The sequence below is a fragment of the Budorcas taxicolor genome, chromosome 2, assembly GCF_023091745.1.
Source record: "Budorcas taxicolor isolate Tak-1 chromosome 2, Takin1.1, whole genome shotgun sequence".
Classification (NCBI taxonomy): Eukaryota; Metazoa; Chordata; class Mammalia; order Artiodactyla; family Bovidae; genus Budorcas; species Budorcas taxicolor.
The window spans coordinates 6,760,813-6,824,059 of NC_068911.1; the positions used below are offsets into that span (position 1 = coordinate 6,760,813).

General features: G+C 44.1%; 2 protein-coding genes and 1 non-coding gene across 3 annotated transcripts; 2 read left to right on the forward strand and 1 right to left on the reverse strand.

Annotated features, from left to right (window-relative positions):
• The first annotated feature begins 29,693 nt into the window (after positions 1–29,693).
• Positions 29,694–44,222, forward strand: PILRA (paired immunoglobin like type 2 receptor alpha). Its single transcript, XM_052636043.1, has 7 exons — positions 29,694–29,811; positions 30,123–30,512; positions 39,611–39,814; positions 42,545–42,575; positions 43,598–43,647; positions 43,873–43,904; positions 44,079–44,222. The coding sequence occupies exons 1-7, from the start codon at positions 29,745–29,747 to the stop codon at positions 44,220–44,222; spliced, it is 918 nt and encodes a 305-aa protein (XP_052492003.1). The 5' UTR covers positions 29,694–29,744.
• Positions 44,223–45,155: 933 nt separating this feature from the next.
• On the reverse strand, positions 45,156–60,174 carry ZCWPW1 (zinc finger CW-type and PWWP domain containing 1). The gene is made up of 16 exons (XM_052663765.1): positions 60,147–60,174; positions 59,149–59,399; positions 58,591–58,669; positions 57,653–57,746; positions 57,203–57,360; positions 56,886–57,008; positions 52,225–52,341; positions 51,377–51,497; positions 50,474–50,549; positions 49,959–50,063; positions 48,691–48,774; positions 48,019–48,085; positions 47,508–47,608; positions 46,620–46,680; positions 46,021–46,173; positions 45,156–45,460 (listed from the first exon to the last, which is right to left on the reverse strand). Exons 1-16 carry the CDS (start codon positions 60,172–60,174, stop codon positions 45,156–45,158), a joined length of 1,923 nt encoding a protein of 640 aa, XP_052519725.1.
• On the forward strand, positions 52,740–52,846 carry LOC128044126 (U6 spliceosomal RNA). The gene has a single exon (XR_008199093.1). It is a non-coding gene; the product is annotated as a U6 spliceosomal RNA (small nuclear RNA).
• Positions 60,175–63,247: the final 3,073 nt, after the last annotated feature.

Consider the following 63,247-nt stretch of genomic DNA (forward strand, 5'->3'; position numbering starts at 1 on the left):
CTAACTGTGGATCAAAGGTATTTGGAAAAAAATTTTCACAAATTTCCACAAAGCAACAGTTGAATTAGCCACATGTTTGCAGCTCTTTACATAACATTTATATTGTATGAGGTATTATAAGTAATCCAGAGATGATTTAAAGTGTACAGGAGGGAGGTGGCCAAGATGGTTGAGAAGAAAGTGTAGAACAGCAGAGTCTACAAATAATAAATGCTGCAAAGGATGTGGAGAAAAAGAACCCTCCGACACTGTTGGTGGGAGTGTAAATTGGAGAATACCATGAAGCTTCCTTAAAAAACTAAAAATCGAGCTACCACATGATCCTTCAGTCCTGCTCCTGGGCATCTATCTGGAGGAACCCATACTTTTAAAAGATACATCCACCCCTATGTTCATTGCAGCACTACTCACAATATCCAAGACATGGAAGCAACCTAAATGTCCATCAACAATGAATGGATAAAGATGCAGGACATATACACAATGGAATATTACTCAGCCATAACAAGAATGCAATAATGCCATTTGCAGCAACCGTGACAGACCTAGAGATTACCATACTATGTGAAGTAAGTCAAACAGAAAGACAAATATCATATGATAGTGCTTGTATGTGGAATCAAAAAAAATGATATAAATGAACTCATTTATAAAACAGACTCAGAAAATAAGCTTATGGTTACCAAAGAGGAAGGGTAGAGAGAGAGAAATTAGGAGTTTGGGGTCAACAGATACACTTTATATATATAAAACAAATAATCAACAAGGACCTGCTGTATAACAGGGAACTATATGAAATATCTTAGAATAACCTATAATGGAAGAGAATGTAAAAGAAGAATATATGTATTTATTTCCACATATAATTGAATCACCCACTTTGCTATACATCTGAAACTATCACAATAAAATTTTTAAAAAATAAACTATACAGGAGAGAGGTGACTGAGATGGTGGAGAAGGAAGACCCTGAACTCACCTCCGCCCATGAATACACCAGAATCAAGACTACTTATAGAGCCACTATCTACGAGAATGCGCAGAAAAGATTCCCCGCAACTGAAGACAAATAAGGAACCACACTGAGCTGGATAGGAGGGGCAGAAACGCAGTACAGTCAGGACCCACACCCCGGCTGACAACCCACCTATGGAAGGAATATCACAATCCTGGAGGTCCTCCCCAAGGAGTAAGAGGTCCAAGGCCCACATCAGGCTCCCCAATCCCAGAGGTCCTACACGGGGAAGACGAGTCCCCCAGAACAGCTGGCTTTGAAAACCAGTGGGACTTCTGTTCAGGAAAGCATGAAGGCCATAGGAAACAGACTCCATTCTTACAGGGCAAGTGCAAAACCTCACACTGAGTCCCAGTAGGGAGGCAGATACACAAAAATCTACAACAGACCCACAAAAACTAGAAAGGAATACAACCACACCACTAAAGAAAACCAGCCAAAGGGGAAGAAACTAAAAGAACAGAAGTACAAAAACAACCAGAAAACAAGGAACGACCAGAAAACAACTGACCCAGCTCGAAAGGAGCCTGGGTCAGTCCCACGCACTGATCTTGGTGAGTCGCCTAGAGAGGCCAAAGGCAACCGGGTCTCCCCCTAGGGACAGAGATGCTGGCAGCCGCCTTTTCCGGAGTTCACTCCACCAGGGTAACACGTGCGCTGGCGGGCACCATTTCGGAATCCTCCCTCTAGCCTACGAGCACCAGGGCCAAGGCCCTGTCTGCCAACAGGCCAGCAGCAGCCTTAGGCCCTACCCCAGGCCAAGAGGCCAACCGCAGGATACGTCTCTCCCACCCGCCAGTGGGCCTGGTAGCCGCTGGGCAGGGATGCTGTGCCGACCAGCACACTGCAGTATTCTTGCTGCAGTGGAAGGGCCCAGGCGTGTACGTAGGGGCCACCCCAGAACACACAGGTCTGGTGACCAGAGGGGAGCATGCTGCTGGGCCCCACTGAACATCTCCTACATATGGGAATTTTTAAAATGTAGATCTTTTAGGATTCATGTGAACTTAAATGACTACCAGTTTAAAACAAGTGAGTCTAGTTATAGCTCAACATATATGAACTCGGTGGGAACCACAAGTCAAAAATCTACAACACATACACAAAAACTAGAGAGAAAGGAATACAACCACACCACTAAAGAAAACCAGCCAAAGGGGAAGAAACCGAAAGAACAGAAGTACAAAAACAACCAGAAAACAAGGAACAAATGGCAGTAAGTAATACAGAGCAATAACCACTTTATAGAGAAGGAAATGGCAACCCACTCCAGCATTCTCACCTGGAAAAGTCCATGGCCAGAGGAGCCTGGCGGGCTGCAGTCCACGGGGTTACATGACTGACCATGCATGAGGGTGGAGCGAGATGGGTTGGTAGCAATAAACTGGTAGAACTAAAAAAAAAAAAAAATCACTTTAAATGTCAGTGAACTAAATGCTCCAATCAAAGAGTGGCTGATTGGATTTAAAAAGACTCATCTATATGCTCTTTATAACAGATTTGCTTCAGAGCTGAAAACATTCAAATTGAGTGAAGGAACAGAAAAAGATATTTCAAGCAAATGGAAATGACAAAAAAGTAGCAATACTCACATCAGACAAAATAAATTTTAAAACAAAGTCTATAACAAAAGACAAAGAGGGCATTATATAATGATAAGGGGATTAATACGAGAAACTATAACATTCATTAACATATATTCATCTAATATAAGAGCATCATTTATACACAGCAAATATTAAACTTAAGAGTAGAAACTGACAATATAATAAGGAAACAGTAGGAAACTTTTAACACGTCACATCAATGGACATTCTGTTGGAACAGAAAAATAATAAGGAAATAATGGTCTTCAATAACCTCAGATATGCAGATGACACCACCCTTATGGCAGAAAGTGAAGAGGAACTAAAAAGCTTCTTGATGAAAGTGAAAGAGGAGAGTGAAAAAGTTGGCTTAAAGCTCAACATTCAGAAAACGAAGATCATGGCATCTGGTCCCATCACTTCATGGCAAATAGATGGGGAAACAGTGGAAACAGTGTCAGACTTTATTTTTCTGGGCTCCAAAATCACTGCAGATGGTGACTGCAGCCATGAAATTAAAAGATGTTTACTCCTTGGAAGGAAAGTTATGACCAACCTAGATAGCATATTCAAAAGTAGAGACATTCCTTTGCCAACAAAGGTCTGTCTAGTCAAGGCTATGGTTTTTCCAGTGGTCATGTATGGATGTGAGAGATGGACTGTGAAGAAATCTGAGCGCCAAAGAACTGATGCTTTTGAACTGTGGTGTTGGAGAAGACTCTTGAGAGTCCCTTGGACTACAAGGAGATCCAACCAGTCCATTCTGAAAGAGATGGGTCCTGGGTGTTCTTTGGAAGGAATGATGCTAAAGCTGAAGCTCCAGTACTTTGGCCACCTCATGCGAAGAGTTGACTCATTGGAAAAAGACTCTGATGCTGGGAAGGATTGGGGGCAGGAGGAAAAGGGGACAACAGAGGATGAGATGGCTTGATGGCATCACCGACTCAATGGATGTGAGTCTGAGTGAATTCCAGGAGTTGGTGATGGACAGGGAAGCCTGGCGTGCTGCGATTCATGGGGTCGCAAAGAGTCGGACACGACTGAGTGACTGAACTGAACTGAATGGTCTTAAATGACACCTTACACCAGTTAGACTTCATAGACATTACATCTATGGACATTACATCCAGAAAGAATAGACTACCCAACACTTCAGTGCACATGAAACATTCTCCAAGACTGATCATTCATACACTAGGCCACAAAAGAAGTGTCAACAAATTTAAGAGTAAAGACATTATATCAAGCATTTTTTCTAACCACGATGGTATGAAACCAGAAAACAATAACAGGAAGAAAAATGGGAATATCACAAACACACAGCTCCTCTGTCCATGGGGTTTCCCAGGCAAGAATACTGAAGTGGGTTGTCAATTCCTTCTCCAGAGGAATCTTCCAACCCAGGGATCAAACCTGCATCTCCCACATTAGCAGGCAGATTCTTTACCACGGAGCCACCGGGAAGCCCCTATGCACGTACACGTCACAGTGTATTTATTACTCAGCAATAAAAAGAAGGGAATTCTGCCATTTGCAACAACATGGACAGAAATAGAGGGCATTCTCTTCAATGAAATAAGCCAGACAGAGAAAGACAAATACTGTGTGTTAACATTTGTATGAGGAATCTAAAAAAATAAAATAAATGAATATAACAAAACAGACTGACAGATGTTATTAGTGGTTACCAGTAGGAAGTGGCGGGGGGAGTGCAAGACAGGGGTAAGAGATTAAAAGATACAAAGTACTGTGCATGAAATAAATGAGCAAAAAGGATATAATATACAAGATAAAAGATCATAATAGAGATTACTATGAACAACTTACGTCAATAAAATGGGCTATCTAGAGGAAACGGACCAATTCCTAGAAAGTATGATCTCCCAAGACTGAATCAGGAAGAAACAGAAAACATGAACAGATTACCAGTAATGAAATTGAGTTAAGTAATAAAAGCAAAGAGACCCTCCCAACAAACACAAGTTCAGAGTCAGATGGCTTCATAGGTGGAGTCTACCAAACATTTAGGAACCTATCTTCCTCAAACTATCCCAAAATATTGAAGAAATGCTTCTGAAGTCATTCTAGAAGCCCAGAATCACACTGATACACAAACCAGATAAATGAACCACAAAAAAGAAAATTCCAGGGCAATATCCCTGATGAACATAGGTGCAAAGTCTTCAAAATATTAGCAAACCAAACAACACATTAAAAGCATCAAACCCCAAAATCAAATGGGATTGATTCCAGGGATGTAAGGATGATTTAATGTCATTAAATCAATGTGTTACATTACATTAACAAATTGAGTGATAAAAATCACATGATAACCTCAATAGATGCAGGAAAATCTTTTGACAAAATTCAACATTCATTTACAATAAAAAGTCTCCACAGAGTTGGTACAGAGGGAACTTACTTCAGTATAATAAAGGCCATATATGACAAACCCACAGCCAACTTTATACTCAATGGTGAAAGACTAAAAGCCCTTCCTCTAAGATCAGAAACAAGACAAGCATGCCCACTCGTACCACTTTTTTTCAACATAGTATATTATAAATCCTAGCTGCAGAAGTCAGTAAAGAACACAAAAATCCAGATTGGAAAGGAAATAGTAACTCTGTCACTGTTTTCACATGATATGATACTATATACAGAAAATCCTAAAGATGATAGCAAAAAACCAACTTTACTAGGATAAGTGACTTCAGTGAAGGGCAATATACAAAACAGAACAAAATGTGCAGCATTTCTATAGACTAAAAATGAACTATGAGAAAAATACATGAAAACAATCCCATTTACAACTTCATTAAAAAGAATAAAGCACTCAGGAATAAATCTCACCAGACTTGTACTCTGAAAACTGTAAGACACTGATAAAAGACACTTAAGCTGACACAAATGTAAAGATACACTATGCTCATGGAATGAAAGAATTAACATTGTTAAAATGACCAGACTAAATCCACAGATTCAGTGCAATCTCTATCAAAATACCCATGACTTTTTTCACAGAACTAGAACAAATAATTCTAAAATCTGCAGTGAAACACAAAAGACCCCAATAGCCAAAGCAATCCTGAGTAAGAACAAAGTTGAAGGTTATCACATGCCCTGATTTCAAACCATACTACGAAGCTGCAGTAACCGAAACGGTATGGCACGGCATAAAAACAGATACCTAGATCAGTGGGACAGAATAGAGACCGGAAAATGAGGTCACATTTATATGGGCAATAAAGATATCAAAAAGGAGGCAACACTATACAACGGGGAAAAAGTCAGAATCTTCAATAAATGGCATTGGGGAAACTCAGCAGCAAGGTAACACGCTAAGGAAACACACTGGATTAGTTTCTCACACCACATATGAAAATAAACACAAAGCGGATTAGAGACTTAAATGCAAGACCTGAAACCATGAGACTTCTAGTAGAAAATATAGTCAGTGGACTCTCTGACATCAGTCTTGGCAAATTTTTTTTTTTTTTTTGGATCTGTCTCCTCAGGCAAAGGAAACAAAAGCAAAAGTTAACAAATGGGGCTTCCCTGAATTGAAAAGCTATTTTACAGAGAAGGAAACTATCAACAAAACATAAAGATCTCCTACTGAATCAGGAAATGGTACATCTGATAAGGGGTTAATATCCAAATATACAAAGAACTCACACAACTCAATATCAAAAATCAAACAATCCAATTGAAAAAATTTTAGTGGGCAGGAGATCTGAATAGACATTTTTCCAAAGAAGACCTACAGACGGCCTCCAGACACATGGGAAAAAGCTCAATATGACTAATAAGAGAAATGCAAATCAAAACCACAACGAAATGACAAAAAACCTGCACATCTGCCACAATGGCCATCATCAAGAATATAAAAATGAAGTGTTGGTGAAAATGTGGAGAAAAGGAAATTTTTGTGAACTGCTGCTGAGAATGTAAGAGTGTAACCACTATAAATAGGGTGGAGGTTCCTCAAAATACTAAAAAACAGAACTGGATATGATACAGCAATTTCACTTCTGGGTATTTATCTGAATGGAAACACTGATTGGAAACAGCATTTGCATGCCCATGTTCACTGCAGGGCTACAGTAGCTGAGATATGGAAGCAGCCGAAGCGTCCATCAATAGATGAATCGAGATGTGGTATATTTAAAGAATGGAGTATTACCCAGCTGTAACAAAACGACAGCTTGCCATTCGCAGCAACATGGATGCATGGAGAGGGCATGACGCCAAGTGAAATAAATCCGAGAAAGACTGATAGTACATGACCTCACTTATATATGGAATCTAAAAAAAAAGACAAAATGAAAGACAAATTGAATCAAACAACACACTGATGGTTACCAGAGAAGAGAAGGTTGAGGGTGGGGACAAAATGGGGGAAGGAGATTAAGAGGTACATACTTTCAGCTATAAATCATGGGCATGCTTCTCTGATGACTCAGACAGTAAAGAATCTGCCTCCAATGTAGGAGGCCTAGGTTCCATGCCTGGGTCAGGAAGATCCCCTGGAGAAGGGAACGGCTACCCACACTCCAGTATTCTTGCCTGGAGAATTCCATGGAAAGGGGAGTCTGGCAGGCTACAGTCCATAGCGTTGCAAAGAACTGGATGTGACTAAATGGCTAACTTCACTTTCAATAATATTGTAAAACTTTTGTATGGAGACAGATGGTTACTAGACTTAAGGTTATTATTTCATAATGTATGCAAATGTCAAATAATTATGTACACCTGAAACAAACTGTATGTCAGTTGTATTTAAGTATAAAATAATTAAGATTAAGATGTATGAGAAGACTGTGTAGGTTATACGCAAATACTATGTCATTTTATATAAGGGACTTGAACATCCTGAGATTTTTGTATTCACAGGGTGGGTTCCAGAACCAATCACCTCCACAGATATGCAAAGAGTCGTGTCTGACTCCTTGCAACCCCATGGTCTATGCAGTCCATGGAATTCTCCAGGCCAGAATACTGGAGTGGGTTAGCCTTTCCCTTCTCCAGGGGATCTTCCAACCCAGGGATTGAACCCAGGTCTCCTGCATTGCAGGCAGATTCATTACCAGCTGAGCCACAAGGGAAGCCCAAGAATACTGGAGTGGGTAGCCTATCCCTTCTCCAGCAGATCTTCCCGACCCAGGAATCCAACCAGGGTCTCCTGCGTTACAGGCAGATTCTTTACCAACTGAACTATCAGAAAAGCCCACAGATACCAAAGGACTGTATATTCAATTGATTTTCAGCAAAAGTGCCAAGGTAATTAAATAAGTTAAGAATAGTGTTTTTAACAAGTGGTGCTGAAACAACTGGATGTCCAGGTGCAAAGAAATAAAACTGAACCTTGACCCATGCTTTCCATTTTATATTTAAAAAAATTTAAGATAGATTACAGACAATGTAAGAACAGACTACAGACAATGTAAAAACTTGAGACTTTTAGAGGGAAAAATAGAAAATCTTTGTGACCTTGAATTAGGCAAAGATCTCTTAGATTCAATACCAAAACCACCATCCATAAAAGAAAAACATTGATAAACTGAACTTTTTCAAAATTAATAACTTCCACTTTTCAAAAGATGCTATTAAGAAAATAAAAAAACCACCTACAAACTGGAGAAAATACTTATAAAACACACATCTGATAAAGAACTTGTAACACAACATGTAGACTTCAATACTCAATCACAAAAATCCCAAGTTTTAAAAACTGGAAAAATACTTGAACAGCTGTTCTATCAAAGAAGAGATACAGATGACAATCACATAAAAGGAAGTTCGAAATTATAAGTCATTAGGAAAATGCAGAATAAAACCACAAAGAGACAAGACTATAGTACCAAGAATTGGTGTGAATGCAAAGCAACTAGAATTCTCATACTTTACTGATAGGGATGAAAAATGGCACAACCAGTTTGAAAAACATTTTGACAGTTTCTTATAAATGTAAATACACGTTATCATATGACCCAACAACCACACTGCCAGGTATTTACCCCAGGAAATGAAAACACGTTCTCGTGCAAATCTGTTCACCAATGTTCATTCCAACTTTACTCATAATTATTCACAATGAAGGGAAGATTGTCCCTCAGCTGAGCAACTGGTGAGTGGGTCAGTAAGTCACGGCACATCCAAACAGTGAATACAAGTCAGCAGTAAAAAGACATCAACTACCACTACGCAAAGATGTGGGCAAATCTCAGAAGTATTTTGCTAAGCGAAAAAAAGCCAAACTCAAGAGGCTACATACTGCATGATTCCATTTATGTGACATTCTGGAAAAGGCAAAAGTACAGACACAGAATTCAGGGCAGTGACTGCCAACAGCTAGAAATGGGAGGAGATTACTGACTACACGGGGGCATGAAGGACCTCGGGGCAGTGGGGCTCTCCATGTCTTGACTGTGATGGTGGCTACAGAACCTTATACCTTTTAAAAGTTCAATGAATTGTAACACCTAAAAAAGATACAGTTTACTCTATGTAAAGTACAGGACAGACCTGAATAAAGATACAATTATCTTAAGAAAATGCTAATAGGAATAAAATGAATAAGTCAAAAGATATGTAAGACCTTTTTGAAAAATGTATGAAACTATTGAAATTTAATTTTACACCATGGTCATGGATAGAGACAATATCATAAATACGTCAATTCTTCTCAAATTAGTCCATGAATGCACACTGTTCCAATAAAAATCCCAACAGGTCTTGTCATGGAAATCAACAAGCAGATTCTGAAGTGCAAATAGAAGAATAAAACACCTAGACTAAATGAGATTTTGAAGAACCAGAATTAGATGAGGGTCTCAAATACCAGGTCTCACATACTGATATTACTTAAAGTTATTGAAATTAAGACAATGCGGCTTTGGCACAAATAGAGCAATGAGAAGAGAGCCCAGAAATGGAAACTTCATGTATTAGAGAGATGGCATTACAATTCAACGGGGAAAATAGCCAGGACAATTGGCTATCCATCTGGAAAAAGTTAAATTCCAACTTCACACCATACACAAGAACCAAGTTAACTGGATGAAAAACTTAAATGTGAAAAGCAAACCTTTCATCTTTAACACAAAATACAGGAGGTTGTGTTTATGACCTTAAGAGCAGTCAAAATTTCTTACAAAGACACACACAAAGAGAGACGGATGAATCTAAGATCTGATTTAAATTTCTATAGTTCAAAAGTAAAGTGAAGGGCTTTACTCGTGGTCCAGTGGTTAAGAGTCTGTCCTCCAATGCAGGAGACACGGGTTCAATCCCTGGTCTGGGAAGATCCCATATGCCTCGGGGCAACGAGGCCCATGGGCCCCAATCGCTGCCCTAGAGCCTGTGCTCTGCAACGAAGAAGCCACCACAACGAGAATCTAGCCCACCCCAACTCAAGAGTAGCCTCGGCTCCCCACAACTAGAGAAAACCCATGCACAGCAATGACGCAGCCCAGCCAAATAAAAACGTCAAGTGAAATAACAAGCCACCGACCGAAGAGGACATTTGTAACATATAAGATTAACAAATAATTAAAATTCCAAATATCTAGTGAACGGCAAACCCAGTTTATAAATAGGGAAATACGTTACTGAACCTGGTTTGTTTGCTGGACAGGTAACTGGCAGAAGAATGAGACTCCGAGGTTTGTGTATTCATGAGGCAGCCACGCCAGCAGAGGGGAGAACATCCCAAATCTGCCTCCGGAAAGGGAAGCGGAGCGGCTCAGGAGTCTGATGCTGATGCGACCAAGCTGAGGCTGGGGGAGCACGCGGAAGCTGACTGGAGAGAAATGGGTAAAGCAATCGTCCTTCTGCGCAGGTGCAGTCAAGCCAAAGCGGCTTCCCTCGAGGCAACTGCAGAGAATGATGGCGTTAGCATGCGGGGGCAGGGGGCGTGGTTGGGTCCTCTCGTGGCTGAAGGTCCCTGAGTGAACACTCGCTGGACATCCCCAGCTGGAAGGTCAGTGGTCTTAATAACCTGCTCAAGCTTGAAATGGACACAGCTGACTCCAGGTTACTAAAAGACCAACTTAGGCAAACACCTTTATTCTTTAGGCTACAGGGAAGCTTGGAGGACATGCAAACCTTCTGCAGCGACAGTTAAAGGAGCTTGAGCAGTGAGGGCAGGTTACAGGTGTAGTGAATCTAACTAACGATCACCCTCAGTTTCCAGTATAAACAAGATAAATACAAAGAGTATCTATAAAAGAGTATAAATACAGAAAACTAAAAGGGGGGAAACGTGAGACATGTTCTCTCTAGCCATCAAGGACATACCAGTAAAAACAAAGTAAGAGACAGATGAATACTGTATGATATCATTAATATGTGGCATCTCAAAAAATGATAAAAATGAAAATTTACAAAGCAGAAACAGGCTTGCAGACAGAGAGAACAGACTTGTGGTTGCCAAGGGGGTTGAAGGGGTGGGGGAGGGAAGGATTGGGAATTTGGGATGGCGCATGCATCCTAAGCCTCTTCAGTCCTGTCCAACTCTTTGCAACCCTTTGGGCCATAGCCTGCCAGGCTTCTTTATCCATGGGATTCTCCAGGCAAGAAGACTGGAGTGGGTTGCCATGCTCTCCTCCAGAGGCTCTTCCGAGCCCAGGGATTTAACCCACATCGCTTATGTCTCCTGCACTGGCAGGCGGATTCTTTACCACTAGGGCCGCCTGGGAAGCCCTCTTGGATTAACACATGCAAACTGTTATATGAAGACTGGATAAACAACAGGGCCTGTTGTATAGCAGAAGCTTATATTCAATATCCTGTGATAAACCACAATAGAAAAGAATATGAAAAAGAATATACATACTGAATATTCATTGGAAGGACTGAAGCTGACAATGCTTTGGCCACCTGATGGGAAAAACTGACTCACTGAAAAGACCCTGATTTTGGGAAAGATTGAGGGCAGGAGGAGAAGGGGGCGACAGAGGATGAGATGGTTGGATGGCATTACCAACTCAATGGACATAAATTTAAACAAACTCCAGGAGATGGTGAAGGACAGGGAAGCCTGGGGTGCTGCAGTCCACGGGGTGGCAAGAGTCAGACATGACTTAGTGACTGAACAACAGCTGAATCACTGTGCTGTACAGAAGAAATTAACACAACATTGTAAATCTATTATATTTCAATCAGTTTTTAAAATAATTTTTAAAAAAGACAAGATGTGGCTTTGCATAGAGACAGACACAGAGCAATGGGAAATGAGAACCTGGAAACAGATCCCTGTGCTTTTGGAAACTTTGAGATGGCATTACAATTCTATGGGCAGGGATGACCAGGACAACTGGTTATTCATCTGGGGAAAAAAATAAAAAAGTTACAACTTCATACCTTACACAAAAACCAGTTCTAACTGGATGAAAAACTTAAATATGAAAAGCAAACTTTCAGTCTTTAATGCAAAATACAGGAGACTGTCTTTATGATCTTAAGAGTTGGACAGGATTTCTTACAAAGACACATAAAGGGAGATGGATGAACCTGAGATCAGGTTTAAATTTCTATAGCTCAAAAGTCAGATAAGTGAAACGGACAGAAAGAGGACATTTGTAACACATATGACTGACAATTAAAATTCCAAATATCTAATGATTGGCAAACCAATTTTAAAATAGAAAAACAGGCTTCCTTCGTGGCTCAGTGGTAAATCCCCCTGCCAATGCAAGAGAAATGGGTTCAATCCCTGATCCACAAAGATCCCACAGGCCATGGGAGCAACTGAGCCTGTGCGCCACAGCTGCTGAGCCTGTGCGTCGCAACTGCTGAAGGCCCTCGTGCCTAGAGTCTGTGCTCTGCAACAAGAGAAGCCCCCGCCGTGAGAAGCCCCGAGCAACGAGCAACGCCGCGAAGAACAGACCCTGCTTGCTACAGCTAGCGAAAAGCCCGACCAACAACGAAGAGCCAGCACAGCCAAAAATAAATTAACTAACTTTAAAAAAATTAGAAAGACACAGTACCGAACCTGGTTTGTTCACCCAACAGGCAGCAAACCAAACACTGAGACTCCGAGGTTTAGAGCTGAGAAAAAGCATCTTCACGAGGCAGCCACGCCAGCAGAGCGGCGAACGCCCCAAATCTGCCTCCGGGAACGGGAGGGGCTCAGGAGACTGATGGGATAAAGCTGGGCACTGGGGAACATGGGGAACGTGATTGGAGAGAAAGGGGTGAGGCAGTCGTCCTTCTGCGCAGGCATAGCTAAGCCAAGGCTGCTTCGCGGGGCACACGTGCAGAAAATGATTGTGCTACCATGCTGGGGTAGGGGGAGGCGGTGCAGTTTGGGCCCTCTGTCATCTAAAGTTCCCTGAGTGGTCATTCGCTGAACATGCCCAGTTAGAGGGTCAGTGGTCTTAACAGTCACAACCGGTTCAAGCTCAAACTGGACACAGCTGACTCCAAGCTACTAAAAAACCAACTTGGGCAAATATCTTTATTCTATAGGCTACGTGAAGCTTGGAGGACATGCAAACCTTCTGTAGCAACAAAATGAGCTTGCTCAGTGAGGGCAGGTGTGACGGATCTAACTAATGATCACCCTGGGTTTCCAACATACAGAATACAAAGAGGCAGTTCACAGAAGAGAAGGCTAAAATGGTGAAAACATGAGGGATGCTCTTCTTTCTAGCAATCAAAGACATGTCAATGGCCATTTTCACACACATCAGAAACATTAAACATTTAAATGTAACTAATGGACTGTTGGAGGCAATGTGAACAGTGGTGAAAGACTGTCTTGCTACTATGTGGAGAGAAATTAAATATAATCTCAAAAAGTTCAAGTGCACAAACTCTGCAAACCAGAAATTCCAGTTTTAGGTATATACACTGGAGAAACGCTTGCACATACCGAAAGAAACACGTAAACAATGTTTACTGCAGTGTTATTTACCAAAGCCAAAGCCTGAAAATAACCCAAGTGTCCATCAACGGGAGAATGAAGAATTAATAAGCAGATCACCATAACTATTCACACTGAAATATGCGTGTTTTTTATGGCTGCGCTGGCTTCAGCCCGCGTGCAGGCGTCCTCTAATTGGGGCGAGCAGCGGCTCCTCTGCCTGGCAGTGTGTGGGCTCCTTGCAGTGGCTTCTGTTGGGGAGCATGGTCTCTAGGTTTGTGTTCTTCCATAGTTGCGACTCACTGGCTTAGTTGCTCTGAAGCATGTGGGATCTTCCCAGTTCAGGGATTGAACCCGAGTCCCATATGTTGGCAGGCGGAGTGTTTACCGCTGAGCCAACAGGGAGGTCCTCATTACATACGTATGATTGAGTAAGTTATTGGTTATTGGTGATTAATTCAGACATCAGCCTCTATGCCCACCACAGAAATCAAGGGATGTGGTCATGGTTGTTTCCCTTGGCAACCAGCCCTCATCCTCACATGCTTTCTAAAAGGCACCTCGTCAACACAAACCCAGTTATGGTGAAAAGGGGCTTGTTGTGAATAACAAGATGCCCATTTCACCTTTATGGCTCTGAAACAATCAGAACTGAGGATAAGAGACCAAATTTTATAACAAAAAAATCCTCCTATTGCTCTTATGGCTCAGGAAATTCCAAGGGTTTGGGGAGCTCTGTAAACAAAGGGTTTACTATTGCTACTGCTAAGTGTGGTGTTGGAGAAGACTCTTGAGAGTCCCTTGGACTGCAAGGAGATCCAACCAGGGATTTCTTTGGAAGGAATGATGCTAAAGCTGAAGCTCCAGTACTTTGGCCACCTCATGCGAAGAGCTGACTCATTGGAAAAGACTCTGATGCTGGGAGGGATTGAGGGCAGGAGGAGAAGGGGACGACCGAGGATGAGATGGCTGGACGGCATCACCGACTCAATGGACGTGAGTCTGAGTGAACTCCGGGAGATGGTGATGGACAGGGAGGCCTGGCATGCTGTGATTCATGGAGTCACAAAGAGTCGGACACAACTGAGTGACTGAACTGAACTGAACTGAATTGCTAAGTCACTTCAATCGTGTCTGACTCTGCGTGACCCCATAGATGGTAGCCCACCAGGTTCCCCCATCCCTGGGGTTTTCCAGGCAAGAACACTGGAGTGGGTTGCCATTTCCTTCTCCAATACATGAAAGTGAAAAGTGAAAGGGAAGTTGCTCAGTCGTGTCCAACTCTTCGCAGCCCCATGGACTGCAGCCTACCAGGCTCCTCCGTCCATGGGATTTGCCAGGCAAGAGTACTGGAGTGGGCTGCCATCGCCTTCTCCAAACAAAGGGTTTGGGGAACTGTAAATGAAAACCAAATAAATATGAGAAATATGTTCTGGTCATCTGAATGACTAAATATATATTTATCAATCACAATATTGCAAGAGCAAAAGGCAAGTTGCAAATGAATATATTCTGGAAGATACCATCAATCATCCAATCCCCAGGGGCCTAAAGATCTTTAAAGCCTGGGCTTTAACCAATTTCCCAATCCTTGTTGACAAGAGACAGAGCCCGGGCCAGAGCAGGGTGGGAATCAGACGAGAACTCTGCATAAAGCTGGGACCCCTAAATCACTGACCCTCAGACAGTGAGGCAGCAGAAAAAGAACTACCTGAAAGGGGAGGAAGTGGAGATGGATTCTACAGCAACAGCTTTCAAGAAAAGAATGAAAAAATCTTCCAGAGTATCCCTAATCCTCACCCACACTCCAGAAGGTTTAGGCCAGAATCCACAATACCTATGAGACTTGAAAAGTACAAAGCCAAATTTTTCACTTACAGTGACTCTGGAGGACTTCCCTGGTGGTCCAGTGGTTAAGAATCTACCTGCCAATAGAGGGGATGCGTGTTTGATCCCGGGTCTGGGGAGATTCCATATGCTGTGGAGCAACTAAGCCCATGCGCCTGCATGCCCCAGAGCCTGTGCTCCATCGCAAGTGAAGCCACTGCAACGAGAAGCTCTCGCACTGCAGCTAAAGAAAGCCCACATGCAGCAACGGAGACCCAGCACAACCAAAGATAATAAACACATTAAATAAATTAATAAAAATAAATAAAGTGACCCTAAATGGGTGTACACCTATACCCAACAGATGTAAACACAAATCGCCTCTGGACGAAGGCACTTACCTCAAGGCCTCAAAGAATTCCCATGAACTAAGTTCCAAGTAAGATGTAATATCAAGGTAAAAACCATCAAAAACAACAAAACAAGGGATCATGAGCAGGAGAAAAAAAAACACTGCAGAAACAGCTGTAAAGTTAGGTCTTCAAAGACTGCTGATATTAGTGTTATCTGACACTATTCATAAATCAAATAGCTGTAAAGAAATAAAAAAGTATTAGAAATATGATGAAAGAAGAGAATGTAAAACTGACCAGGCAGATTTGGGGGGGGATGGGGGCAAACACAAATAGAAACTCTACAAATGTGAAATATGAAAATTGAAATAAAAGAGTAAATGGATAAGCTAAACAGCAAATTAAATACAGCTGGAGATAAAAATCAGTGGGTTGGTTTAAGAGAAGTCCAAAGACATTGTCAGAATGCAGCCTGGATGCACAGAGAGGGAGAAGACGGAGAAAAAAAAGTCAAACATAAAAGAGTAAACAGGTCTGACGTGTCTGCCTACTGTACAGGGCAGGGAACTCTGCGCAGTAGTCTGCAATGGCCTACATATGGGGAAAGAATCTAAAAAAGAGTGGATATATGTTTATGTATACCTGATTCACTTTGCTGTATGTGAGAAACAAACACAATATTGTAAATCAACTATACTCCAATAAAAAAATTTTAAAATCTGATGTGTCTAATACTATGCCTTCAGAAACAGAGTATAGAGAAAGTAGGAAATAAATAGTATTTGATGAGACAATGAATTTTCAGGAAGGCCAATAACTTCCAAGCATAATAAATAAATAAAAGGAATTCCACAACCAGAAACATTCTAGTCTACCTGTAAAATACTAAAGACAAAGCAGATGTTAATAGCAGGCAAGATGAAAAATCAGTATGTACAGAATGAACCAGCTGCCTATGAAACCCAAAAGACAGTGCAATGTCATCTCTGAGGTGTTCGGAAAAAAACAACGTCCATCTAGAATCATGTACCCGGATAAGTTGTTTTCAAGAACACTAGCAAAATAAAGCCATTTCCAGACAAAATAAAAATAGCAGGAAGAAGTAAGGTCTGAGGGAATGTGGAATTCTGGAAGCAGAGGAGAAAGGGATCGATGCAGAAGAAAACACTTGAACAAACAAGGGCTGCAAACTTCTCAAATGCCTGAAAGAGATCCATTTAAAGATGTAAGAAGCTCGGTGAACTCCAGAGAGGACAAACTCAAAGAAAACCATGTCCAGACACATCATAATCAAACTAGAGAAAACTAAAGACAGAGAGGGAAATCATGCCAGAGAATCACAAAGCACTACACACAGGGGACAGATTCAAATGACCACAGATTTCTCATCAGAAGCCGTGGAGGACAGAAGACAGCAGAACTGCATGTTCAAAGTTCTGAATGAAAAGCGCTGTCAACCCAGATTCCATCTCCAGCAAAAACATCCTTCAGTAATGAAGATGAAATAGGTGCTCTCAAATAGAGAAAAACTGAATGGACTCCTGGCCAGCAAACCTGCCCTAAAAGAGATGCTAAAGGAAGTTCTTTACAGGGAAGGGAAACGAAATTCCAGGGAAACTTGGTGCTTCAGGGTTGCAGGTCAGGCGACAGAAATGGTAATTATCCAGGTGAATAGAAGAGGTGGTTTTCTCTTAAGTACACATATTATCACACACAAAAATTAAGTACACATATTATCATCCTAGAACAACCACTAAAAATACTACACAGGTTTTCTTAAATAAATGGTGCTGGGAAAACTGGATATCTACATGCAAAAGAAGGAAGTTTCTGTCGAGGGTAATGGAAAACTTGTAAGGAGGAAATGGGGATGGTTGGACAATATTGTGAGTGTAAGAATGCCACTGAGCTGTACACTAAAAAAGGGTTAAAATGTAAAATCTTTACATTGTGTATATTTTACCACAAGAATTAAAACTTAATAATGTAGTATACCAACACCACAGAACCATACCCTGTACATGAGGCTGATTTTTTTTTTAATGGGACCAAAAACTCTTCACTACATTTACTGGAAATGAAGAGTTGTTGTTTAGTCACCAAGTCATGTCTGACTCCATGGACTGTAGCCCGCCAGGCTCCTCTGTCCATGGGATTTTCCAGGCAAGAATACTGGAGTGGGTTGCCATGCCCTCCTCCAGGAGATCTTCCCGACTCAGGGATCAAACCCGCTTCTCTTGAATCTCCCGCCTTGGCAGGTGGATTTTCTACTGCTGAGCCACCAGGGAAGCTGGGAAATGAAGTGATGCACTCTTAAATAACTCTTCGATTAAAAAGAAAAAAGAGAAATAACAAACCTCTTAGGAAGCAATAAGAAGGACAACATGTCACCAAAACCTTGCCCACAATAAGTGTGTATGCAGAGGAAAGTGGCCTGAGTTAAAGGCATTTGTGATCAAACAAGAAAGATGAGGAACTTCCCTGACAGTCCAGTGGTTAAGACTTTGTGCTTCCAATGCATAGGGTTTGATACCTGGAAGGGAACTAAGATCCCACATGCTGCTTGTCATGGCTAAAAAATAAAAAAGGAGAAAGATGAAATGGGTAAAGGATGAGAACACAGCATGGGGTTTGGTGGAGACTCTCATGTGTTCCTTAAGGTCTAGCTCCCTTTCCTACCAGACACACAGGAGTGTGGGCCTTGAGGTACACGTTTTCATGTGCTTTAAAAAAATATTGTCTTGGACACACCCCATGGCAGGTGGGATCTTGGTTCCCCAACCAGGGATCACACTTGATGCCGCGGCAGTGCAAGCGGGGAGTCTTAACCACAGAGCAGGCAGGGAAATCCATCTATATTTAATGGATAACTTTTAACAGAATACCGAAGAGTTGGAAAAATATTGAAAAGGTCTATTAAAACTCACAACACTATTTTAAGTTTAAAAATTCTATTTATACCAAAACCAGAATTTATTATAATTCGACCTCCTGGCTTTAATGGAAGCAAGCATCAGTAAGACACCCAAAGTCTACTGAGTTCTTTGACATCCCCTGAAACCCTCAGTCTGGGGTGAGTGCTCCGCCTGCCTCACCCTAATCCCGTTCCCACATCTAAACACATTTCCCAGCCTCTCTACACACAGAGTGGGGTCAGGCAACTGATCCCTGGCTGATGCAGTGTGGAAGGAAGGGAAGTATGTAACCTCCACAGGAAGTGGTGCAGGCTCCCCCGAGCAGCCCTCCAAGCTCTGTCCCCCATTTGCCAGGTGAACAGAGAGGACGCGAAGGAACCAGAGAAGGCGAGACGGAAGGAGCCTGGCTCCCTGAGTCACCGATGGGAGCAGAGACCCCTGCAAGCCTGTGACCAGGAGCTTCCACACTGGAGCGTTGCAGGACCCAGGGCAGAGCACCCGCCGGCATCCTGGGCTGTCCGTCACACGGTCGGACGCGTTTGCCGTACGGTGCGCTCCAGGTCCGAGACTGAAGAAACACAGCCGCCATTTCTTCAGGAGGCTCCAGAGCCCTTTCCTTCCTGCCTACACTCCCAGTCTACATTGTGCCCTCGTGCAGCGGGGGTTTTCAGCAACAAATAAGACAAAAATCGGAGCACCTCTCTCTCTACCTACCACACACTGGCCAACGGTGAATTCAGACTCTGTCATGAAATTGGGGGCCGTCCTGGTTGGAAGCAGGTGGCTCTCTCAGATGAAGGCAGTTGAAGAGAGCTGAAGAAAGGGGTGCTTAGAGAAGAAGGGGTGGGCAGGGTGCTGTTGTTTAGTTGTGAAGTTGTGTCTGACTCTTCTGAGATCCCATGGACGGTAGTCTGCCAGGCTCCTCTGTCCGTGGGATTTCCCAGGCAAGAATACTGGAGTGCGCTGCTCTTTCTTTTTCCGGGGGATCTTCCTGACTCAGGGATCGAACTTGCGTCTCCTGCATGGGCAGGCGGCTTCCTTACCACTGAGCCACCAGCGGACGCTGAGAGACAGGGCGGTGGGCCACGCCAGTCCAGCAAGTCTGCTCGGGACCTGCATCCTGAGGGGGAGGAGCGAGAGCTGTGTGGGGGGCGCTACTTCATGGGTCTCTCCCAACGTTCAGACACCATCCCTGGGCTTTGGAGAAGCCTTTCTCCCCTTGGTCCTTGGTGTTGCTGCCCTCACTCACTCGTCTCTGCAGAAGCAAACTCCCTCCCTGCTCCCCCGGGTCTCCTCAGCTTTCACACGCCTGTGTTGTCTGCAGTTCAGTGTTAACTATTTTCCTCACGATTTCGATTTGCCCCTCAGAGGATCACGCTAGAGCCATTGATCCAGTTTTGTGAACCAGGAATGCAACGAAGCCCAGTCGTAACACTCGAGTAGACCTGGGGACTTCCCTGGGGTCCATTGGTTAAGAATCCTCCTGCCAGTTAAGGGGACACAGGCTCTGTCCCTGGTCCGGGAGGAGCCCACCAGGCGTGAGGGAACTAAGCCTGAGTGCCCCGAATATTTAGCCCGCGCTCCAGAGCCCAAGGGCAGCAACTCCTGAAACCCGAGCAGAGCACCTTCGAGTCCAGAGAAGCCAGTGCCGTGAGAAGCCTGTGCACCGCAGTTAGAGGGCAGCCCCTGCTCGCTGCCTAGAGAAAGCCCCCGCGCAGCAAGGGAGCGCCTGTGCACCCCACCAAAGACACAGAGCAGCCAAATAATAATACTACTACTTCCGAAAAGAGCCGTGGGAGACAGAGATTGAAGCGACGCATCTACAAGCAGAGGAATGCTGAGGACACTGGAAGAACCAGCAGCTGAAAGAGGCTGGGAAGCATCTTCTTCCGATATGTTGTTGGGAGGCATATGGCACTGCTAGCCTTGTGATTGTGGATTCTGGCCTCCAGAATTGTGACAGAACAAATTTCTGTTGTCTTAAACCAAAACCAGATAAATATGAGGGGCCAGTGACATGCAATCAGTTCAGTTCAGGTCAGTTCAGTTCAGTCGCTCAGTCGCGTCGGACTCTTTGCGACCCCATGAATCGCAGCACACCAGGCCTCCCTGTCCATCACCAACTCCCAGAGTTCACTCAGACTCACGTCCATCGAGTCAGTGATGCCATCCAGCCATCTCAACCTCTGTCATCCCCTTCTCCTCCTGCCCCCAATCCCTCCCAGCATCAGAATCTTTCCCAATGAGTCAGCTCTTCGCATCAGGTGGCCAAAGTACTGGAGTTTCAGCTTTAGCATCAGTCCTTCCAAAGAACACCTAGGACCGATCTCCTTTAGAATGGACTGATTGGATCTCCTTGTAGTCCAAGGACTCTCAAGAGACTTCTCCAACACCACAGTTCAAAAGCATCAATTCTCTGGCGCTCAGCTTTCTTCACAGTCCATCTCTCACATCCATACATGACCACTGGAAAACCCATAGCCTTGACTAGATGGACCTTAGTCGGCAAAGTAATGTCTCTGTTTTTGAATATGCTATCTAGGTTGGTCATAACTTTCCTTCCAAGGAGTAAGTGTCTTTTAATTTCATGGCTGCAGTCACCATCTGCAGTGATTTTGGAGCCCAGAAAAATAAAGTCTGACACTGTTTCCACTGTTTCCCCATCTATTTGCCATGAAGTGATGGGACCAGATGCCATGATCTTTGTTTTCTGAATGTTGAACTTTAAGCCAACTTTTTCACTCTCCTCTTTCACTTTCATCAAGAAGCTTTTTAGTTCCTCTTCACTTTCTGCCATAAGGGTGGTGTCATCTGCATATCTGAGGTTATTGATATTTCTCCCGGCAACCTTGATTCCAGCTTGTGCTTCTTCCTGCCCAGCGTTTCTCATGATGTACTCTGAATATAATTTAAATTAGCAGGGTGACAATATAAAGCCTTGACGTACTCCTTATAACATGACATTTTGTGGGCTGAGATGAACTGTATCTGGGGTTCAGGACCTTGACTGAGATCCATTTGCCAATTCAGTCCTTATAAGCAACTCTCACTCAGCTGTTCAGAATGAGTGTTTACTAAAAAGATATTACAAGGAAAGAAGGAGAGGGTGGGAGAGATGGAGGAAGAAAGGGGGAAGAGAAAGAAAAAGGAGGATTTTTATGTCAATCATAATTCATCATAAATTTGAATTCTTTGAAATGCACATAAATAAGGTCATTTCATGGCTTTTTATGCTAAATTTGCCGACCATCCTGAAGATTGGTTGGGGAGACCACGTGGACAGGGATGTGCTGGAGCTGATTGTTAAATTTGGGGGAATGTTGCAAGCCAGTTGTTAAATACAGCCTTATTAAAAATTTAATAGTACCTGTACAACAGTAGCTTAATGCCACTTGGTGAAAACGGTACATTTTATGTTAGGTATATTTTGCATATTAAAAATCTTAATTAAGAAAAAAATGTGAACTTAAATGTGTGCACATGCTAAGTCACTTCAGTCATGTCTTACTCTGTGTGACCCCATGGATTGTAGCTCACTCGGCTCTCTGTCCATGAGATTCTCCAGGCAAGAATACTGGAGTGGGTTGCCATGCCCTCCTCCAGGAGATCTTCCCGACCCAGGGATCAAACCCGCGTCTCTTAAGTCTCCTGCATTGGCAGGCGGGTTCTTTACCACTAGTGCCACCTGGGAAGCCCTACAATTAAACAAATCGTATTAAAAATGAGGGACGCTCATCCCTGCCTATTTACTTCATCATATTCCTCTACTTTCTGTGCTTTCGAGGTTGCTGCGCTACTCACTGTACCTGCGTGGTGGGAGGCTGCACGTGGCACGTACTGCACGTTGCTTCCCGACTCACGTTCAGTGACTTCCCGTTGGTGGCTGTATTACCTGCTTAGGCTGCCAGGGCAAAATGCCACAGACAGCGTGGCTAAGAACGAGACATTGATTTCCACAGTTCTGGAGGGTGGGAAGCCCAAGACTCTGGTGCTCACAAGGCAGGTCTCACTCTGAGGCCTCTTCCCCTTGGTGTGTAGGCGGCCGCCTTCTTGCCATGTGTTCACATGGCCTGAGTGTAGGGGCTGCTCTGGGCTCTCTTTTGAAGAGGACACTGATCCTATTGGGCCGGGGCCCCCTCCTCATGACCTTATTCAACCTCCAGTATTTCTTTAGGGCCCTCCTTTCCAAATACACACGGAGGGGTTAGGGGTTCAACATATGAATTTGGGGTGGGGGGGACACAGTCAGTCCACACAATAGTTAACTTGACTCTGTGGGAGTATTTACACATGGAAACTGTAAAAACCTACAAATCAGGACACCTTTTCTGAAAACTGGCGAACACTCACCAGCACACTGCTCTGAGGGGAAGTGCAGACAACAATCCCCTGGTCCCACTCTTGTGATTGTCCTTCACTTCTCCCAGCCCGGAAGCTCAGCAAGGTCAGGGGTCAGCCTTTACTCTCCAGTTCTTCGCCCTCTGTTCTCATCTCCTGGAAGCCCAAGCAGCATTTGTCAGGTGGATCAGGAGCTGAAATGCATCCTAGTGACGTGAGGAAACCTAGTCACACAAAGATGAACCTTGTGAATGTGGTAGAGGCAGGAACTGCAGATGCAGGCTCTGGAGCCAACTGTGGGGCAGAGGACTTCCCTGCTCTGAGCTTCTGTTTTCTCATCTGCAAAGTGGGGGTAGTAACAGGACCTCCCTTGGTGGGGCCCAGTGAGGACAGGATAACACAGAGGGCTCTGCACACGGCCTGGATAGCTACATGGATCATCACACCGATACCCGTCCTTTAAAGATCTCTCCTTCTTTCCATAAACTTTAGGTCAGCACCAACTACCCCACACCCTGTGCTGGGTGGCAAGGACCCAAAGCCCCCTAAGCCACTGTCCCATTAGATCCTCAAGCATCTCCATGTGTAGCAGGAAGACAATACAGAAAAGGGAAGCATTGGTTGTTAATGTGGCCAGAGGGCTGCTGATCTTTGTCACTGCATGGGGAAGTGGTCGGGAGCATGGGCTCTGGGTTCAGACCCAACGCCACCACCAGCATTCACATACAGTGTGACTTCGGTTGAATCTCATAGTCTCACCTGGGGCCCAAGTTTCTTCCCGCACAAAATGAGAATCAAAATAGCCTACCTCCTGGGGTTGGTGGAGAGAGTTAAGAGAAGTTGTTTATTTTGATGAACTCCAAGTTTTAATTATTTTCTTTTATGGATCATACTTTTGGCACTGAATATAAGAAATCTTTGCCTAACCCAAGGTCACAAAGGTTTTCTCCTGGTTTTTTTCTTCAGTTGTATAATTTGGGGATTTACATTGATATTATTAAAATCCTAATATAAAATATTTTTATATTTTAAAATAAAATCTGGATCTGTTTTAATCAGGTATGGTACGACAAGCACACAAATAATTGTTATGAAGAATGCAGTTTATATTCGCAACTCCTTAAAAATGAGATGCCCATCACTCGATGCATGGAAGCACCAGGATCAGTCAGGAAGCAGAGAGAGGAAGGGGGAATCATGGGCAGGAGGCTTTGCTGTAGGTTCTTTGAGAAAGACAGGCAAGGGAGAGCAGGGGGATTTAGGATTGGCTGGTGTGAACAACGTCTGCAGGCTCTGGGGATTAGGGGCTCTCACTGGTAACCTGGTACCTGGCCGTGGAGTGAATAAGGCAGAAGATTTATGGGCCTCACGGAGCATAAGAGCCAAATGGAGGAAGTGGTGGGAAGCATGGGCTCTGGACTTGTTGGTTTGTATTTGACAGGTGAGCTCCTGGGCATGTCCACTGCTCTTCTAAGAACTGGCAGCCCTGGCAGGGACAGTCTCTCCCTGGTCACTGAGGCCCCAGATGTCAGAGCATCAGGAACACAGTGAATAAGAAAACACAGTCAATGTGAGTACAAGGCACCCAGCACACAGTAAGTGGGAGATGCCATTCCTGCCTGTTTCAACATTAACTTTGTGGGGCCTGGGTCTCCCGCTGCTTGTTTCATGCTGTGGGTCTTCCCTTCCCAGCTGGACTCTAGGTCCTGGAGGGCTCACTGCATGCCTGCACCTAACCAAGGCAGGACAAGCCTTCTCTGGGCCCCTTCCCCAGGGAAAACAAGAGGAAATAAAGGGTGCTGATATCAGCAGAGGCCCGCAGAGAGAGTACAAGAACCCCTCATCATCTTTCTGTGCCTCATGTGTCCTGCCTCGCCTCAGGGGTCATGCTCACATCCCTCCTGCCTTTGTTTCCCCACACCCTGAGAAGTGGCCAGCTGAATGGAATACAATGAATGACCCCCTCTAGTCTGGGCTGTGGGAGGAAGGGGAAGTAAGGGAGGTTAACTGGGGTGGTTGGTGGAGGAGGGGCAATCTGGGTAAGAGCCAAGTTCACAAAGCAGACAGACCTGAGTGTGGTCCAAGTCCAGTCCTGGAGGGAATGAGAGCCTGTGAGGTGACCCCTCTGAGCCTCAGTCTGTTCCTCTGTCAGATGGGAATCAAATTCCTTTATCTCACAGTATTGCTGTGAAAAGTGAAGGTAACACACAAGGCCAGTTCCCAGTGTCCTTGCCCCAGAGCAGTGGTTCTCAAACTTCAGCAGGTCAGGCTGCAGCCTGAAAATTGGCATTTCCCACCGGGTTGATGCTGCTGGTCAACACTGTGATACCTGTGAGGGGTATGTCTAAGTCATACGGTAGATGTTTCTTCAACTTTTCAAGGTTGGTCAAAGTAGTCATACCATTTCACATTCCCACCAGCTGTGTATGAATGTGCTGGTCCATGTCCTTGCCAACAGTTACTATGGTCGGTCTATTAATGTTAGCCATTTAATAGACGTATGTTGATATCTCACTGTGGTTTTCACTTGCACTTCCCTAGTGACAAATGATGTTATACATCCTCTCATTTGCCTATTTGTTACCTACATATATTCTTTAATGAAGTATCTATTCACATCCTTAGCTTATGTTTTTAATTGGAATTTTGTTTTCCTGTTAAATTTTGAGAGTTCATTGTACATTCTGTATACAAGTCCATTGTCATTTAGATGACCTGCAAGTATTTCTTGTCTGTATCTTGTCCTTCATTTCCTTGATAGTATCTTTCGAAGAACAGAAGTTGTTAATTTTTATGAACTCCAATTTTTAAATATCTTCTTTTATGGTTCATGCTTTTGGTGTTGATCTAAGAAATCTTTGCGTAATCCAAGATCACAAAGCTTTTCTGTTTTTCCTTGAGTTATATAATTTTAGGACTCATTTAGGCCTATGATTCATTGAGTTCATTTTTTTATATAGTGCAAGGTATGGATTAAAGGGTTTTTTAAATATATTAATAAAAGTCAAATTGTTCCAGTGCCATTTGTTTAAAAGACTACCTTTTCTTCACTGAATTGCCATTTCATCTTTGTTGAAAATTAATTGACTATAAATTGCTAGTCTCTTTCTTTCCTCTCTGTTCTGTTCCATGGATTTATTTGTCTTCCTTGATGTGAAAATGACTTGATTATAATAACTTTATAAGAAGTCTGAAAGTCAGGGTAAATCCGCCAACATTTTTCAATTGCAGAGTTTTTTGTAGCTTTTTTAGGTACTTTGAATTTCGATAGGAATTTAAGAAATGACTTGTCAATTTCTACAAAAAAAAAAAAAACCTACTGGGATTTTGATTGAAATTGTGTTAAATCTACTTATTATTGGGAGGAGAACTGACATCTTAATAGTACTGAGTCTTCACATGTAAGAAGTATCCATCTATTCATCTTTTTCAGCAATATTTTATAGTTTTCAGTGTTCAGATCTTGTACATTTTCTGTCGTATTTATTCCTACATATTTTATACCACTGACATTATAGATGGCATTGTTCTTATTTCAGTTTCTAATTCTTTGTTGTTAATATACACAAATACATTTGATTCCTCTGTATTGATCTTGTATCTGCAACCTTGCTTAATTCACTAATGGCTCTGGTAGCTTTTCTGTCGATCCCACTGAAACTTCTACATAAACAACTAAGTCATCTGTGAATAAAGACAATTTTTACTTCTTCCCTTCCAATCTGTGTTGTCTCCAATTATTGAACCTGCAGGACTTTAATTTACAGAGAGGACTGAATGATGATTCACAGAGGTTAATGCTACTGAAAGAAGATTTTCATTATTTACATTTCCCAAAGAGGGTATTACCTATAAGGTTCACCACCCATTATAGGTGGGGAAGCACCATAGTCATTCAAGAGACAGAAGCAAGAATGAAGATAAAGAAAACACAGTCTTTATTATGCTTTCTGTGGGAAAAGCAATGCAGGAGAGGTAAACAGTTTGGGATCAGGTAGTTGGAATGATTCTGGTTGGCTTTGGGTTATAGGTGCCTGGTACCTGGCCATGAATTGATTTAACACAGGGGAAATACTAGGTTGGTGTATGAGAGAGAAAGGAGGTGGTTTAGAGTATGAGCTCTGGAGTGGTTAGTTTGTATAATGAAAAGCACGCTCCCAGGAATCTCTATGGTATCACTTAAGAATTAGCAGTAATTCCCTGGTCCATGAGGCCCCAGCTGTAAGAGCATCAAAAACACAAAAAATAAAATACAGTTAGCAAAACTGACCTTGTAATAAATGTATGCCAAACAGAAAAATAGAGAATCTAAAAAAATACGGTTAGAACAACTTTGTTCCTTACTTTATTGCATGAACTAGAAACTTCCAGCAACAGATGCCTTTGCCTACTCCCTAACCTTGTGGGGAAACAGGAGGTGCCATGGAGGGGGAAGGGGTGGGGCAGTGATGCACGTGGTCAATGGGGAAAGGAGGATGGAAGCTTGGGAGAAAGTGAGCAAGACCTGAGGCAGTGGGTCTCACGCTGTGGTCCACGGCTCATAGCCTTCACCTGTCCCTGCTGCGGATCCCACAGCTTCTGGCCTCTCCCTCAGGGCCACCTGCTGGGCTAAAGGGTTGCATTTAGGTCCTGCTCGTGTTTAAATCACACAGCTCCACGCCCATCTCCTCCCACAAGGCCCTTCTCCTCCTCCTCCTCTGGGAGTAGAGCCACAGTGCCAGGCAGAATCCCAGGCCCTGGATTTCCTGTGAGGGGAAAGGAGAATGACCACACACCATTACCTAGCAGAAACCACACATCCCAAATCTTCAACTCATGGGGGCCCAACTGGGGTCTAAGAGCCAGAACATGATGTAAGATGTTCAACTTGCATCTAGGGAGACTTTATGCGGAAGCAACAGGGCCTGAGGGCACCTGACAGTCAGTGCTCTGCCAAGTCACCCAGAGCCTCCTTTGTAAAAGTTCTGTGCTGTCCAACAGAGTAGGCAGTGGAGCCCCCTGGTAGGATGCAGCTGCCTCCTCTGAAAGCCAGGCAAGCAAGAGACATTCCAAGTCCCAAGCTAGCGGGGTGAGGCCAAAATGGGACCCAGGGATCACCCCCACACAGGTACTCTCTGAAGACACTGCCCCTGCCCCTGCTGAAGCCAGCAGGCCCCTGTCCTCCTCTGCACACACTTCCAACTGTTACAATTCAGCCCAAGCACCTTCCACAGCCCAAAGGACTCTGTGATATGATTTTGTGCCTCAGTTTCCCCTGGGTGAGATGGAGACAAGGACACATCCACCACAGAATGTTGTAAAGCTGAAAAAGAAAAAACAGATGTAGGGCCTGACTCGGATAAGAGGATTCCATGAAAATGCAGAACCTTTCTTCTCAGGCCTGGGAGGAGGGGCAAGAAAAGCAGACACAGAGGGAGGGCGGGGCCTGCTTGGCTGGTCATGGGAGAGCATGGGAGAAAACTATTAGGACTGGACGAAAAACTAAACCAGAGAAAAGAAGTCGTCCTGCTCACTCCCACCTCTAGAACTGAGGCCCCTTCCTGTGATGAAAGGTCCTTCCACCCCCATGATCCATTCAGTAAGCCAATGCTGACTCAGCCTGGGGAGGCTCAGACAGCCTCATTCTCAGCCAGGCCTGGGAGTCACCAAGGGTCCCAGCCCCCAGTCTCTCACTCCACCCACCACCAGACACAGGCTGGCAGGGTCTCCCTCAGAGATGATCCCAGGGACTGTCACCAGGATGACCCATGACTGCTCTGACTTTCCTCCCCTTTGTCCAGGAAGGCCCTGGATGAGCCAGGGTCTCACAGCTGCAGATAGATTCCCTAAGAGTGTTACTAATGACAGCCTCCTGGGAGTCACCTCCCAGAGCTCTGCACTTAGAGGGTGAGGCCCAGAGATTTTGAGGTGCAACCAGGAGGAAGCTTCCAGAGGGAGCAGACGGTTCTGTGTGCTCAGCAGAACTGGAGCTCAAGTGCTGGTCCCACTCTCAGAGTTCTGGACGTGGGGTCGGGCGGGTCGGGCAGGTCTACTCCCTGTAGAGTGAGCGCAGAGGGCCCTGGAGATCCAGCCCTCCATCTGCGGGTGGAGGCGTGGCCTCCAGAAGGCCCACCCCCTGGGCAGGTGGGAACCTGAGCCCCCTCACTCCTCCCCTCAGGGGCGGTGTGAGACGGCACGCGGGGAGCACCAGGTGGGAGGGGCCTGGTGGGCCTTGGTTCTGCCTGAAGACTGAGGGGGGAGACACTGCAGGGGAGCCCCTGCCTGGAGGGAGAAGGGCCCAGAGCGGGCTGGCGCCCCCGTGTCTGAGGCGGGCTGAGCTTGACCACCAGCGGCTCCCCCCTGCTCCTCCCTGAGGGGCTGCAGCTGGGCAGGGACTCGGCCCCCACCTCTCCCTGAAGGAGCCTCAGCTGGTCCTGCTGCCGCCCCTTCCCCTGGGAGGAGAGACACTCAGAGAAGCAGAGACAAGCAGAGACACAGAGACCGACTGCCAGGGAGCTGTGAGGAGGGCAGGCAGGAGCTGAGGGGGAGGAGGCCCAGCGGGCGCAGGTCAGGACCAGCCCCTCAGCGTGAAGACGGGGGCGGGGAGCCCCAGATCATGGCTCCCTGTGCACTGACCACAGGGAGGCCCTTTTGCAATAAAGGAAAAGAAGAAGCCAGGTTGATAAAGGAAGTGCCCGTCACTGTCGGGGTGGGCGGGTTTGGGGAAGGCCCCCACCCTCCTCCGTCCTCTGAAGGAGCCTGGTCCTCACTCCTGGTGCTGAGACTCCCCCAGGGGCCCCCCAAGGCCTCCCGTCTGGCCTTGAGGGCTCTGCCTGTCTTCTCACCCAGGAGGGCAAGGCCATGGGGCTGCCCCTGCTGCTGCCCCTGCTGCTGCCCCTGCTGCTGCTGCCGGCGTCTCTGCAGGCTGGTGAGTGGCCGGAACTGTCCTGCTCTGCCAGGGACCCCAGGGAGGAGCTGTGGCTGGGTGTGTGTAGAAGGGTCCCCTGGGGAAGCCGGCCAGGCCTCCCACCCCCAACAAACAAAGGGCAGGTCCCACAGTGCTGGGTCCCCCAACCCTTCACCCTCCTGCCTGCCCCAAGCCTGGAGAGGGGATCACGCAGGCCAGAGGGCCAGTCCTACCCTGTCACACGTTCCCCTGCAGGTGAGGGTGCCTGATGGTCTGGGGTCACCTTCTGTGTCTCTCCTGGTGGCTTCAGAGTCTCTCCCTCCCTCCTCTAGGTCACTGGGCACAAAGAAATTCAGAGCCTCACCCTGAGATGAACCAACCAACGGATCTCTCAGCCCCCGAGGGTGGCTCCATCCTCATCCCCTTCTCCTTCTCTCACTCCTGGGAATTAGCCAAGGTTCCCAACATGAAAATATCCTGGAGATGGAAACACTTCCATGGGGAGTTCATCTACAACACGACCCCTCTGTTCATCCATAAGGATTTTAAGAACCAGCTCTCCCTGAACTGGACAGAGCCTGAGAAGAACGGCTCCCTCCGGATCTCAAACCTGCGGAGGCAGGACCAGTCTGTGTACTTCTGCCGGGTGCAGTTGGACACACTGAAACACGGCAAGAAGGTGTGGCAGTCCATCAAGGGGACCAAACTCACCATCACCCCCCGTGAGTCCAGCTGTCCTGCCTGAGGCTCTTGGAGGCCACTGGTGCCTTGGGCCCCAGGCCTGGCTCAGGCACCCTCTTCCTGACTCTCCTCTCTCAAATTCTTCTCTCTGCCCACCCCCTACTCCTCCCCAGGGCTCTGCCAACTTTACCCTTTTCACCTTAATCTTCCCCAACCCAGGACCACCTCCCTTGCCCATCCCCCTCTCTGCCCTCCAGATCCAGCCCCTCCCCCACCCCAGGCCCCCACACCCTCTGTGCTCCCAGCTGTCCTCCCTTCCTGCTCCAAGCTGGCCTCCACCTGGCCCCCCGCCCTCGCCCCACGTCCTCCAGGTGACTTGACATCCTTGGGGTGTGGCTTCTCCCCTTTGTCCGGAGTCCTGTGTGGAGCCCCAGCTGCCCCATGTCTGTCCCCCACAACAGCCATGAGCTCAGCCCATACACACAGCAGGTACCAAGGGGCCCGTGTCCCCATCACCTGTTTTCCCATCTCCCCTTCCTTCTCTGCTCTGAACCCCAGAACATCAGTTCAACCATCCTTCCCTCGGTTCATCTCTCCTCGCTTTCCATCTCATTTTCCCTCCTTCCATCCCCTTTTCCCTCCTTCTATCCCCTTTCCCTCCTTCCCTCTCTCCCCACCCGCAACCCCCAATGTGGTTCCAGTCACCCTGTCCCCGTGTCCACCCTGACTGTGCCCCTCTGTCCTGGTCATGACGAGGCAGCAGGCCTAGCAGCTCCCCTGATTGTGCCCTGCATCCTGGGGGGGACACCTTGGCAGCATTGCCCCAGCTGGCCTTCCCCACGACCCCCAGTACAGCGGTCCTGCTGCCGTCCTCCCGTCACAGGAAGGGGAACCGAGGCCCCGAGTCACTCCTGGTGCGGATGGGGTTTGACCCGTTTAGCCCCAGAGCCTCCCTTCTTAACCATGAGCTGCTTGGACTCACCTACTGACTTGTCATCTTGTCTTGACTATTTTTAACCTAATAATGGATGTGTAGCATCTGTCACTCAGTGGGGCTTCGGAACTTGAACAGTGCATCTGACTCCAGGGTAGGGAGGAGGGGTTCTCTTCTAGGCACAGGCAATAAGGAAGTGTGTCACCAGTAGATAATTTTTTGAAAACTGAAAATTGATTAAGTTTGTTTGCTTTTTGCAATCACTTGTGGTGGTGATTCTAAGCGGTATGTGACTCAATCTGAATTAAGCAAGATAGCTTTGGATTAATATTTCCCGCACCTCCTCCAAATTCCCTTAAATGGCCTTTTTTGAGGGACTTTGGTCTCCTTAAATCCCTCTTCTTCCTTTCTTAATTCTTCCTTCTTTTTCTCCTTTCTCTGTTTCAGCCACATTTCCTATGAGTTTTTTCATCAGTAAATTAATTTTTTCAGTTAATTCAATCAACTGGATGGTCATGCTCATTTTTACAGGGAAGTAATAGAGATGTTTTTAATCCAAGTGAAGTACCATCATGCAAAAACATCACACCAGAGGAATATCTATAGCAAACATAGCTCATAAGTTTGAGGTTGGCTTATGTTTTTTTTACAAATAGTAATTTTATTTATGTAGCCAAATCTAATTAGATTCTCACTTGTAGTTTTGCTTTTATTTCTAAATCCAAAACCCCACATCTCACTAGAGGTAAAAAATAGTTTTCCTAATTTTTGTAAGATTTGATTACTTTTCATAAAAAGTGACAGAGAAAGTCGCTCAGTCATCTCCAACTCTTTGCGACCCCATAGACTATAGAGTCCATGGAATTCTCCAGGCCAGAACTGGAGTGGGTTGACTTTCCCTTCTCCAGGGGGTCTACCCAAACCAGGGATCAAACCCAGGTGTCCCACACTGCAGGCAGATTCTTTACCAGCTGAGCCACAAGGGAAGCCCAAGAAAACTGGAGTGGGTAGCCTATCCCTTCTCCAGGGGATCTTCCCAACCCAGGAATCGAACCGGTGTCTCCTATATTGCAGGCAGATTCTTTACCAACTGAGCTATCAGGGAATCCCTTTTCATAATAAAGCGCTTCAATATAGTGAGAATTTATCTTGGTAAATGGTGTGAGATAAAGAACTAAGTTGATCCTTATACCAAGAAACAAATCAATTGTCCTCACTTTGTTATTGAATCAGTTCAGGTCAAATCAGTTGCTCAGTTGCGTCCAAGTTTTTGCAACCCCATGGACTGCAGCACACCAGGCCTCCCTGTCCATCACCAACTCCCGGAGTTTGCTCATACTCATGTCCGTTGAGGTGGTGATGCCATCCAACTATCTCATCCTCTGTCGTCCCCTTCTCCTCCTGCCCCCAATCCCTCCCAGCATCAGGGTCTTTTCTAAGGAGTCAGTTCTTCACATCAGGTGGCCAGAGTATTGGAGTTTCAGCTTCAGCATCAGTCCTTCCAATGAATATTCAGGACTGATTTCCTTTAGGAGTGACTGGTTTGGTCTCCTTGCAGTCCAAGGGACTTTCAAGAGTCTTCTCCGACACCACAGTTCAAAAGCGTCAGTTCTTCAGTGTTCAGTTTTATTTCTTATTCTTGAATATTTCCCCCTTTTTCCATTGATTAATAGGCTTTAGCTTTTAAGTTCTTTTGTAAAGTAGCATCCATTTCTGGTCTGTCTATTCTGTTTCACTAGTCTGTGTTTTCTTGTTTTTAGATATTCATTTACTTGGCTGTGCCAGGTCTTGTTGTGGCATGCAGGATCTTCGTTGTGTGTGGGAGGCAGATGTGGCATGCAGAGTCTAGTTCCCCGGCCAGGGGTGGAACCTGGGCCCCCTGCACTGGGAGCGCAGAGTCCTAGCCATTGGACCACCAAGGAAGTCCCTATATTTTGTTATACTAGCCCCACACTGTTTAGTTATTATAACTTTATCATGTTTCAATGGCTGTTAAGACTTTTCCCATCACAATCACATTCCTTCTTCCTCAAAAACTTCATTAGTGTTGCCTGCCTATTCTTCCACACAAATGTTAGAATAAGTTTGCCAAGTTTCTAGAAAAACATTCCTGCTGGTTTTTAAAATCAGAATTGCATTAAATCTATAAAGTAACTGACAGAAATTGAAATCAGTATAACGCATAATCTTTTTGCTGAGGAACAGGTCCTATTTTATATCCCTAAGTTAACCTTTGTAGTGTTCTTCCAAAGATCATGTGTCTCATAAGACTTTTTATATTCTTTATTTTTATTAAGTAATGCATAAATTCTGGCCAAGATGCTAGGTTATATGGATATGTTTACTTCCACTCCCTCCAAAAATCTACTAAAATGACAGCAAATGGAATTTTTTTAAGACAAAAACCCAGAGGGACAAAAACATTTGCAAGTTAGGTGGACAAAAACAGAATTTGGGAAGTGGGAAATAGACCAGAGGAATTAAACCCTAAGTCAACAGTGGAGACATCCAGAAGGAAGGCAATTTATACTGCAAAACCCCTTAAAGGGTCAGGGATAGCAACTCCTAGTACCCATGAAACTGGGCGTGGAAGGGGAGCTGGAAACTAGAGGACTAACTGAAGTGTATTTAGGAAGCAGAGACACCTCTGCACCCTCACACCTCACCCCAGCAAGACTAGATATATGCGCTCTAGAAACAGTAATCCACAGGGAGTCTTGGGGGTACCCTGGAGCATCCCTGAGGACAAGGGTTCAGTTCTTAAATTTGGAGATTTGGTGAACTGATGAGACCTGAAATACCTTGACCCTTGCAGAGGCCTCCCAGGACGCAGGCAGCCAGGCTGGTACTCCCACACCACGCAGCCACTAAGGGCAGACAATCAGGAGACTCTTCTCCGGAATAGCTATCTGATGGGCCTGAAAAGATCTAGAAATCTAAGACATCACTCTACTCATGTAGAGTGAGTCATACTGTCCTTCTCTCTGTAAAGTGATCTGACAGGCACTTTCTGCTATAACACACTCACATCTTCGTGCATGTTGGGAGCCAAGGGGACAGGGTGGCTGGGGTCTTGGCCTTGCACCAAATCCCCTGCAGTGAGGACTGTACCCTCACCTCAGCTGTGCCCAGGATGCCTGAGGTAGAGAGTCTGTTTTTAAAAGCTTTGAACTAAACATTTAAGAAATGCTTGTCCCATGAGATGTAGAGAGCAGAACAATCAAGGGAGAAGGGAACCTGGAAGAATCCAAAACAATGAAAGGAGACTGAAATTTTCAAAGAACTATCATCCTCATAAAGCTAAAGAATTTCATGTATATGACACAATAGAATGCTTTGTAAAGGAGCTTTCAAAACAAAAAAAGAGATCTTAGAAATTAGAAATATACTAGCAAAGATGGAAAACTCAATATATGATTGAAAGATGAAGTTCATGGACATATCTTAAAAGGTGGGAGAAAACTGAAAGATTTAGATATTGTAGTTCAAGAAAACTCAAAGATTTGGATATTGTTGTAGTGGTTTGAACAGTGGCCCCCAAACAAGTGAATAATATCTTATATGGCTGCAGATGTGATTCAGTTGAGGAATTTGAGATGAGGAGGCTATCTGGAGTTATCTGGGATTATCTGGGTGGACTCTAGATGCTAATAAACATGTCCTTATAAGAGAGGTGCAGTGGGAGACTGGGCACAGATGGAAGGGCAGGCAATGTGACCACAGACACAGAGACTGGGGTGAAGCAGCCATTAGAAGCCAAAGAAGCAAGGAACAGACTCCCCCCCACCACAGAGCCTCCTGAGTGATGCAGCCTGGCTGACACCTTGATTTCTGCCTTCTGGCCTCCAGAACTGTGAGCAAGTAAACTTCTATTGTTTAGAGTCACCCAGTTTGCAGCAATTTGTCATAGCAGCCTTAGAAATATAATATAGGAATTATAAGGAAGGATAAGACAAATTGAGAATTGGTCCAAGAGTTCCAATCTCTGAACAACAGTTTTATTTATTTATTTATTTATTTATTATTTTTACTTCATTTTACTTTACAATACTGTATTGGTTTTACCATACATTGACATGAATCTCCCATGGGTGTACATGATTAAACAACAGTTTTAAAAACAGAGAAAAAAGAAGGCCATGGGGAAGAAAATATCAACAAAACTACTATAGAAATTTTCCAGAATGAAAGAACCCAGCAACATGAGTCAAAATAAAAAGACCAACCCTGGGGTACTGCAATATACAAATTTCAAAACACCAAGGGTAAGTTCAGTTCAGTCGCTCAGTCGTGTCCGATTCTTTGCGACCCCATGGACTGCAGCATGCCAAGCCTCCCTGTCCATCACCAACTCCCAGAGTTTACTCAAACTCATGTCCACTGAGTCAGTGATGCCATCCATTTCATCCTCTGTCCTCCCCTTCTCCTCCCACCTTCAATCTTTCCCAGCATCAGGGTCTTTTCAAATGAATCAGTTCTTCACATCAGGTGGCCAAAGTATTGGAGTTTCAGCTTCAGCATCAGTCCTTCCAATGAATATTCAGGACTGATTTCCTTTAGGATGGACTGGTTGGATCTCCTTGCAGTCCAAGGGACTCTCAAGAGTCTTCTCCAACACCATAGTTTAAAAGTGCTCAGCTTTCTTTATAGTCCAACTCTCACATCCATACATGACCACTGGAAAAACTATAGCCTTGACTAGACGGACCTTTGTTGGCAATGGTTTTTGTGGTAATGTCTCTGCTTTTGAATATGCTATCTAGGTTGATCATAACTTTTCTTCCAAGGAGTAAGCGTCTTTTAATTTCATGACTGCAGTCACCATCTGCAGTCATTTTGGAGCCCCAAAAAATAAAGTCTGACACTGTTTCCACTGTTTCCCCATCTACTTCCCATGAAGTGATGGGACCGGATGCCATGATCTTCGTTTTCTGAATGTTGAGCTTTAAGCCAACTTCTTCACTCTCCTCTTTCACTTTCATCAAGAGGCTCTTTAGTTCTTCTTCGCTCTCTGCCATAAGGGTGGTGTCATCTACATAGCTGATAAAGGGAGATCCAATACATTTCCAAGGAGGGAAGAAACTGGACACATAAAGAGAGTCAGGAATTAGAGTGGCTTGGCTGTCTCAATAGCAATAGAGGATACCGAAAGGCAATGGTTGAGTGTCGTGAATTTCCAAGGGAAAATTATTTTGTTGAATCCTTTAACAAATCAAATAGCAAATACTGAGTGCCTGCTATGTGTCAGGTCCTAAGCTGGGCACTGAGGAAAGAGCAGTTAATACAGAACAAAACATAAATGTCCTTAACAATGGAACTTACCCTTGAGTGTAGAACTTACACTTGAGTGTAGAAAGAATATCACACACAAAAAACAAACAAATTCATTCTGTTTGTCAGGTGGTGGTGAAAAGAGAAAAGCAGGAAAATGAAGCAGAATCAGTGGCTAGAGGTGCTAGGGCGCTGCTTTATTCAGATGGAACAGGAAGGCTGCTGGGACATAAGTCAGAGTCCTGGTAGGAGGCAGCTGCTCCAACAGGGTAACTGACAGTTTTGATGGGGGGCTCAGGGTGTGGAAACCAGTCAGGGACTGTGAGACCCCTGGGACCAGCCACAGGCCTAAGAAGCAGGGGAGGAAGTAGGTTCTGGGACCTAGAAAGGAGCTGTGACCTCTGGGGAGAGAGAGAGTTTGGTGTCCATTTGACTGGCTGAGGGACGGCCAGACAGTTGCTGAGACATTATTTCTGAGTGTCTCTGTGAAAGTGTAGAGAGATTATCCCAGTGTGGAGAAAGGAGGTCCCAGGGTTCAGTCCCAGGACCTCCTCTCTGTATACTCACTTCCCAGATAAGCCTGTGATTTAGAAATGTGAGGTTAATGCCAAAAAACAGCAAGAGGTGCTAAAAACAGTTCCATCTGGGGAGTGGGAAAGGAGTGAGGAGAGGGTGCTGTTATTATAACCTGTGGGGAGTTTGATTCTTTAAATTTTGTGCCTATACAACTTATATAAATATAGATGTTACATTTGAAAAATAAAAGTACTGGTAATACATACTTGCACATAGTTTTTAAAACAAACAGCACAGAAGGGAATCACACGAAAAACACATTCCTCTCCACTTTATCTCTCAGCTACTTCCCCTTTCTGCAGAAATGCTGTCTCCACAGATAAGAGACACAGATACAGATTTACAGAGATGGAACATAAGAGGCTCAAGCTGCACACTCTCCCGATCTTCAGCTTGCTGTGTTTACTTCATGGACCTCAAGTATCTTTCCACTTCAGCACATATACATCTACGCCTTTCTTTTTAAATGACTGCATGGTCTCCCGCTGTAGCAATGGATTGTAGTTCACTTAATCAGTCTCATATTTAAAGACATTTAGGTTGCTACCAAATCACAAATAAAGCTGCAGAGAACACCTTCAAACACAGGCCTTTGAATACTTGTACCAGCACGTCCATAGGATAATTTCCTAGCATAGAAATCACTGAGTCTAAGGGCACACTCGGATATTTTACATTTTGATAGATATACCCAAACCTTGCCCAGAGGTTGTGTCAACCCCTACTCCTGTTGTGTCAGTACCAGGTATTTTCCCCTGACTCAGGTCAGTTTAAAACAAAGATAGCCTTTTATTCTTTTAGTCTACATTTCTAAAAGTTATGAATGAATATTAGCATCAGGATTATGTTATCACTTTATGAAATGAATTAGAATTGCACCGTTTTCCATATTTTTCTGTTCTAGAATCTTCTGAGAGTTATCTGTTCCTTTAATTTTCACAAGAAATTTTTCCACTAAACCTTCTGAACTTGAAATCTTTATGAAAAGTAGTTCTTTAATTAGTGTTCTAAATTTCTTCTTTGTCTAATCCATTAGTGGTTACTATTTCTTAAGTGCATTTTTAAAAATTATTATTTGTCTCAGAAAATAATCCATTTCAGAGGTTTTTGGAATTATCAACCTATAAATTGAGCACATACTCACTCATGATTTCAGTACTCTTTGTTGTTGTTCGATTTACAAGTCTTGTCTGTTTTCTTGCTTGTGGTCTTTTTTTTTCTCTAACCACTTTCTACATTTATGATTCTTTCTGCTGTCCTGTTTCCTAAAAACATTTATTCCTACATAGGTTTTCATTACTTTTAGTTTCCTTAGAGCTAGCTCCTCTCTGTTTGGTAACTTTTTTCTTTGGAAATTGACTATTTCATTCCTTTTAAAACTTTCATCCCATTTTAAATAATTATAGCATCTACTACTATGAATTTAACTTAGAATTTGGCTTTAGTCATATTCCAGGAGTTTTAAAAATATGCATATTTATTGCTGTTGCTTTTATTTTCTAAATAGCATGTCATTATATATATTTATTTGACTAAGAATTTAAATTTTTTGTCTCAATTGAGAAATAGGATTCACACTTTATTAATTTCTACTAAGTGGACAGAGAATTCAGTCCACACAAGATATTACTGAAGTTGGGTTTTTTGTATGTGGCTTACCATTATGCCAGTTTTTTTAATGGTGCCTTAAACGTCTACAAAGGTAGCATGTCTATAGTAAGTAAAGTTCAATATATATTCATTTAACAATAATATATTTCCAATAATACTAGGTGCTTTACAGATGTTTTCTCACTTATTAAGACAATCATATAAAATGACAAACACTGTTTGAATCCACTTCTCTGAGGCACCAAGAGCAATCAAACACTTAGGGTCAGAAAGTAGAACAGTGAATGCCAGGGCCTGGGGGGAGGAGGGGTCAGTATTTAATGGGGACAGAGTTTTAGTTTGGACAGATGAAGAAGTTCGGAAGATGGATGGTGATGATGGTTGCATGATAATGTGAATCGACTTGATGTCACTTAAATATGGTTAAAATGGTAAATTTGTGTTGCATATATTTTACTGCAATAAAAAAGTTTGTTTTTGATCCTGTGATTTACTTTTCCCTATATGTAAGTAATGAAATGAGGTTCTGAGATCACAGCACTGATCAGTGGTAGAGTCAGGATTCAAACAGAGTGAAGATTTGGAGCTTCCAGACTCTCCCTTTGTCACTCCCCTCTCTGTGCGAGAGCTTCAGAGAGTTGCTCCCCACTCCCCACATTCCCCAAACTAGGGAACAAGATGTGAGTCTTCACCCAGACACTTCCAGCCCTCCAGTGAATAATTTGCCTGTTTCTCCTGTCTTCCCAGGCAGCAAGACACCCACCGAGAACCCCACCACCAGGGCTGCCACCGCTGCTGCGGCTGGCCTTGGGGACTCACAGGGCGGAGAAAGCCCATGGTCTCGGCGGCTCCGAAGTACGGAAGCTATCGTCGGGTTGGCACTGGCCAGCGCTGCGCTGGTAACCATGATTGTGGGGCTGATTGTGTACCTTAGATGCAAGAGAAGCAAAAGTAAGTGATCCAGGACCCTCAACCTCTCCCCAAGATTCCCAGCTAAGTGTTTCTCAGAACCCTCCTGCATCAGAATGCCCAGAGCTGCTCAGCAAAAATGCAAATTCCTTCTGGGCCTGAGGTCTGGGCTTGGGAATCTGCATTTTACCTCCTCAGGTGGTATTTGTGTGTCATCAAGTTTGGGACCCACTGCTCAAGACCAGTCCCTCTCTCCAAACCTGATAATTTTCCAGTTCTTGTCTCCTGACTTAATCATTTCTCATCAGTCTCCCTTTCGGTTCCTGGGGAGGGAGGGCCTGCCCTGGGAAACAGAAGAGAGAAAGAAGGGACAGGAAGGTGGCTCCACTCAGCAAGTACTGGTTGGACACCGATTTTCCAGAGCCTGGCTTGCAACTGGAAATGCAAAAGTAAATAAAGCGCAGGCCCTGCTCTCAAGGATCTGGAGGCCGAGAGGATGAGGGGAGCATTTGCCTCAAGAGCTAACGGCCTCATGTGGAAAGAACTATGGTAGGTTGGGAGGAAGGAAGGGTAATCAAGGAAGACGTTGAAGAGGAAGTGCAAAACTATCAAAGAATGAAGAAGAATAGCCAGGTGGTGAGGGTGGTATAGAGGTCACTGTCTTTCCAGGGGAAGGAAGGCATTCTAGGGACTGTAGGTAGCTCAGGGCTGTGGAAGAGCCAGATGAGAAAAGACGACCTTGGAAATCACATCCCAGAGCCTCTGACCCCAGAAACAATGTGAAGCAGAAGTGGCGACCTCAGCTTGGCCTTGCAGATACACAGTCTATGGTGGAGGGCCCAGGCTGGGGTCACTCTGAAATTGTTATTTTATTCTGCAGAGCAAAAACCATAGTGGTTGTGTCCTGAGACTAAGGACGAGGGTTTGAGATGAAGAAAAAACCGTGATGTAGTCACTGAGAAAATGCAATATGGTATTTGATGATCAATTCAGATGAGGCCGTGAATCTGTATGAGCACCATTGTATTTGATTGTGGTCTTTTTCAGCAGTATTCAACTAAAACCTTTAGAAATTACTGATTAAAATCCATGTTCCCTGGTGGTCCAGTGGTTAGGACTCTGCGCTTTCACTGCCTAGGGCCTGGGTTCAATCCCTGATCGGGGGAGTAAGATCCTGTAAGTTGTGCCATGGCCAAAAAAAAAATAGTTGTGTTCAGCTGCTAGCATCAGAGAACAGAAATAACAGTGGGCAAATAACACAGAGGGGATTTTTTCCCTCTCATCTAAAAGGATCTGGAGGCAGAAAGCAGAAGATACTGACACTGAGTCTACTCACTGTCCTGGATAATGACTTCTATCCTGAAGGTTGCTTTATGTGCAAGACAGCTGCTAGGATGCCAGATTTGTGAATCTAAACAGGAAGCAGGACATAGGAGGAAGAGACAAGACTATTCTCCAGCTGTCTGTCCTCCTTTTAAAGAGTCTTCCTAAAATTCCTGCAGCCATGAAATTAAGACGCTTACTCCTTGGAAGACTAGCTATGACCAACCTAGACAGCATATTAAAAAGCAGAGACATTGCTTTACCAACAAAGGTCCATCTAGTCAAAGCTATGGTTCTTCCAGTAGTCATGTATGGATGTGAGAGTTGGACTATAAAGCTGAGCAACGAAGAACTGATGCTCTTGAACCGTGGTGTTGAAGACTCTTGAGAGTCCCTTGGACTGCAAGGAGATCCATCCTAAAGGAAATCAGTCCTGAATATTCATTGGAAGGACTGATGCTGAAGCTGAAACTCCAATACTTTGACCACCTGATGCAAAGAACGGACTCACTGGAAAAGGCCCTGATGCTGGGAAAAATTGAAGGTGGGAGGAGAAAGGGAGGACAGAGGATGAGATGGTTGGATGGCATCACCGACGTGATGGACATGAGTTTAAGTAGGGTCCAAGAGTTGGTGATGGACAGGGAAGCCTGGTGTGCTTCAGTCCATGGGGTTGCAAAGAGTCGGACATGACTGAGCAACTGAACTGAGCTGAAAAATCCTATCCACAACTTCCCCTTATATTAACATATCATCAGCTAGGTTTCACCATAGGTCCACATCTGCCTGTAGTGGCGGGCGTACCCTGACACTCCAAATAAAATCAACATTCTGTAACTAAATAAGAAGGGAATGGATATGGGGCAAACAAATAGCATCCTCTGCCCCAGGGCAGAGCCAGGATTGGAGACGTGTCAGCAAGTGTGGCAGAAGCACAGGGGGACACAGGGGGTCCGGGAGCCCGTTAGAGGGCACAGGTGGAGAGGAGAGGGCTCAGCAGGCGGCTTGGGTAACCTGAGAGAGTGGATCATCAGGACAAGAGTGCAGCGAGGTCACGCACAGGTACAGAGGGATGATGATTGAAGAGAGCCGGAAGGAATTTTGAAATATAAAAATGATACCAGTGTTTACTATGTCAGAGTTCTTAGTCCCAGTGGAAAAAAAAAAAGTCCAGGATGTGACTGAGTGGACCTGAGGTCACTAGAGTTGGGGGAGGTGGATAAGTCCAACCTGTTCAGAAGGTGACGGGGCTCTGGGTGCAGGAAGAGCTGCTCTCCTGACTGGTGTGGAAGACAAGGCAGGACAGGTGCGGGCAGCCTCGGGGTGCCACGGGGGCGGGGGCGGTCAGCTGAGTCCCAGGCCCTTCCCAGGGAGGGGACCGGGCAGAGAGGCAGGGAGGGGACAGGCCTCCGTGGATGGCACAGTGACTCGCTGTTGGTCCTCCTGCAGGTGTGCAGACTGAAGCCAGGACCCCAGCCAGGTGAGCGCTTGTCCTCCAGTATGGGGGGGTGGGGGGCGGTGCTATTTTATGAGCAAGAAGTTTCCTCCGGAGCGCAGCACCAGGGAGCCTTTCACGGGCCTCCCCTCCTGGGCCTCCATCCACATCCTCCCAAGTCCCCACAGGCCAGGCTCTTCACTTCCTGAGGCTCCTGATCCTTAAACAGTCAGAGCCGTGGCCCAGCACTTTCTCTGACTCTCTCCCAGAACGTCTCCCTTTGTCTGTCTCTGGCACCCGCCTTTCCTCTTTCCATCCCCAGGTCTCAGCCTCTCCCTCTGTTCATCCTGGTTTGTCTCCCCCTTGAACACTGTCCTTCCAGAACACACCCACCTGCTCCACGCTCTGTCCCCTTTCTTGCTCCTCGTCCAGTCTGTCCTTTGCCCTGTGACATGGGGCCTCTGGCTGCTCCGCCCTGTCTCCTCAGAGCGGCTTCCCTCGTGGCCCCCAGCCTGGCTCCCTCTCCTCTGGCCCCGGCTCCTCTTCCTTTCCTCTCACCCTCCTCACTGCCCACCGCTTTCCTTTCTCATCCTCTCTGCCACATCCAGGCTTTTCCTTCTCACAGCCCCTCCCTCCTTTCTTGCCTTCCTGACTCTTGACAGTGTCCTCCCGGGACCCCTCCCCAGATGGCGTTTCCTCGGGGACCAAGGCCTGAGCACCACCCAGGGGACCAGAGAGAAGCTCCCTGGTTCTCACGCTCTGGTTTGGACCCAGGCGCTGCCGCAGAGGGCGGGCACCCCCTCCTGCTTCTCCTCCCTGCTCCCCTCAGTAAAGCCGCTTCTCTGCAAGAGTCCACCCCCGTCAGCTCTCAGGGACGGGGCTACACTGCAAACAGCCCCTCATCCCCGTCCAGACAGCCTCCGTCTGAGAGCCTCAAACCTCTGCCTTCATCTCCGAGTGTGACCAGGCAGGTCACAGAGCCTCCAGTGAGAGGAGCAGCCCGAGGCAGGTGGTAGCTCTTTTCTGCCCAGACTCTGACACATCACTGCCCTCCTGTTCCCACTCAGGGAGTCCTTCAAAAACACGGAAGAGAATTACGAGAACACTGGGAATAAAGGTAAGTCCTGCCGACACCATCCCCTCTCACCTGGGTCTTCCTTCTCCTCCCCACACCCCCACCCGACACAGGTGCCCTCAGCATCCTCCTCTCTCCCCTGCCTCACCCACCCTCCCCTGAGACCCTGGTCCTGACCTAGAGATGACCTCACTGCTGGAGCCCCTGCCCATTTCTCTACCCTGGCTGCCTGGTCACCTGATCCTGGCACATGTTGATTTTTTCTAGGACAACATGTAGACCCCAAGCCGGATGCCAAGGTAAGCAGTGCAGATTAGGGCCTGAAAGGATGAGAAGGAAGTCTGGAGAAGCAGGGGGTGGAAGAATAGAGGGACTGCGGTGTAGTCAGGGCATCAGCTGTGGGACTGTGGCTCTGAGATGGGACTTTCCCTCTTCAACTGTCTCACCCCCCTCCCCTTTCCCTTCTCCCCCAGGATGATGGTGGTGGCGGCGGAGGAGTCCTCTATGCCTCCCTCGCCCTCTCTAGGTTTAACTCACCAGCAGTGGCAGCGCCTCCCTCGGCCCCTCCCCATGGGGGCCCCCAGGAAGAGACCCTATACTCTGTCTTAAAGACCTAAGCAGTGGGACTGAGTGAGGACCTCCTTCCAGTCAGCTGTGCACAGGGATCTCAGTTCCCCACAATCACCCTGGCCACACACAGATCACTCAGAAACTGGCAGGTGCTAACGGCCACCAAGGATCCGAGAACCACAGAACCACCGCTCCAATTCCCTCTTCAACTTCCCAGCCTTTCACCACAAAAATAAAACTACCTGTACAATTTCCCTCAACACATCTAAGGAGAAAGCTGATGTCACCTTCAACTTCTGTCTTTCCAGAAGTTAAAAAAAAATGAACCATGATAGCTAGCTCACACCCAGATCTGTCCCCTAGTACTTCTGTTCAGTGACTGCCTCAGGCCAGAGACAAATAAATCCCCAAACGCTGGTAATCAATCTGGAACCCAAGGTCTGTCCCCCTAATCTAGCCCTTCTACTTTCCTCAGGATAATAACTAGCATGTGTCGTGTTCATGCTTTACATGCATGGCCGCATTTCAGCTTCATCAATCACCCTATATGGCACTGGATGCACCATCTGAGAGGATAAGAACCAGAATGGCCACAGCGCTTTTCCCAAGGCCATGCTGCTAGTAAGTGGCTGAGGCAGGTTGTGAACCCAGACCTGCCCTCTCGATGTCCTTCTCCAGGACTCAGGCGTCATCGCCTTCCCAGATCCCTATACTGACAGGTCTCCCACCAGAAGGCACCATGTGCCCAGTGACATGGAGGAGAAGAGGAAGAAGCCAAAACTGAGCAAGCAGTTAGAGACAAACCAAACCAAGGAAACCAGCAGCCTGGTTTATTAACATGAACTGCACAACTCTGACTTTAGCCAGGTCACCTCACAGCCAATGAATAACCCCAACACTTATCAGCTTCTTAAGGGTCCTCCGAGAGGCTCTTCACCCGGGAAGGCGTGAGAGAGCAGGCAGGAGGCACAAGCCCACAGCTATTCCTCACAGAAGGCCGCAGCGAGCTCCCCCGTGTCCACTCTGTGCTGCGGCTCCTCCCTCTGCTCCAGCTCTTCTCCAACATCTTCCATGAGCTGGTCCAGATCCAGGTCACTGGAGGCTCCATCGTCAGAAGGGACACTTCCAGCATCCTGGGGTTCAGGCCCTTCTTCCCCAGCAACATGACAGGCCCCACGAGGAGCTGGTGGGGTCAGGACTTCTGGCACTAGTCTAGCTTCTTTTTCTTCAGACAGGCTGCTTCCTGGGGCCTTGCTTTGGGGAGCTTTGAATTTTTTCTTAGGGTCTAAATGAAAAAGTGACAAAACTGAGAGTCTTATCGGGTCATCTGTCCTTACCTTGTGTAAGTCCAACTCCTAAACCTTCTATTTCCAAAACAATCTCTGGGAAAAGATGACTTTTCTTTATAGAAAGAAAATGGGGTTTGGAATCAGAAAGACTTGGATCCATGGACCTCAAGAAAACTTTAAACCCTTTGAACCTCAGTCTCCTTATCTTTAAAATGGCAGATATCCAGTGATAGAGACACTGAAAGAACTTAAGGGAACGAGTATAGAAGTATCTATCCAGCCAGCCCACAAAAATATCAATAAATGTTACTTCTCACCTCCTTACCATTCTTGTATCCCTGTATGTCCCTGAATAAAATCAGATAATAACCATAAAATGTTTCTACAGTGTGTGTTGTGTTCTGCAATTCAGATGACACCCTTTTGGCCAAACTTTTGTGTGTGTTTTTTTTTTTCCCAAAGTAATGAAAAGCTGTGGAAGTTTTAAGGAACGATCAAAGGAGGAAAGCTGCAGATGTGAGCCTCACTCCCCACAGCCCCCAAGTCTGGGTCTTACCCGGCTGCTCAGGTCCTGAATTTTCATGCCCTTTTTTCCTTCCCATTATGGGCACAGGTGGAGGTGCAGGTTCATTTAACAGAGTTCTCTTTGTTCTCCTTTTCAGGGTCCCATCTCGTTCATCTGCTCCGGCATCACTCCCAACCCCCAATCCTGAAGGACATTGGTTTATTTCTGAGTGACAGTGTGGTTAGGGTCCACAAACTCCAAGCATTTAGTCTCTGCCCTGGGTCTTCTGCTCATTTTCAATCTAGTGAGTCCTTCTGGTTCCTTTCTTTTCCCTTAAAGATTTCTTTTCTTTCTCCCTGGGTCTTCTTCTCTTTATAGTTCACCTCAAAACCTACCTTCTCCATGAAGTCATCCTTCTTAGCTAAAAATTTAAAATATTCATTCCACCTTTAACCTAAGATTTTGTAATTCAACTCACAGAAGTGAGAAGCTACAGATTCCCTGACCATATTAGCATGAGTCTTGCCCATTTTCTCAGGTTCTGGAGCCGAGAGGTCAGTAAGGCCCAGCCACCTGCAGACCCCTTGCACTTTCTGCTTCTGCCCTGCCTTAACAGGAACACATGTCTCGTTTCCAATTATCCTGCTTACCTCTTGCCTTGGGTTTTTCTGTTTGAATTTTGGCTGGCTTGGGATTAAGCAAAGTTGGATCCTGAGAAAAATAAAATATAAATGAAGTCATATAATTGTGATTTAATAGAGTAGGATGCTACAGAAATGATGGGTGTACTTAAGTTCCAGATGCTAATTCTTCCCAGTTTGATCTACAGAATTGATCTAACTTCAGTCAAAATCCCAGCAAGTTATTGTGTACCAGTATATGATACCATAATGATGGATACATGTCACTACACATTTGTCCAAGTCCATAGAATATACACCACCAGGAGGAAGTCCTAATGTAAACGATGGACTTTGCGTGATTATGATGTGTCAATGTACTGAATAGGTTCATCAACTGCAAACAAATGTACCACTCTGGTGGACGCTGTTGCTAACAGGGGAGGCTATACATGCGTGGGGGCAGGAGGCACATGGAAACTCTCTGTACATTCTTCTCAATTCTCCTGTAAACCAAAGACTGCTTTTAAAAAGTCTTTAAAGATGAAAAATATCTACATTTCATATGCCTGAAAAGAGACTAAGGAAATAAAATAATCAATATCCTAAGTGTCCACACAGGGAAGAAAGTAAAGAGAGGCAACCTGCTATTCTGTAAAATTGCTCCAGTAAGAACCAAAGAACTACAGTAGGAAATGAGATTGTCATCAAAAAATAAGTTCCTAGAGATATGAGGTATTAGAGAGAATAACTGGGGACAGAGGAGGCTCTTCTTCCCTGGAGAGTCCTAAGAGAGAAAACCAGCCCATCAGGGCTACCCTGATGTAGGGACAGGACAGTTCCTTAGAAAATACAAATCCATGCTAACCAGATGCCCTACAGCTTTCTCCTCAAAGGAATCCCCAAGGTCAATCTTACTGCTTTATCTTGTTCCTCCTCTTCATCCTCCTCCAACTCTGGCTCTTTCTCTTCTTTCTCCAAGCAGGAATCTAAGCTGCTAGTCCCAGAGAGCGGTAAGTCTAAAACAGGAATAGGAAGGAAAGGCTAAATAATTTATCCAACAAAACAGGTGATGAGTTAGCGTAACTGATCCCAGAAAATCAATCTTCCAACTCTGTCTTTCATATCCAAGTCATATTTTCTCCATAAAATCTGATGTCAGATTATCATGGTTCTACCCTCTTCCAAGTCCTATCACTAGTCAACATGCACCCTCCCTCCCTACTCCCTTTTTTCTCCATTCCTCTCTCTACCCATGTGTCCATCCATCCATCCCAGACATTTGCTCAATGGCATTTATGTAAAGCCTCCTATTATAGAATCCGAACTAGGTTGATGGCACTGGATATAAAATAAAAGCTTCAGTAGCTGCCCTCATGAAGGAATCCCTTCCCTCCCTCTCTGGTCCTTAGCCTCCTATTTATCCTACCTTTTTCTTCCCCATTATTGTCAGGTCCACTGTATCGGCTCCAGAAACCAAACAAGTTAACCCGCTCCTGAGGGAACCAAGAAACAAAAGCATCATCCGCTAGTCTCCCAGGGGCTAGTTTTGTCCCCTGTCTTCAAGGTTTCTAGTTATAGAGTTTGTATTCATATTCCACACCATTTTCACTTGAAACTTCACATTAAGGTTTATCTAAATTTTTGGAGAGCTTAACTACCATAGTATGTTATAACATTATACAATATTATTATAACTTCTTTTTACAGTTTGTTTATAATTTAGTTAATAACTGGGAAGAGAAAATTAACTGTCTATTATTCTCCACCCCCTACCCAAAGGCAGGATTTGAAGGTAAAAACTAACTCCACAGAATAAGGTACATACACCTGAGACTTGAAGTTAAACAGGGTGGTGGGATTCCCTCTACCACAAACTGTCTCTGTTTGGACAGAGAAAAAATTCCATTTGTCCAAGGGTAGGGAAAAGAATGGATGATTTAAAGAGTCAAAGGAACTTGGCCTGGGAAGAAAAGACTAGTTCTAGAACTAAGACTGTGTAAGAGGGAAGGAGAGCCAATTTTCTACAGGAGGGACTGTATGACTTGTTTTGCATCCCAAGTCCCAAAGAGAAGGAGGGGTGTGATCTAAACTTTCCCACCTGAATACTGATCTGCTCTGCCTTTTGAGCCATCATCAGGGCTACCCCCAGTTTCTGGCTGCAGTCCTTATTCTTGCACTTTCTCTGAAATGAAAAGATTAGAGTCAGTGATAAACATTAGGGAAGTGACTCCAACATACTGTTACTCACCAGACATTATCTTTACATTTATTTCTACTGGTATTGATATGATACTCCTATTCTTAATCTTTTGAGCTCAGAAACACAATCCTCCCTTGTACTCAAACAAACCTTTCATCAATTTCTAGCAATATTTTCAACCAACATTTTGGCATCCTCTCAAAGTAAAGCCCATGGAAATTTGTAAAGGCAAAATTAAAGGAGTTCAGATGACTGCACTTTTAAGCTTCTCACAAGTTTCTTCACGTCCAGCTGCTTGATTTAATGCTCACGGCCTGATTATCTAAGGTCCCTGAGCTCCTGGGCCTCGCTGGTAAGGCCCAAAATGATTACGGGCTTCCCTGGTAGCTCAGCGGGTAAAGAATCTGCCTCAATGCAGGAGACACTGGTTCAATTCCTAAGTCGGAAAGACCCCTTGGAGAAGGGACAGGCAACACACTCCAGTATTCTTGGGCTTCCCTGGTGGCTCAGATTGTAAAGAATCTGCCTGCAATGCGGGAGGCCTGGATTCAATTCCTGGGCTGGGAAGATCCCCTGGAGAAGAGAATGGCCACCCACTCCAGTATTCTTGCCTGGAGAATTCCAGGAGGAAATATCATTTAGTTACTTCAGTGGTTCTCAACCAGGGGAGACTTCATTTTTCTCCCAGAAGACATTTGACAATGTCTAGAGACAATTTTTAGGTTGTCACAACTAGGGTGAGGGCTACTACTGGCTAGGTGCCATTAGAGCCCATGGATGCTGCTAAATATCCTATAATGCCTAGGACAGCCCCTCATAATAGAAAACTATCTGACCCAAAATGTCAACAGTGTTGAGACTGAGAAACCCTGAGTTAATCTGTGCCTTCATTTCTATCACACTTGCTTTGGCTAACCTGCAGAAAACCATGGTCTTCATGAAGCCCCTCCATCTGAAGACAGGGAATGAAACTAAGAAAAATCATTTTCCTGCTGCAATCATGGTAGAAAGAAGTGTTCCTCATGAATAACCTTATCCTGGCATACTTGGTCAGACATGCGACTTCCTCCTGGCACAGCTTCCTCCAAGAAAAGTCACATTTAATAAAGGGAAGATTTTGTTTCTCAAGTTCCCTATATCACAACTGACCCCTGAAGGTTGCTCACCACTCCACTTAGCTCCAGGGTCAGCTCCTGGAAGTTCTTTAGCATGTTGACTGGGATCCAAGCACGAGAGACTGTTTCTCCAAAAAATGTCACGTGGTACTTGGACTGTAATAAAAGATAGCTTTGTTATAGCCTCTTGTCCTTCTTCTTGCTCTGACCCACTAGCCAGGAAAAGGCAGGAGAAGAGCTGAGAATTCACAAGGAAGGAAGTGCTGGGCCTTGTCTGTTCCTTTAAGCCTGACCCATCTATCCTACCTCACTCCATTGTTCTTCCATCCTGACCTCAGATATCCTAACCAAAGCCTATTTGTCAAAATCACAAATGTCCTAGTAATTAATAAATATTTAATTAGATATTTGTTTGTTTCTATATCCATTTGTCACTCTAGCTAAGAATCTGTTTCTGCTTGTGTCTGCTGGCTATGTCTGTATTTCTATCTCTGTATATCTATTAGGATGGATTTGTTCATCACTTTGCCCTGAGCATCTACCCACCCTGAACCAGGAAAACTCACCGGCAGGGAATCAAGATGAGAAGCAAAAAGAAAATATTCCCCCAGGTCAGGATCAGGTTCTACCATGCCTGGCCACCTGGAGAAGACAGACAGATGTAGGGGATGGAAGAGAAGGGGTTAGATGAACAGAACACAAACTCATCAATATACATGTATATAAAAGGGCACTGGGCTTCCCTTGTGTCTCAGATGGTAAAGAATCCACCTGCAATGTGGGAGACCTGGGTTCGATCCCTGGGTTGGGAAGATCCCCTGGAGGAGGGCATGGCAACCTACTCCAGTATTCTTGCCTGGAGAATCCCATGTACAGAGGGCTATAGTCCATAGGGTTGCAAAGAGTCAGGACACAACTGAAATGACTTAGCACACAAAAGGACAGTACGTTTTGCAAATAAAGGATCCCCCAAATAGACCCCTCTGTCATCCCTCCACAGTGGTCACTACCAAATGACTGAGGTAACTTCCATCAATGTACAAAGAAGCTCAGAATCTTCCTACTAAAAAATATCTTATCTTCTAGGCCTCCTGGCAACCCTGAGAACAAAAATCTTCTGACTTGGGACATCTCCAAAGAAACTCTTCCACCCTTCCCTTTTCTCTTTACTTTGTATATCTCTCCTTTCCTAATGTCTAAAAAAATATCTTAGAGCCACTCATCTCTTTCTACCCATTCAGGGCAGAACTGGCTGACCCTTTTCCCCAGGGAGACACCACGTCCACCGTGAAATCTCTAGAAATCACTCAAAGCCTCCAAGATTAGTACTTTATATTCTCCCTCACCCATGCTCTTTCTAAGGCAGGTAACATTTTCATTATAAATCCCTTTCATTTTCTTTCCTCTCTGCCTGAAGCTACCACTCTCAAGTTTATGAAGGATGCTCTGACTCTACCATGGCACCCTACCAGGGGTAGCCGTATTGCTTGGCCCAGATGATGGATCCTGGGATGTAGGAGGCATAGGCCACATCACTTTCATGACCAGTCCAGGTCTCCTCAGGGATATCACAGCGATTATACTGCAAGTCTGCCAAAAGAGAGGAGGAGTGCAGGGAAAGAAAGAGCCTCATGAGGTGAAAATCTGGATGAGGGCAGAGGAGAGGTCAAGAAGAAATTGTTATATGCAGCAGGTAGGACCAAAAGGACACCTGGGAGATGGGCCTGGAGAATGAATAAAGGCTCATGAAGGAAATGCAGCTAGAGCTAGGAGAAGCAGGAGTGTTGGCTCTTTGTGTTCTGTAGAAAGAGATCCCAAACTTCTACCTACATCCCACACGTCTGACCCTGCTTCCATCTGTGTAACATCATGAAGATAATTTCTCCAATATTCTGTTTTCTCATCTGTAAAATAGTTGGGCTAGACTAGATCTTCATAATCTTTTTTAAGTAGTTTCAAACATTCTAGAATTCTAAGCTACTGAATCTCTCTCACTGGCTTTTCCTCATATATCCCATACCAACCCAATACCAAAAGTCTAGTCAGACTAATAGGGTCAAACCAATGCAGAAGAAGATGGAATTTACTCAGAACAATCGTTTAGATTCCAGGACCCTCCCTACTCTTCAGAGTGTCTTCCTCTATCCCTTTATGCCGAATTCATTTTGAAAACACAGCAAGATCCCCGCCTCTCCCCAAATGCTAACTACAAGGGCCCCTGGAGTTATAACTATACTTTTGTCATATTTAATCTAAAGGTTGAAAGCAGGGAAAGAAAGAAAGGAACATAAAAACTGAAAAGAAATTTCCATTTTACCTGTGTTCTGGTCGCAGGACCAATTATCTGGGAGGACTGAGGGGTCAATGTTCCCACGCAGCCGCCTCCATTTCTCACAGTGTGGGGAGGAACACTGGACCCAGACTAGACACTGACCTGTCACAGCAAAGAAACCTGAAATAAGAGACTCAAAAATATGTTCTTCCTTCTTCAATTTAAAATCAATATACTCCCTGCCACCACCACCTCTGCAAGAATCACACAGCCCTAGAGATCAACTTGTTCAAGCCCTGACTTACAAACAGTAAAACCAAAAGCTCGGAGGAGATAACTGACTGCTAAAGATCAGTCTAAATTGGTGGCAAAGCTGAACGTGGAACCCAGGTCTCTCATCTCAGTCTTTTTCCTGAACCATGCTATCATCTCTTCTCCCCCAGGGCAGAAAGGAGTGTTTCGTGTATTGACATTTCTTTAAAAGGCTGCCTGGCATCTTTTGGGTTACTGCCTCATTTCCCGGCTGGCCTGTCACCACTAAAAAGTTCTCCTGAAGGACTGTGCTTGCTTCGGCAGCACACAGACTAAAATTGGAGCAATACAGAGAAGATTAGCATGGCCCCTGGGCGAGGATGACACGCAAATTCATGAAGTGTTCCATATTTTTTAGAAAAATGGTACTGAAGAATTTATTTACAGGACCACAGTGGAGAAACAGACATAGAGAATAGATTTATGGACATGGGGAGAGGGGAGGAGAGGGCGAGATGTATGGAAAGAGTAACATGGAAACTTACATTACCATATATATGGGAATTTGCTGTATGGCTCAGGAAACTCAAACAGGGGCTCTGTATCAACCTAGATGGGTGGGATGGGGAGGGAGATTGGAAGAAGTTTTAAAAGGGTGGGGATATACGTATACCTATGGATGATTCATGTTGAGGTCTGACAGGAAACAGCAAAATTCTGTAAAGCAATTATCCTTCAATAACAAAATAATTAAAAAACAAAAAAGGTTCTTCTGAAGGACTAACCAGCATCTCTTTTGTGCACAGCATCCAGAGTTCCTATTTGAACTAACCTGTCACCAAATCACCAAGTTGCAGCCTTCGGGACCAAGAGCTCTGAGTTCACCCCTCACCAAAAGACAGGTTTAAGCCTATCGTTTCTCAGTCAACTATTTACTTCAGGCCCTGCTCAAAGGCCAAACACTCTTTTTATCCATTACATTCCAAACTCCCATCCCCACTTTTCTCTACCCCACATCTTCTAGGTTGACCCAAAGCTCCACACAGCCCTTTCTCCCTCCCAAACTCTTCTACTATATTCTTTGGAAATGAAAATGAAATTAATATTCTTTGGAATTCCAGGCAAGAGCAACTAAAATCCACATATCTTCAACCTGTTCTCTGAAGCTCTGCCTCCTTTTTGAAATCTGGTGATACAGAAATCTGGTGATGCTGCCCCAACCCAACCCCACCTGACCCAGGCAGCCCTCTAAGCAGAGGCTGTCCTTCTCACATCCCCTAGGCCAGAAACTGGGGTCAGTATCACCCTTTCCGCCCACTGACACTTGCAGACCATTACTATCCTCCATTCTATAAAAACACTCCCTCCCTTAAGGTCCAGGCCATGAGATTACACTGCCCTCTCATCTCCCTTGCAATGACAATGCTGCTTCCTGGTTCAGTCTTTTCCTTCTCTCTGCCTCCTGCCCTCATAGATTACCATATATCCACAAGGGTAATGTACAAGCAGCCCATACCTTCTCCTCCATGCCACCTCAGTAGCCCTTCAACTCAGGAACCCACTCCCATCTTGCATGCCCGCCCCCCCCCCCCCCGCCCCAGTCATCTGCAGGGACTGCACACTCCCCTGAATCACTTATCTAAACTCTTCTCTGATAAAAATGCCCCATCCTTCCACCCTGCTCCAAGAACTCATGGCAACTTTCACTTTATCTAGATCTCCAATCCACTGGCCTCACCTTCCTCTCAACTAGTAGCAACCTCTTTTCTTTATTCTGTAGTTACGCACATTTGATGTCCTTAGATTCTCTTGCAGACATCATCAACTCCCTTTCCCTATCCTTCCCCCGACTCAGCTGGCAAACACAATTCTGAATGAACCCACTCTTTTTCTGTGCCTACACTTGTTCAACTGAGCTTTGCTAGAGAAAATCACTGACCAGGTACACCATATATTCAGTTAACGACACCAACCAATATGTTTCTCTAGTAAGTTCACTCTCTCACTGCCAGTTTACCTTAAATGCTGAAACGTAAGGGATGCCCTCCATCCCACCAAAATCATCCCTCAGCAAAGTAGATGACTTACATTTGGGTCCTTTCAAAATATCTCATATTATGGATCACTTTCTCAGTTATTTTGAGTAATTAAGTACTGGTTGGGAATGATGTATTAGTTTGAAATGAGCTGCCACTGACAGCTGTAGATGTTTACAGAGGTGACCTGGCAAGGCTAGAAAAGAGAGTGGGAGAAAGGGCCAGGGAGCATAAAAGAGAACAGAGATCCAGAAAATAAATGGTGGTTATAAAAATATAAATATTCATGAGGAAATGAGTGGGGAAAAAAATCATCCTAATGCTATAAAACTAGGTATTTATGGTTTAGGATGAAATTTCTATGACAGTTTTAAAGACATACAGTTCCTTAAAGTTTCCTTTCCAAGAACTCAGAAGAGAAGATCTGTTAGAAAACTGAAGTTCACGTGTGGCTCTGTGTTAATGAAGGCTGATGTCACAGACACACAGGTCAAGAGCATTTCAGTTGACTGCTAATTTTTGAAACACTAGCTTCCTTGGGTTCTATTATCTCTCATTCTCCCTTTTCCCCCCTCCCCTCTCATTTTTCTGGTAACTCCCTCCTCAGTCTCCAAATTGGGTTCACCTCATTCTCTGTCCAGTCTCTAAACCGGAGTCCCAAAGCCTAATCATGGGTCTTCACTCCCATGCCGCACTTCTCCGGAGGTCAGCTCACCCATCCCCTCCGTTTGAAACCCATTTTCATACCTGACAACACAGAAATGTATGCCAGTGGCCTCTGTTCTGAGCTCCCAGTTCCTATAGCCACCTTGCTCTTTGACATCTCTATTTGGAGGTCTCACAACAATCTCAAACCCAATGAGTCCAAACCCAGATTCTTGATCTCATCCTACAGAACTGCTGTTCACCCGCTCCTTTCACACAACTGCTCAAACCCTCTTCTCTCTCACTTTCCAATATTCAATTCATCATCAAGTTCTGACAACCTTATCCAAAACATATCTTAAAACCATTTGCTTTTCATCTCCTTCATCATCCTAATCCAAGCCACCAAAATATTTAATCCTATTTAATAGGATTCTGGTTTACTCTTGGCTTCTCATACTCCATTCTCCAATTAATCACCAAAAGGATCTGTTTAAAACATCAATTTGAGGATGTTCACTTCCCTGGTTAAAACCCACCAGGGACTTCCCACTATACTTAAGATGAAATTCTCACTTTGTAACATGGTCTTTGAGCTAGCCACTGCTACCTCCTTATGAAGGAGGAAACAGACAGAACAGGCTCCATCTTGAAACAGGACTCCATCTTGGGCTGGACTGTGAACTTTTGAGCTATATGCCCAGTATCTATGGAAATGACATACCAACTGGAAAACCAAGCCCCTGGAAGGAAGAGCCCCAGGGCTCATACCTAGACTCTCCTTCCCCTAATTAACTGTGGAACCGAATAGAATCATACATTCTATTGTTTACTGGGGTATGACCACAGGCCTATTGATAATTGTCCACTGTTAACTACTTAGGCCTAAGGCATATGAATCAGAGTTAACTTTGATTGTATCTTTCTTTTCCTTTGTTCAGACTAGTTTCAGGGAATTTAGGGAGGTGGGTTTGTGCATGTACACTTAGGGTATATAAGGTTTTCACAAAAACTGGTCAGGGTCCTTGGCTAAGGGGAGACTCTGCCTTGGACCTGCTGGTATAATAAACTGCACTCCGTTATCTGCACTATCCTTCTGAGTTTGTTTCCCAGAACGCGTGGCTATAACAGTTACATTTATCTAGAGCCACTTTGCAGCCTTGCTTCCCTTGCTCTCTGAATCCCAGTTATACCAGGTTTCTGTTGGTATCCAGAGTAAGCCAAACTTCACCTTATCTAAAACTTTCTCCTACACACTTTAGTTAGCTAACTCTTGCTATAGGTTTCAGCTTAAACATTATTTCCTTCCAAATGCATTCTCTGACTGACCCTATCTTAATTAGATCTCTACCATTTCCTCTCAGGACATTGTTTTCCTTCCCTTGACAAAACTTAAAGCAAATTTTATTTACTGGATATTCCCTTTCTACTACCTACTCCAGGAGTACCCATCTCTCCTTGACAACTGTAAAAAAACAGGAAGAGTGGTTCACTGATAGTAAGAGGCCTACACATTCACTATAATCACAATTCAACCCATAAGCACTGCCAAAAAATAAACTTCCTCCAACAACTGTGGATTATATGACTGAATAACTGAATGAATGAAATAGCTCTCTCTCTTCCTCAGCACTATATCCTCTTAACAAGTAGCTGTGTGAAATAAACTATAGTCTGAAGAATTTGCTCTAACATCCTAACTGGTCGTTACCCATCTCCTCCACCTCCAATTTTCAAGTTCAAGTAGGTTTGTCAAACCATGGCTGAACTTACCAAAACCATTTCCTTCTCCTTTTTGTTGGTCCCCGTTCTGGGAATGATCCTGGATAGTTTTCTTATGTTGGTCATCCTGTCTGTGCTCATGTTCACTTTGGTCTTTCTCCATTTTCTCATCTTCTGGGAAGATAAAAGAAAAACATCATAGGGTTAGGAGATGAAGAGAATATTTGTAGATAGTAAAAGAAGGAAGAAGAATCACAGTTCATTAGTTTTAAGTCTTGGACTAAAAATTTTCAGTATGCCCATTGTCCTATTCCCTAATTTCATGGAATAAGTACTTGAGATGTCAAGGTATATCGGATTATACTTACGAGCTTCCTTCTTTCTTTTGCTTAAGGAGAGTTTATTGAATTTCTTCTCAGAGGATGCAGAATCTGGCTGGCCTGGCTTAGATATCTTTATCTCAGGGATTATTCCATCTTCCTGAGAGGCTGAAATCTCTAGAATAGGACGTACCACTACTCTGCCTCTGCAAATAAGATTTTTAATTAAAAGATAGAAAAGGGCAATTTGTAGTACCCCTCTTTTGAAAAAACCCAAGGGTAAAAGTTAGGAGGACAGAAGACTTGCAAGTTCTCCATGGCCTCCTAGGGTCATTTTATTCATTTACTGGCCTATTTTCCCAGTTCAAGTATCTTTCCTGAGATGAGAGAAATCTACCAAGATGTGAAAAACATCTAGATAGAAAGACAGATAGATGGATAATCATTTATCAGTAAAGTCTACCCTGTGATCAATTCGCCACACTGGGATAAACTTACCCATCAGCATTATTATTATCAGAAGTATTAGAAGAAGCAATTCCTGGTTCCTTGTCTAATTGGGTACATCTTGTAGGCTGGGTACAGGAAGTCTCTGAAAAATCAAGGCTAGATTCCATCCTCCCAAAACAAAATACTATAAGCAGAGAAGCAACCAAAGAAAATAACTACTCCATTATTTCCAAACTGTAACCTTTCATTAACATATCTCCCATCAGTTGCCTGGAAGAACTTACCTTAAGACTTTTGCCATACCATAGAACTTTCAAGTTTTTTAATTCTCAGGAAAAACCACGAATCTGTATCTTTCTGAAAGCTTTTCCAGATGGATTTGCCTATTCTAGGATAGTCAGGTAACGTTAATTTTGTGTACATAACAGAAACTTTAGGTATCGTCTTTTATATCATTTGTCCCTCAAGCTTTCTCTAGAACTGGAAGTATACCTAAGAAAAGCTGAAAATGTCAAACCACTGTCCTTAGCCTCAAGACCTTACGGAGAAAGGCTTCAGGGCCTATACTACAGAGTTTCTTATTCTAAAAATCAAATTCCTGAGCAGATGTTAAAACAGTATTGGAAATAGAAATATACAAGAAATGGAAACTAAGGTCTTCAAATCTGGGAAAAAAAATTTATCTTTTCTATGAAAATTGTAAACATATAAAAATAAATTTAAATTACTTTTAAAAATCTAGATGAGGGTATATTTATATTCTGAAGTCAATGTAATCTAATTTTCTAAAAGTCTATACCTTCTGTCTTAAGATGGTTTAGCTACAGTCCTGTTGATAAAAGATGAGTATTTAGAACTATTTTGAAGTCTCATCTAATATTTCCTTATGTAGAAAGATTGAGAGAAGGAGAGAATCTATTAACTTACTCCACCCTTCAGATAATTTCTTTACCTAACTGAAACTCTATCTTTCACTAAAGCCATACCCAAGCACTCCTGGAAGGACTTCTGTAGCACAATCTGGACAATCTCCTCAAATTCTGCGTCGGTAAGAGTTGATTTTTCCTGCAGAGAGACAGGTAGGGGAGGAAAACTGCTCATCTTTCCCCACTCCTCCTCTCTAGGAAGGAGGAAGCCTCCTTTGGATGAGGCAGCAAGTTCACAAAACTGAGAGCATGAAGTCAACCTAAAGATGCCATAAATTCTATCACAGATCGCCTAGTAGTAAGAAGTCAAAGAAAAGGAAAACACTGATAAAGTCTCTACTTCTACTCTCACCTACATCCCACCTCAGCCCCTACTTGCCCAGTATTCCCTGCTAAATGCTTTCATTAAAACATTTTTTACCTCTTTGAGAAGAAAATAGACACCCCCACACAAGAAAAAAAACACTGAAACTATAGGATGAATCTCCCCTGTGATATTTTCTACATTCAAATTTATGTTATAAATATTTAAATGTCTTCTGAAATGGAAAGATCTTGTTTGCCCAGGCTGGATGACAAGAGAAATTATCCCACTACAGCCATCCTTTTGATTTTTACCTTTTCTTTCTTTGTGTTCTTGCTGTCTTGAGCCTTTCCTTGTATCTCCTGGCCACTGCCTGGGCCATTCTCTGTGGTTGTTTTCTCCTTCTTCTTCTCTAACCCGGCCTTTAGCAGGCTTGGCCTGACCTCTGCCTGTGGGGAACTGATCTCCGGGATCTCCTCCTTTGATGAGTTAAGGTTATAGGGCATCAGGCTATGCAATTTTTGTGCAGGCGGGGCAAAGGTATTTTTTGGTCCTTTCCCACATTCTGAAAGAAATTTTGTCATCAAATGTAATTTGTGAAACACGGAATCTAACACAGAAATTGCCAAACACTGCACACTGATGGACAATATCAGAATTATCTGGAGAGACCTTTTAACAAATTCAGATTCCTCGGCCTCTCCTTACCAAACTTCCCCAGGCCCCCACCTTCTCACCCCTGCCCTAAGATTCTGACGAAGTAGTCTGAAGTGAGACCCAAGAATCTGTAATTTTATAAGGCTACTCAGATGCACTTCCAGGTTTAGGGACCACTGAGTAATTCAAAAGTGATAAACAAAAGTATGCAGAAAATGGAAATATTCAAATATGAAATTTTTAAAATTTGCTTTTAAAAACTTTGCACAAAGTGTTATGGGAAATTAGAGGAAATTTTTTAAAAATTAGTTAAAATCTACAAAGGATGCAATGAAAATTGTACTGATCCTCCCGGGCATAAGAAATCCCGGACATAAGAAATGTATCTTTCTTCGGAGATTCCATAATATTTTGTATCTATCACCACATTCAAAGTTATTTATAAATATTTAAATGGCTCTTCTCTTCCTACAAGTTCATATATTTCTTGAGTAAAACTGTTCTAAGTCAAATATATTTCACTCAAAGTGACTAGAAAAGCAGTAACTTTAACAAAGTGAATATGAAATACGTATGAACTGAGCTTCCCTTTGGTGGGAAAGGCGTCCAGATGACCTAAGACTGAGAAAGAACAGGAAAATGACTCTTGACTCACTTTCTTTACTCTCCAAGGTTGGCATCATTCAGCTCAGAAGCTACACTTTCTTTATCCCTCTGCTAAAAAAGAAACGAACTGTTATGCTCTGATGAACAAAATTTATTTATTGAAGCATAGTTGATTTATAATGTTAATTTCTGCTACACAGCAAAGTGATTCAGTTAAATATATATATATATATACATATATATATATATATATATATACACACACACACACACACACACAGTACTGATCAAACATGGTTTTAAACTTTCTCCTCTTCTTGCCTTCTTGGGTTCAGGGTCTCTTTGCCTAGGATGCCTAACCTACATTTTCCGCCTTATTGACTACAATCAGACTCCTGGGCAGTGCCAATTAAATGCTGGAGGATAATGAAAGTTGTTTTAAAGATTAGCAACAATCCTTAGTGTTTTAAGTGTTCAGAACTATGTCCAACATGAGGTAGGCACTTATAGGTAGGTGGAAAAGATAGTGGTAGTGATTTGTTTAAAAAAAAAAAAACCACACACACACACAAAATTCAACTGAGTAAATTTTGAGGATCTTACTGGCTTTATTCAACAACTCATGAGTTGGGCAGCATCGAATCTACCAGATGGATAGGAGCTCCAAGGAGCTATACAAAATTAAACACTTTTACAGGCAGAAGAGATAAGGAACACAGATGTAATACTAGGCAAAAAAAAGAAAGAAAGTAAAAGAAAAAAGCAAATTGGTTATACAAGGTTACTTTCCTTTAAGGGTCTATCAGGCAGATTACCCAACTAGTGCTGATCAGGCAATTCCTGACTGACTGGTTTAAGATTCCATTTCTGAGAGTCAAAACTGTAATTAAATTGTCTTGGTTTAGTGATAGGGGGCTTAGCATAAGCAACCCCATTTGGTGCCTCTTATTAAAACAAGATGTGTTTTTAACAGCCAAAAGTAAAAGTAGTAGTAGAGTAGTGGCATTAGAGTGTAGACAGTCCTGGAGTAAAACAGTGAGTTTTTTTTCAGAGCAATAACCTTTCACAAGGTTCTTCTAAATACTCAAAACAAATACACTATAGACTCACTTACCTATTTCAGACATCCCTACGCCTAGAGAACCCCCTTTTTAACATCACTATAATGTATTATCTTCCTTTTACTTAGGTCTTCTAGTCCAATAAATTTCCCAATGTGCTAGATTCTTGTATTAATAATTTTTATTCAGAAAATTATTAATTTTCTGGCTCAGAAATATTTAGTAACCAGCAGATGTTTTTGAACTGTGGTGTTGGAGAAGACTCTTGAGAGTCCCTTGGACAGCAAGAAATCTAACCAGTCAATCCTAAAGGAAACCCACCCTGAATATTCACTGGAAGGACTGATGCTGAAGCACCAATACTTTGGCCACTTGATTGGAAGAGCCAACTCACTGGAAAAGACTGATGCTGGGAAAGTTGAAGGCAAAAGGAGAAGAGGTGACAGAGGATGAGATATTTGGATAGCATCACTGACTCAATGGACATGAATTTGACCAAACTCTGGGAGATAGTGAAAGACAGGGAGGCCTCGCATGCTGCAGTCCATGGGGTCACAAAAAGTCAAACACAACTTAGTGACTGAACACAGAGGTCTCCAGAGAAGCTAGTAATAAGAATCTAGCATATTCATTCTATATCCATAGTTTATCTGTAGCTATCTACTCAGATATGTTCTACACAACATGTTTCATTACTGCTACCAAAATTGTGACTAATAATAAATACACTTATTGGGCACTGACTACAATCTTTGAATATGTCATCTCATTTAATTCTCCCAATAAATCTGAGATTGATGCCATTTTACACTTGGGGAAATTGGCACTGAGAGGGAGTCAGAGATATTAAGTAGCTGATAAATGGTAAAATCAGGATTAGAATCTGTCTGATCTATGTTTGCATCATGAACTGCGCTACAGTACATCCCAGGAGTCTAGTTCAGCAGTTCAGTGCTTCACACCCATTTTAACATCACAGCACACAGGTAAAGCATACACTAAAAGTAAACACTGAAACAGTGTTCTAGGTACTCTGCTCACAGCTATAGACAACCGAGGAATGAGAGAGGGAAGCCTCCAGCCACACCAAAGGCTGAAGAGATTAATATCTCTAGTTGTATGTCATTTGTGACCCAGCACGGAGCCAAGACTCATCTTATGATGTTCCAAGAATTTATACATTTTCCAGTCTTCACTTTCCACTATTGATATTATTTCTACCCAGCTGTGGTCTGCCAAAACCTCAGTGTTAATACATGGTAGAGTAAGATGAATCCAGGTCTTTGGCTTCTAAATTCTAATAACATGTCTATTCTTCTCAGTGATCTGATTTCTGGCTGTTGATTTTGAGTACTTTGAAGGCCTTGGACCTGAAACTCAATCCTTTAACTCTGCTATCTCCCACTATAAAGAGATCCAAGAGGTTCCCCAGGTGGCACAGTGGTAAAGAATCTGCCTGCCAATGCAGGAGAAATCAGTTTAATCCCTTACCTGGGAAGATCCCACATGCCATGGAGCGATTAAGCCCAGGTGCCAGGACTATCGCGCCTGCGCTCCAGAGCACGGGCGCTACGGCTGCTGAGCCCACGCGCTGCAACTACTGCAGCCCCGGCACCTTGAGCCTGTGCTCTGCAACAAGAAAAGCCGCTACAATGAGAAGCCTGTGCACAACTAGAGAGTAGTCCCCGCTCATTACACTAGAGACAACAAAGACAAAGAAACAAAGAAAATGAATAGGTAGTAATAAAAAAGAGAGAGATCCAAAAGTTGCATAAAATGGATCTTTGGGTTCATATATTTTTCTCTCTAAAGGGGCTGAAAATTTTATGACCCTCAAATGGCCAACTTAAACACTCAGTTGTTCAGGGTGTAGGATTCCACCCTCCAGATTCCAAGATGAATTCAAAAGTTACTGGGGACTTGACTTAGTGTGGCCACAGCATGGCTGAATATAATGTCTTTTTAAAATTTTTTGGTATTTTAAGAAAAATACTTAATTCCATAAACGCAAATAACTGATATGTGCTGGTTTGCAGTAATTCCTTTCCGTTTATACTCGTCTAGTGTGTATTAGTTGCTCAGTTGTGCC

Bases quoted from the DNA above. Each gene is read 5' to 3' on its own strand.
- PILRA (XM_052636043.1), top strand. From the start codon at position 29,745: ATGGGGCTGCCCCTGCTGCTGCCCCTGCTGCTGCCCCTGCTGCTGCTG. The intron at 29,812-30,122 runs GTGAGTGGCCGG...TCCCTCCTCTAG, and splicing joins GCCGGCGTCTCTGCAGGCTG to GTCACTGGGCACAAAGAAAT. The intron at 42,576-43,597 runs GTGAGCGCTTGT...GTTCCCACTCAG, and splicing joins GAAGCCAGGACCCCAGCCAG to GGAGTCCTTCAAAAACACGG.
- ZCWPW1 (XM_052663765.1), bottom strand. From the start codon at position 60,174: ATGATGCCAACCTTGGAGAGTAAAGAAA. The intron at 59,400-60,146 runs GTGAGTCAAGAG...AATTTCTTTCAG, and splicing joins AACCTTGGAGAGTAAAGAAA to AATGTGGGAAAGGACCAAAA. The intron at 57,747-58,590 runs GTATGGCTTTAG...TTGATTTTTCAG, and splicing joins GTCCTTCCAGGAGTGCTTGG to AGACTTCCTGTACCCAGCCT.